We start from the raw sequence: 72,089 nt of genomic DNA, 5'->3' as shown, positions 1-72,089 counted from the left end.
CTCTCTCTCAGGTGCTCAACGAGGCTGTGGTGCCTTAATGTATCACACTATCACCCTTATGAGGGAAGACCTGGAGAAGTTTAAAGCACTTCGGTGATTATCGTTCGCATAGGAAGTGGCTTTGAAACATTGATCTCAGTCCCGGCAGGAAGACCTTGGTACGTGAGCCGAGTCACAGATGTTTCTTTAAGGACTGAATTATGATGAGGGTCAGAATCACCAAAGGGGAAAATGCTTGAAGATTTTAATGACTTTAACATTTTTTTAACAATTCTTTTAAAAAGATCTCCAGTCCATCCTCTACTTAAATCTAGACAGAATGAACATAAAAGGTGTTCATGTGGTATTCTGACGTACATGTAGTGTGGCTCTCATATAATAAAGTCATTATTATTTATTTGACATCTGCAAATCTCGTTGATAAATAAATTGATCAGGTAGATACTATTCTTGGTTTTAATCTTTAGAATAATCTATATAATTATGAGTCCCCATTAGAAATGACCTCAGAGACCACCCAGCACAGCATTACAGCTAGGCTTGGCATTATTTGCACATATTCTTGGTACATTATGTGTGTCTGTTCTTCAAAGACATTCATATGGACACAATTATGAGTGTTTGATATCACTGCTGTGTGTAACATACTTATACTTCAGATATTACAGGTATCGCTGTGTGTAACATAATTATACTTCAGATCATAGTATACTAATGTTTCATCCTACAGGTATCGCTGTGTGTAACATAATTATACTAATGATCAGTCAACTATACTAATGTTTCATCAAACAGGTATCGCTGTGTGTAACATAATTATACTTCCAAATCATAGTATACTATACTACATTTAGTCATTTAGCAGACCGCTTTTATCCAAAGCGACTTAAAGGATGTATACACATTTTTACATTTACACTGATGGCACACTGCACATCAGGAGCAATTAGTTCAGTGTCTTGCTCAAGGACGCTTCGACAGGGAATCGAACCAAGCAACCTTCTGATTACTAACCGATTTCTCTACTCCTGTACCACCACAGGTATCGCTGTGTGTAACATGCCGGCTGCCATCTGTAGAGGAGACGGCGACTCCACCCTCTGCCACATCCTCCCTGTACCGACGGACCAACATGGCTGCAACGCAGGCGCTGCGGGAGGGCTCCCGGGTCCAGAGCGTCGAGCAGATCCGGGAAGTAGCATCCGGTGCCGCTCGGATCCGAGGAGAGACGCTGGGAATCATTGGTCTGGGTCAGTAGTGAACACAATAACACAATCATTGGTCTGGGTCAGTACCGAACGCTATCATTGGTCTGGGTCAGTACCGAACGCTATCATTGGTCTGGGTCAGTATCCGACACAATCATTGGTCTGGGTCAGTATCAAACAAACTCATTGGTCTGGGTCAGTAGCCTACAGAAACACAATCATTGGTCAGTACAGTATCGGACACAATCATTGGTCTGGGTCAGCTATCGGACACAATCATTGTCTGGGCCAGTAGCCAATCATTGGTCTGGGTCAGAAGCCAATCATTGGTCTGGGTCAGTAGCCAATCATTGGTCTGGGCCAGTATCGAACACAATCATTGGCCAGAAGCGAACACAATGGAAAGAGGATAAATGTAACCATGGTTACCATGTGGCATTTTAGATTCAAGTTCAAGCTTTGACACACCTATCATAGGAACTTCAGTAAATATAAATATGATAAAATATGTAAATATGATGACATTATCTATGTATTAGAATGTAGGGAAATACAGTTAATGCTAATATGATTATTAGGGGTGGGAATTTGTCACAGAGGTAAACGATTCAACATATGCAATATTTCAGTCACGATAGATAGTAATTGTGATTCTTTACATTTTATGATACAGCAAGTATTGCTGTTTGATATTGCGATTATTTTTCCCATATATTACGTTTCGTATACTGGGAGTGTCCCCCCACCATCCTGGTGTGGTAAATTTGTTGTAGACTTCCTTTTCAATTTCCGCTGTGAGCAAGAGAGAAACAAAGTCTTGCGCCTCTTGTGGACTTCAGAAGCAATGTTACCAGAGTAGACAAACGTAGCCAAAATAAAATAAAAATCATGAATAAATTAAATAAATAAATATTGCGATACTTGGCACACTGTATCAATATAATATTGTGCCAATCATACTATACCTGTATCAATATATATTGTGCCAAACATACTATAGCTGTATATATAATATTGTGCCAAACATACTATACTGTATCAATATAATATTGTGCCAAACATACTATACTGTATCAATATAATATTGTGCCAAACATACTATACTGTATAAATATAATATTGTGCCAAACATACTATACTGTATCAATATAATATTGTGCCAAACATACTATACTGTATAAATATAATATTGTGCCAAACATACTATACTGTATCCGTTTCTCCCACCTCTACTGATTATGCCGTGCTTCAGGATACCTGGAAGCCTATAAGTTTACATGTCAGACTGCCTCATTTTGCAGCCCACAATGCACTTATTTTTTAATAAAATCAATAACAATAACAATAATAATAACAATAATAGCACATGAGCTCAAAGTGTTTTATATACCATATCAACAAGAGTAGACATGAAAACAGGAGGTAGCAAGAGGCAAGCACAGAAACCTACGGTTGAATGAAAAAAATATATAAATCTAAACAATTCTATAGAAGATAAAAGTCTCCTGAAAACAGTAAAACCCAGACGTCTTTTGGCCATGACAAAATACGGCAGGCTGACGTCAAGAGGGAGGTTGTTTGATATCTGGGTGCCAACACGACAATAGCCCCCGTCACCTTTCAGTGGAACGGCAGTGAAAGTGGAACAGCAGCTATTGATGTGTATTGACATTTCCAGAACTGGAAAGCCTACAATTTCAGAGTGAGATCAAAGTCAAAGTCAAAGTCTGTTTTATTTTCACACAGCACACAACACCACACACATGCATTAGCTGCGACACAGGACACACACACACACACACACATGCTGATGAGGATCGCCGGTGAAATTTTCCTTCCCTTTAACCCATCCTGAAGTCCTTGTCCTTCCTCAAGGGGCTCCAGGAGCAGTGGGCAGATCGTTGATGTGTTGTGGTGTTGTGTGGTGTGTCTTATTAACTGTTGATGTGTTGTTGTTGATGATCTTATTAACTGTTGATGTGTGTGTGTGTGTGTGTGTGTTAGTGATCTTATTAACTGTTGATGTGTTGTTGTGGTTGTTAGTGATCTTATAACTGTTATGTGTGTGTGTGTGTTGTGTTGTTAGTGATCTTATTAACTGGTTGATTGTGTGTGTGTGTGTGTGGGGTAGTAATAATAATAATAATAATAATAATAAAACTTTATTTATATAGCACCTTTCATGCAAAAGAATGCAGCTCAAAAGTGCTTTACAGCAAATACATAATATGCACAAAGAAATGACATGCACATAAAAATAGACATCAAAGAAACATAACTCAGATATAGTGCAAAAAAAAAATAATAATAATAATAATTATAATTCAAATTATAAAACTGAATACATAAAATGCATAGCATAAGATAGAAAATAAAACTCTAGTGATCTTCTGAATGCACTGAATGAGACCACCGGTTTGCCTTTCAGTGTATCATACTTTGGAAGTGAAGAAGAAGTGAAAGTGTATTGGGCGTGGAAAAGTTGTTTTTTTAGCAGAAGTGTTTTATCCAGTTGCTCAAGCGATTCACGCCCTACGTTCTCTGATTGTTCAGTAAATCCTTAGCAGATGCACACATAATGGGTACCGTCTGCGTGGTACTTTGAGCTCATTCCTTTCCCCACACACACTACCTACAACCTAATGTGTTTTTATTTTTCCTTTAATACTAATATTTTGCAGATGATTTCTGTGCTTTTCAACTTAACCCAGCAAATTGACCATAAGAGCTGAACTGAGGTACTCTGAATGACTGAAGTGTAGTGTGTAGTGTAGTGTAGTGTAGTGTAGTGAAGTGTAGTGTAGGCCTCTTACATTTGAGTGAGATGGAACCTAACATTGGACAACTACACCTTGCCTCCAGTCCCTAATATATTGCTCTGTAAAAAAAGGAATATATTAGTTGGAAGCTAAATAAATGATTGATACTATTTATATCAACTTACTTATCCAAATTCATAATTATACTAACATCTAAGTTCGATTCCTGACTTGAGCTTTTCTGTTTCTCTTCGTCCAGGTCGTGTTGGTCAGGCGGTTGCTCTGAGGGCCAAGGCCTTTGGCTTCAATGTCATCTTCTACGACCCGTACCTGCTGGACGGGATAGAGAGAGCTCTAGGCTTACAGAGGGTCAGCACGCTGCAGGACCTGCTGTTCCACAGCGACTGCGTCACGCTCCACTGCAGCCTCAACGAGCACAACCATCACCTGATCAACGACTTCACCATCAAGCAGGTACACACCACACACACACACACACACACACACACACACACACACACACACACGCTCCACTGCAGCCTGAACGAGCACAACCATCACCTGATCAACGACTTCACCATCAAGCAGGTACACACACACAACACACACACACCACACACCACACACACGCCTCCACTGCCGGAGCGCGTGCGAGACAGAAGACGAACAACCATCATTCTGCCCATCAACGACTTCACCATCAAGCAGGTATTGGACGTCATGGTTACACTAACCCTAACCCTTGTAACCATCAAGCAGGTATTGGACCTGATGGTTACACTTTAACCCTAACCCTAACCATCAAGCAGGTATTGGACGTGATGCTTACACTTTGGAATAACAAAATGCCTGCAAATCGAATTCAAATGTGAATAGCGGTATCATAGCGCTATGTGTTCAGCTCCAGGATAGGCACCTCAACCCTAACCCTATGTGTTCAGCGCCAGGATAGGCACCTTAAACTCCAGCTACAGGATAAGCACCTTAACCTTAACCCTAAGTGTTCAGCTCCAGGATAGGCAGTGAATGCCCTGCTCCATCATAGCTTTATTGATGCTCATTGTCTGTCTGATGTTATGTTAAGGGTGGAATGCATCATTTAGAAATAGTTAGACACTCACAGCTTTACTGATGCTCTGATGTTACTGTATGTGAAGTATCTGCATCTTTTATAAATGTCTCTCTGATGTTATGTGAAGTATCTAATGCATCATTTAGAAATAGTGAGCGTTTGAGTTCTGACCACTTTTAGGACTATAAAGTACTATAAACCGTAACTGATGTCGATGCATCTGTGCGTATTCCTGATGAATACATGGGACTAGTGGATGTGCAGAGATAAAAAAAAGAAAAAGAAATTCAGGCCTGACTATCAATCTTTTACACAGATGGAAGCCCTATTGGGTCAATAGTTAATAGAACATTGAACACTTGTCTGTATGCACAATGTCTGTGATTCAGATGGAAGCCATATTTGGTCAATAGTTAATATAAACTTTCTTAAACTTCTTAGACCGTTGCACTGTTTGTTTTGTATTGTGTTGTAATGTATATTTTGTGTAAGCACATTGAGAGTCACTTTACCAAGTGAAATTCCTTGTTTGTGCAAACTTACTTGGCCAATAAAACCTGATTCTGATTCTGATAACATTGATCCCTTGTCCGTGTGCACAATGTCTGTGATGTAGATGCGTCAGGGTGCGTTCCTGGTGAACACAGCCAGGGGGGGGTTGGTGGAGGAGAAGGCCCTGGCCCAGGCCCTGAAGGAGGGGAGGATACGGGGCGCCGCGCTGGACGTCCACGAGACCGAGCCCTTCAGGTGAGGGTGTAGGATGAAGATGATGATGATGATGTGATGATGATGATGGTGTTTTTGAATCTTAAACTGGAATAGAAAATGTCATTTTTACTCGTGTCCCGATGTGTTGGTCTATTGTACTGTATATACAATGGAATGATTTGATATGGGTCAGAGCCATCATAGCACTTTTAACAATGCACAAAACTGACCTGTATTTGTCTCTCTGTTGTGTTATATGTCTTGTGTTTTTATAGTGTAAATATGTATATATATATATATGTTCAATCTATATTTTTATTGTTTTTGTGTCTGAGAGCTGCTACCTTAATTTCGTTGTACTTGTGCAATGACAAATAAATATATTCTATTCTATTCTATTCATTTCTTTCATCTTGGTTTACCTCAGAAGTGGTTATCCACTTCCTGTACTGTTTCTGGTTCTTTGACCCAAAGTATTTCTAAGCTGGTTGGGGGTTGACAGACCTCTTCAGTAAACACCCCTCTCTCTCAGCTTCAGTCAAGGGCCGCTGAAGGACGCCCCCAATCTGATCTGCACCCCACATGCGGCCTGGTACAGCGAGCAGGCCTCCATAGAGATGAGAGAAGAGGCGGCGCGCGAGATCCGCAGGGCGATTACAGGTAACCACCGATCACCTTAAGATCCGCAGGGCCATTACAGGTAACCAAGGTAACCGTCACCTTAAGATCCGCAGGGCGATTACAGGTAACCAAGGTAACCATCACCTTAAAGGTCGAGATCCGCAGGCCAATTGACCTATGGCTAAGCCCCGCCCCCCTTAGTTACTGTTGCTAACTCGGACAAGTTATCGGAGCTGACTAGAGTTTACAATGGCAGCTATCAGTGTCAAAACGATATCCCAAGAGGCTCTAGACAACTTTTGGAGACAAAAGGACCTGATTTCGTCTAGAAGCCTTCAAAAGAGACTCCATTATGCAATGGATATGTATAAAATTTAAAACTAGATATGGTGGATAACAAGCTTACATTTGAGGTGAAAATGTACAGATCACTATGCAAGAGGGAGAAGCCTCATCTCACGGTCATCACGATTGCAGATAAATACATCCAATACCAGCATTGTTCATGCACCGCAGGGAAGATTACATTAATTTACCTTCAGTTAATTTAACTAATCTGGAGAGGCACTGAGATGTAAACCTACGTTTATTATAACTAGCATTAACCTGCCCTTGACAGGACAGTGTCCTAACTGTCTAGCTAGCTATGGTAACCGGTAACATGCGTTTGTTATCGGCAAATGTTCACGTTGTCATGTTAATTCATTATTAAACTTATGTATACTTGTGCATATCGATTGTTTAATAGAATGGCTGATTTTTACCAAACTGATAACTGATAACTGATAACTGACATAGCTACGCTAGCGCAGCTAGTGAATAGCTAACGTTAACGTTAGCTAGTTTTAACCGTTTTTGCCAGAGATAACTTGCCTAAGCCTAGCATAACATCAGTGGTGAAAGTAAGCCGGTACTGTCAATGACAATAATGTGAATAATGAGTATGCCTATGATCATGTAGGCTTAGTTGATTGCTTTAGCAGAGGAAAATTCCAATCTAACAAGAGTATGGCAGATAGCTAATGAACGTAGAGTTGACTGTGTGGTCTGCCACACAATTTAATCCACCGGAGACATTTGGCCCTGCCTTGTTTTAGTTTGGGAAATGTATAAAACAAGTGAAGAATCACGGTTTCTAATGCTACTCTATGGAGTTGTAACCTCATGATGTCCGAGTGCAGTTGTTACTAAACTGCCATTGGCTTGTCTGCGTTCGAGGGGCAGGGCTTAGCCATAGGTTAATTACAGGTAACCGTCACCTTAAGATCCGCAGGGCGATTACAGGAAACCACCACCACCTTAAAGGTCATCTGATGGGGGGTGATGACTTTCCCTCTCCCTTGTCCAGATACTGAGTCGTGCCGTCATCGCTCCTGTCTTCAGTTTCAGTGTAAAAGAGTGGCGTAGAAGGAAGGAAACTATGCATGAAACATTTCAAGTTTTAAACAAAGTGATTCACTGATAAACACAGACTAGATCAGTATCAGTTTGGTTCAAACATACGGTTTAAATATGGTGCAGGGTTAGGGCAAAATGCCCGTGGGTCTTGTGACACACATTTGCACTGGATGGTAATTCGGTTTCCACCCCTGACGAAGAATCAGCCAATGAAAACGGATGTCTCATTTTGTTCAAGCAGACTAAAAGAAAAGAAGATTAAAGAAGAAGATTACTAGACAGTAACAGTTTTATCTTGTATCTTCTTTTATCTTGTAGGTCGCATTCCAGACAGTCTGAAGAACTGCGTTAACAAAGAATTTCTGAACCAAACTACACACTGGGCGAGCATAGATCCCTCCGCCATGCATCCAGAACTCAACGGTGCCTACAGGTAATACTCCCTAGTAACCACACCACACACACACAGGTAATACTCCCTAGCAACCACACACACACACACACACAGGAAATACTCCCTAGCAACCACACACACACACACAGGTAATACTCCCTAGCAACCACACACACACATAGGTAATACTCCCTAGCAACCACAGACACACACACAGGTAATACTCCCTAGCAACCACACACACACACACACAGGTAATACTCCCTAGCAACCACACACACACACACAGGTAATACTCCCTAGCAACCACACACACACACAGGGAAATACTCCCTAGCAACCACACACACACACAGGAAATACTCCCTAGCAACCACACACACACACACAGGTAATACTCCCTAGCAACCACAGACACTCCCTAACAACCACAGACAGTTAATACTCCCTAGCAACCACACACAGGTAATACTCCCTAGCAACACACACACACACACACACACACACACACACACACACACAGGTAATACTCCCTAACAACCACACACACACACACACACACACACACACACACACACACACACACACACACACACACAGGTAATACTCCCTAACACCACACACACACACACACACACAGGTAATACTCCCTAACAACCACACACACACACACACACACAGGTAATACTCCCTAACAACCACACACACACACACAGGTAATACTCCCTAGCAACCACACACACACACACACAGGTAATACTCCCTAACAACCACACACACACACACACACAGGTAATACTCCCTAACAACCACACACACACACACACACACACACACACACACACACACACACACAGGTAATACTCCCTAACAACCACACACACACACACACACACACACAGCACTCCCCAACAACCACACACACATATTGGTCTGTTCCACTAATGCGTTTGGAACATCTACTCATACAGTGGTGCTAGAAGATAATGTGAACCCTCTTAAATATTCCTTAAAATTCTGCATACATATATGACCTAAAATGTCCTAATCTCAGTCGTCAACATTGATATAAAGAAGATTACATTTATTCAGAAAGGATCGTGGACTTTTCTTCTGTCCAAATCAGCCCAAATGAAATGACCATAGTGTGGGAAAAAGTCTGTGAACCTTCCAGTCCTTCCAATAACTGGTGTGAAAAAATAGCTTCGGTCAAATATCACGTATCAGATATGAAGCTGGTGATCAGTCCTGCACAACAGCTGGGATGAATGATGGAACCCCATACTGAAGTATTTCAAGTTGGTGATGTTAGTGGGCTTCCGTGCTTGACCTCTGCATGACCTCCCCTGCTTCATGTCCTGTCACTACAGTTCTGTTCCGCAGACTTTGACTTGGTCATTTCAAAACAGAAAATGTCCCCCGCCTTAACTATTCTATTACACTCTACACTATTAGACTTGCTAATGTCCCCCGCCTTACCTATTCTATTACAATCTACACTATTAGACGTGCTAATGTCCCCTGCCTTAACTATCCTTTTACACTATTAGACTTGTTAATGTCCCTGCCTTAACTATCCTATTACACTCTACGCTATTAGACTTGCTAATGTCCCCTGCCTTACCTATTCTATTACAATCTACACTATTAGACTTGCTAATGTCCCCCGCCTTAACTATCCTTTGGTAAGTGGTTCACACCAGTTACTGGACGGAGGGTTCACACACTTTTTTTATTGTGGGATTGTTTAGTTAAGAAATTAATATAAATACAGTTTATTGAGGATAAATAGTGTATATACTATTTGATGACTTAGATGCAGATACAGATTTTCACAAGTTTCATAAAGTTTCTAACACCACTGTATATATATTTAAGTGATCTAGTGTCACTAATTGGATAGATACCATGACTTAATTAATAATTAATTCCCACTACAGTCACATATTAGTGTTTTCGGCTCCATGCATCATCAATAGCAACACTTTGTTGTCTAATCGCTGCACATGCATGACCTGTTAATGGTAATAATAATAATAATTCATTTAATTTATAGCGCACTCTATATTCGGCAGAATCTCAGAGTGCTACAGTAAAACATAGTTAAAAAAAAAAAACATAGTTAAGACATAGTTAAAACAGCCTATATAAAAAAAACATGGTGTATGTATCACATCCAATACAGATGTGTGGATTCTTGTTTTGTAATCCTTTTTCTCTGAAAGCTTTGCTCCTCAAAGCTACATTGTCAATCTTAGGTACCCGGCGGGCGTAGGAAGCCTGGCGTCGTCGGGGGGGCTGCCCCCTCCCATCGAGGGCATCCTACCCAGCGCCGTGCCCATAACCCACAGCCTGCCCAGCGCCATCCACCCGCCTCACGCCCCCTCACCGGGCAACGCAGGTAAAGCTGAACCCGACAGAGAACAGCACCCCAATGAACAGATGTAGTAGTTTCTCTCTCTAAAGTTGCTCCTCGTTTGACTTAATTGTCTTAAAAAAAAAAAAAGAGGACAAAAGTCATGAACGGCTTGAACCAACTGGCAACATTTCCCCACGGAGTTCCCCCTATGGTTCTAATTGTGACTTGTTTGTGTTTCATGAGTTTAAAAAAGGAGAATTGTATGAATTTAGAGTGAAAAGAAAATTGTCTCTGTAAAACAGTACAGTGGGCATTTTTGATCTGTTGTGTGTCTTGGCCTCTTGTTCAGCTAAAAGTAGTTATGACATGAATGTACCCTGGTTTACATACAGTTGAAGAAATGAATGCTGTTGCAGTCAAATGATGAAAATGTATCTTAAATTATTTGAAAGTCCACCAATTGTTTCTAGTAATGCCGGAACAATGCTAACTCTTAAGGCCCATCCACACTGACCAGCGCTAACTGTAACCGCTACGCTATCGGCTACGCTATCAGCGGCCACATTGACAAACGATAAGGAAAGCGAAAGGAAAGCCTCTCAGTAAAATCCTTCATGTTTTTATGTGACACCGTTAAAATTCGATGGATTCTGATTGGCTGTCAGTATTTCTATAATTCATGCAATTACTCTGAAAGTGATACCCAACGATATCGTTCTTCACGTCATCATCGTCATAGTGTGCGGTGTTGACGTTGACGTTCTTTCGAACTAGAGTGACATTTAAAGGGGCCATATGTAAGACTGACGAGCTGTCGGCTGTGATGGAGGCAGTGTATCACTACGTCTGTACATCCCTGCCTCCTCTCCCTTTGCAGAAGTAAACTAAAAGTGTGGCCAATGTGGGGGAGGCTGACAGCTAAGTAGATGAACACATTTATATGATTTGATTGATATCTAGGCTGCTATTAATGTCTCCATCAACATCAATTGATATTTATATGTTACATTAACAGACCCCTGTACATCGTCATGTAAGCACTTGAGCTTTAAAGCTAGCTGATAGTTTAAGCACTTATGTTAACCTGTGGATTTGCCACTGAGCCACTTGTTGATATGAACTACTACAGGATAGCCGTGCTTAGTTGAGTCCATTTGTAAATTCAATCCAGCACTCTGAAAATTGATTGAGGCTCTTGTCGGTAAAAAAAAATGGAATATCCATGATTAACAAACACGTTAACTCTCTTTATTCTATCCTCTGAGATGGAATTAAAAGCACACTTCCTGACAGTGTGTGCCCGTGATGGCACCCTTCCTTTGACAGGACAACAGAATAGTGATGGTGGTGGTGGATCCATCCTTGGCAGAGCCACCACAGACCATTTCAGTGTAATTTACATTTACATTTAGTCATTTAGCAGACGCTTTTGTCCAAAGCGACGTACAAGGGAGAGAACAGTCAAGCTAAGAGCAATAAAAAGCATGGTGTAACAATAAATACTACTTTACATGAGAATTAAAAAACAACGACCTAGAAAAAAGGAAAAAAGAAGTGCAGGAATGTAACTGCTGAAGTGCAAGTTAAGCGCTAGTCAAGGTGCCAGTTAGGAAGGGAGGTGCTCTCTGAAGAGTTGGGTCTTCAAAAGCTTCTTGAAGGTAGAGAGGGACGCCCCTGCTCTGGTAGTACTAGGCAGTTCGTTCCACCAACGTGGAACTACAAATGAGAATAGTCTGGATTGCCGTGCTTGCACAGACGGCAGTGCCAAACGACGCTCACTAGACGAGCGCAGCGTCCTGGGTGTAACATTTGCCCTTACAAGAGCATTTAGGTAGGTGGGAGCAGAACCAGCAAGCACTCTGTAGGCAAGCATAAGTGCAAAGGCGTTTTTTGACATTGCATTTGTTCACAGTCCTAAACGCTTAGTTAAACATTTTAAACAAAAATTCTTACATGTAGCACCTTTTAAAACAAGATGTTACCGTTATCATTCTAGGAGTCGTTGGCAGTGTGGGTGGACCTTTATACTGTGTGTTTGAACCATCCCCAACAAGCCCCAAAATGGGGCAGTTTTGCACATCTTCTCAGGAAAATACACCCCCCCCCCCACCCCACCCCACCCAAGCCATTTAGAGTGTTGTGGTTTGTTTAGTATTGACTCATGTGAACTTATTCGTTAAAAGGAGCATGTATTCTTTTCTGTGTGAAACGATAACATCATCAATTAAAAAAAAAAAAATTGTCTTGTGCAAAGCCAACTCCATGCTTGCCTGTCCATGTGTGAACTGATTGTTCCATGTTGAATAGAGGCAGCAGACTATTGCCTACATTGATATCTTCCTGGTTACGTGGTAGGCTAGCAATACATACATGTATATATCTATATATTAGTGCTGTCAAAAATAAACACACTCATTTTTGCCATTGATTTGAAAAAAATGCAATGAATGCGGCAGTTTGGCTTTTGTTATTATTTCTGTTAGTACATATGTCTGCTAAAGTTAGCACGTTAGTTCATATGTAATGGCCCAAATATCTGGGAGCATCCCACATACACCTGACATGGAACTGAATTGTGAAACTTACCCGTTTTTTGAGCGCTTCCACTTATAACTAGTCCAACGGTCTGCACACCACATGCTCTAGTTACCGCCCAGCTGACCACGTCGCTAACTCCGTCCGAACTTTCTCCTGATCGTTTCTAACAGGTGACGGGCTCCATAGGTATATATACATGTCTATGACGGGCTCTGCCTCCTCCCCTTAAGTCTGTCTCTCTTCTTCTCTGCTTCTCCGAGTCTCAATCGGAATCCTTGTTTTCAAAATAAAAGTCCCTTCACGAAGAACATACCTTTTGATGATGCCTTGATGATTTTATTGGAAATCTGTGGTTCACAGGAGAGAATCTGTGTTCAAAGTTGAAATATGCTGTTGAAGAATAGTATTTGAATTTAAATGTACTTCCTCTGTGTTTATTCTACATTAATCCCGTGATTTTAGCTTCAGTATTCAGTAAAAAGATTGTGAGTAATCACAGGAAATTGTGCGATTCAGTAGTTAGCATTTTGAATCGATTGACAGCACTACTATATATATATATATACAGACACACATACAAACAAACACATTCAGATACACATACACACACACAAATATAAAATATTATTTTTTTGTTAAACAAGATCCAAAAAGAGGTGTTTGTGACCGTATGCATTTGTATGAATTATTTTAAAAAGAAATAAAACACCAGTGAAAATGTTGTGTTGTGTCTGTAATTATGAACTCATAAATGAAATTAACTGTAGTTTGGATAGTGAGAAGGATGTCACCTAATAATCATGTACATGCGATACTCTCTGATACCACACGGTGGCGTAGTAGTAACAGTAAGTTCTGTGCAGACATTGCTCTCACAGTAACGGTATTAACTTCAGTGCTTTGGGTAGCTGACATTTTTTTTACGTCGGTTTCATGGAATGAAACCTTTTTATTTACTGCAGGATACATGTTTGTGTTTACTGCAGAATACATGTTTGTGTTTACTGCAGAATACATGTTTCTGAGATATTTTATGAGGTAATTAGGGAACAGTTTTATTTGGGCTCAATTCACCATGGCTTTGATATACAAATATTGTCCATATGCCATTTTATGATATATTTCTAGATGATAACATCATTATTTGATTTTAAAAGCCCAGTGTAACCAATTGTATAATGTCATCTAATCATTTTTTTCATTTGAATGGCTCACTAATATTAATAAAAGTATTAAAGCAACAGTGCGTAGGTTTTGTACTACTTTTTGGGGAATGTTTTTGCATAATCATTAATGAATCCTTCATCCAAATGTATTGTGACTGTATAAAGTCGTGACGTGAAGGACAGATAAACACATCTGTTTCTCCCATGAGCTGCTCGCTATTCCAAACCCTGTGAAAATAGTACAGCCTGTACAGTACCTCATATATCACTCAGCAAGCTTTCTTTCTTTTTCAGTGACAAATGTGATGATCTCTGAAAGTGTCCCTCTAGCTGGGGAGACCTCCTATAGAGTGGAAAAATGAATATCCTCAGTATCTATGTCAGTGGCAAATTAGGCTATTTAAAAGCACGACAACTGGCCCTTTCGGCGCAGGGAAGGGTGTATGTTTTGTGGTTTTGTCTATATTTCTTGCTTGATTAAGAATCATGAAGTTGAACCTGCATTAGTCATTGTAGCTGTCGTCCACATGCTATTTTAGCATTTGTGCCAGTTAAGACACAGGTTAAGAGAACTGCCTTGGCCCGTATGTATGAACCACAGTGTACACATTTATTCACATTCTGCACTCATCCATTTTATGATGTTCTTTTTTTCAATATACAGATATTATGGCTTAGTGACTACTTTGAATTTCCCTTTGCTAGCATGCTAGCGTGCTAGCTTTGGGCACAGCCAGTGTTCAACAGAGAACTCTTTCCCACAATGGAATTTATCAGCCACAGACTCCGTCCACGGCCAGCTGTTCCAGACATCCCTTTCCTGACTTGATGGAAGCGCCTGGCAGTGTTCACTACCCACAAGAATATGGTAACATGATTTAGGTGTTAAGGCAGGAAAAAAATGAATAAAACAAAACGCAAAACATAAAGGGAAAAATGTCTTTATATTCTTGTATACAATCAGAGGCTAGGTTGCAGAAGTCTTAACTCTATAAATTGTTTGTCCTTTAAATATGAGAAGTCAACGACCTTGAAACATTGCTGATGTAGCCAGAAATATTATTTTCTGAACAGAATGACAATAAATCATTTCCTGCAATAAAGCAGAGACTACTGGCCTACTACTACAAGAATAACATGAGTTCGGAAGTTCATGGGGTTACCAGAGTTTGAATGAGATGACCCACTTACAACTCTTGTCTTATTAATGACCACCAGAGTAGGGCATATGTTACAGGATCGAGTCGCATTCACTTTCAGGTTTAAATACCATGTTATACTTCGCTACTAATCAGGCATTCATGTTTACTGTTAGACTTTCAGTAGTGAAGGACCCGCTAGCAGACAACGCAGCTCAAGGATCAGTGTAGTTTTAATAAAGTTTTCTTCCGGCAACAATCCAAAGGCAGAAGACAGTCTCGTAAAGAAGAATCTCAGAGTACCAACATATGAACATGACACCACCACATGATCAAACCGTAAACAACAGCACATGTTGCCGGAAAAACAAGAATTTAAACATCAGAATCACTAACAGTACCCCCCCCCCCCCTCTTAAGGACGCCTCCTGACGTCTTAACTGGGAGAACAGGAGGAGTCTTTAGAAAGTCCCTAACGAGGGTGTGTTCCACAATGTCCCGAAATGGGACCCAGCATCTTTCCTCGGAGCCATAACCCTCCCAGTCCACTAAGAACTGGAAGCCACGGCCCCGACGGCGAACGGCAAGGAGTCGATTAACCGTGAAAGTCTCTGAGCCATCAATGACCCGCGGTGGGGTAGGGAGCTTGGGAGCAGGGCAGAGCAGGTTGCAGATAAAGGGCTTAACCCTGGACATGTGGAAGGTGAGGTGGATGCGGCGGAGGGTGGGGAGGAGCTTGAGTTGGACAGCAGCAGGATCAATGACTCTCAAAATGGGCAAAGGGCCGATGAAGCGGGTAGACAGTTTCCGAGACCTTGAGTGGAATGTTCCGGGTTGACAGCCAGACACGCTGACCCTCGCGATATGAGGGATCCACCTCCCGAGCAGGGAAAAGGGGGGGCTGGTTGCCGAGACAGCATTCAAAAGGGGAGAGTCCAAGGTCCCCTTGCTCCAGGATGGCAGGAAAGCCGGGAGGAATGACCCCACTGCAGGACCTGGGAACGGAGAGACACGGCCACAAAACAGGCGGTTAACAGGGCAGTGACTGGGGGCTGCATTGTCCGGTTGGGCGGAGCGCACCAAGGTCTCAATATCCCACTGAACTGCCCCAACAACACGGCGGTCTGGGAGGATGTTCACGGGTTCATCAGAGCTACCTGGAGTGGGGAAAATGAAGGGAGAGGGCATCAGGTTTGCTGGTCCTGGATCCGGGGCTAAAGGACAGGGTGAAGTTGAATCGGGAAAAGAAGAGAGACCAGCGGGCTTGACGGGAATTCAGACGTTTGGCAGTACGAATGTATTCAAGGTTTTTATTATCAGTCCGTACCAGGAACAGCACTTTTGACCCCTCGAGCCAGTGCCGCCACTCCTCCAGAGCTAACTTGATGGCTTATAGCTCTCTTTTGCCAACGTCATAGTTGCACTCTGGTGGAGTGAGGCGATGGGAGAAAACGGCACAAGGGTGTACCTTCTCATCCTTGGCTGAACGCTGAGAAAGGATGGCGCCAACGCCCACATCCGAGGCATCCACTTCCACGATGAACTGGCGGTTGGGGTCAGGCTGTAGCAGGATCGGGGCAGAGGTAAATCGCCTCTTCAGCTCTTGGAAGGCCTCCTCCACAGCAGGTGACCAGGTGACTCGAACCAGCGTTGAGGTAAGGGCAGTGAGAGGGGCCACAAAAAAATAATCATAATAATAATGTCATTTCCTGATCCCACTCCCCACCTCTTCTCTCCATCTCATTTCCTGTCCAAACCTTCACTGTCCTACCGATTAAAGGCAAAAAGCCCAAAAAACAAATCTTAAAAAAAAAAAAAAAAAGATCAGCATCCCTTTGATAATAGACTGAATGGGGTTCTAGGTTTATGCCTGTACAAACAGTACACTGACAGTGTGTGTGTGTGTGTGTGTGTGTGTGTGTGTGTCTCTGTGTGTGTGTGTGTGTCTCTGTGTGTGTGTGTGTGTGTGTGTGTGTGTGTGTGTGCTTGTTCCATACACTGACAGTACAAACAGTCGTTCTTTGTCATTATTGAGGTAAACAGACACAGGTGTATCTCTGTTGCGATCCTTTCCATGTTGTCAGATCCTTATAATAACATTTACGAGCCTGTCAGTGGCTAAAGCAAGCCGTTTACTTGGAGGGGATGGAGGGGATGGAGGAGATGGAGGCGATGGAGGGGGGTAGGAGGGGGGGTAGGAGGGGGGATGGAGGCGATGGAGGGGGGGTAGGAGGGGGGGATGGAGGTGATGGAGGAGATGGAGGAGATGGGGGGGGATGGGAGGCGATGGAGGGGGGGTAGGAGGCAAAGCCCCAGTCTTTGTGCCCCTGTCCAGTTTGCCAAAGGCCAGTAGAGTGGAAACCCACGTCCGTTGACCCCCAGCATCAGCAAGAGAAGGCCTGGCCAGCGTGTGTGTGTGTGTGTGTGTTGTGTGTGTGTGTGTGTGTGTGTGTGTGTGTGTGTGTGTGTGTGTGTGTGTGTGTGTGCGTGCGTGCGTGCGTGCGTGCGTGCGTGCGTGCGTGCGTGCGTGCGTGTGTGTGTGTGTACCTCCCGCAACCATTCACACAGGTTGGAGAGGGAGTCCATGCCAACATTGGCCCCAACATTGCTGCTTTTCTTTTAGTACTGGCCGTTTGCAAATGTGAACTCCTGATAAGCTGAAGAAACTGGAAGAAAACTGAAGTTAAAACATCCGAGATGTGCAATATGAAGATCAGAGGCAGACGCTTGACTCCTTTAAAGCTGGAATAAAAACATTTTTATTCAGGAAGGCATTTCTGGCCTTGTGTTAAATCGTATGTTAAAATGTTAAAAAGTTGCTTGTGTTAATTCATTTTTACTGTATTATTATAGTTAGTTTCTAATATGTTGGCACTCTGAGATTCTTTTGAATGAAGAGTGCATTACAAATAAAATAAATTATTATTATTATTATTATCATTAAATACTAGAAATGAGACACTTCCCTACTAAAAGATTCCCCTACTCGGAGAGTGGACTGAAGCCAACCTTAAAAGTGAAAATGGCAATATCAGGTGTTCAGCAACACGGTGTTCTCTCGTAGTGCAATCACTCACCATCCATGACGTTTTTAAACAGGAAAGCTCATGTGAAATGTCCCTTCAAAGCGTCAGTAAATGTTTTTACCAGTGCTTGAACATCAAGGAATGATAATATTTGTTGTAGAAGTACGCAAGTGGCTGGCTCTGCAATGACATAAAACCTGGAAATCTTTCAAATCGTTTTACATAATCTGCTTCCTCTCTCTACTTCTTCAAACCAGATGATGAGGAGGCAGTGTACTGAAAGTCTGTGAGTGCTATCAATAATTAGTCTGTTGCTCAGGCAGCGTACTGAAAGTCTGTGAGTGCTATCCATAATGTGTCTGTTGCTCAACATTTTCACTAATTTGGCCTTAATGGCTTATAAGCGTTTGCATTCTACTAAAATAAAAAGTCAGTCTGTAGATCATTATCTTATGTGCCGTGGTTCTGCTTAAGGTTCCTTCCTGACTAACAGGGAGTTTTTTCTTGCCCGTGTTGCCATTGTGCTTGCACTAAGGGGGTTCAGGCTCTGGACTCTGTAAAGCGCCTAGAGACAATTGTATTGTTATGGCGCTATATAAATAAAATTGAATTGAATTGAATTGAATCATCATGAACTCAAACATTGTTGCCATTACTCGTGATCTGGTTCCATTAGTTCTTTACTCTGCATGATCTGGTTCCATTAGTTCTTTGGTTCTTACTATGAGATAGGATGTCCATTCGCAATGTGAAAAAAAGGAAATATGTTTGCATAAATCTAGCAGAGAGAGGTCAATGTTCCAGGTGAAGAAGGCTATGGGTTTAGATAGAGAGAGAGAGGGAGAGGGAGAGAGAGAGAGAGAGAGAGAGAGAGAGGGAGAGAGAGGGAGAGAAAGAGAGAGAGGGAGAGAGAGAGAGAGAGAGGAGAGAGAGAGAGGAGAGAGGAGAGAGAGAGAGAGGAGAGAGAGGGAGAGGGAGAGAGAGGGAGAGGCTATGGGTTTAGAGAGAGAGAGAGGGAGAGGGAGAGGGAGAGGGAGAGAGAGAGAGAGAGAGGGAGAGAGAGAGAAAGAGAGAGAGGGAGAGAGGTTATGGGTTTAGAGAGAGAGAGAGAGAGAGAGAGAGAGAGAGGGAGGGAGAGGGAGAGGGAGAGAGAGAGAGAGAGGGAGAGAGAGGGAGAGAGAGAAAGAGAGAGAGGGAGAGAGGCTATGGGTTTTAAAGGGATCCTTCCTTTCACTCATAGTTCATTCATAAGTGATCCATACTGTTACAAACCAGTTGTACTGAAAGGCAACAAATGAAGCACAAGACAGAATGGGCTCGTATCTAGGGGGGTTTAATAAACAAAAAGGCTAAATAGAACAGAGGAGAATTTCAATAACAAAATAGGACGACGAGGAAGGCCCAAATAGCGTGGCGGCACGCAGTTGAAGGAGAACCTTCTGGACTGGCGATCCCGGCCTTAAAACGCATTGGGCTCCGCCCCCATCTGACAGGCAACACCTGCACACAAATCAAGTCAAAGGCGCAAGGGAAAATAGCGACCCCTAAGGCAGGAGGACGTAACACATACATTGCTGGTATATAAGTAGATCGCAGTAAATGGTGTACAAACATTGTGTACCTGTTCACTAAACAACCGAATACTGAAGTATTAGTTTCAATATAGTTTCATATGTATATTTCACAACGCATGCTGCATTGGTTAATGACACCTGTCCACACTCCTGTCCTCTGCTCTGGGGAGAGAGGGAGAGATAGAGGGGTAGAGGGAGAGAGAGAGGGGTAGAGAGAGGGGTAGAGAGAGAGGGAGGAGAGAGAGAGAGGGGGGGAGAGAGAGGGTAGAGAGAGAGGGAGGGAGAGAGAGAGAGGGAGAGAGGGTGAGAGGGAGAGAGGGAGAGAGAGAGGGAGAGAGAGAGAGAGGGGGGTAGAGAGAGGGGTAGAGAGAGGGGGAGAGAGAGAGAGAGAGGGAGAGAGAGAGAGAGGTAGAGAGAGAGGAGAGGGAGAGAGGGAGGGAGAGAGAGAGAGGGAGAGGGAGAGAGAGGGGGAGAGAGAGAGAGAGAGGGAGGGAGAGATAGAGAGAGGGAGAGAGAGGTGTAGAGAGAGAGAGAGGGAGAGAGAGAGAGGGAGAGAGAGGGGGAGAGAGAGGTGTAGAGAGGGAGGGAGAGAGAGAGCGGGAGAGAGAGAGCGGGGAGAGAGAGAGAGAGAGGTAGAGAGAGGGGTAGAGAGAGAGGGGTAGAGAGAGAGGGAGGGGGAGAGAGAGGGGTAGAGAGAGAGGGGAGAGAGAGAGAGAGAGGTAGAGAGAGGGGTAGAGAGAGAGGGGAGAGAGAGAGAGAGAGGGACACAGATGGGGACAGAGGGAAAGAGGGAGAGAGAGAGAGAGAGAGAGACAGAGAGAGAAAGAGAGAAAGAGAGGGAGAGAGAGGGGTAGAGAGAGAGAGAGTGAGAGAGGGCGAGAGAGAGGGGTAGAGAGAGGGGTAGAGAGAGAGGGAGGGAGAGAGGGAGAGGGAGAGAGAGGGGGAGAGATAAATGGGGAGAGAGAGAGAGAGAGGGACACAGATGTGGACAGAGGGAGAGAGGGAGAGAGAGAGAGGGAAAGAGGGAAGGAGAGGGAAGGAAAGAGAGAGAGGGAGAGGGGGAGAGAGAAGGAGAGGGAGGGAAAGAGAGAGAGGGAGAGAGTGATGGGGAGAGAGGGAGAGAGGGAATGAGAGGGAGGGAAAGAGAGAGAGGGAGAGGGGGAGAGAGAGAGGGAGAGAGAGAGAGATAGAGAGAGAGAGAGGGGGATAGAGAGAGAGAGAGGGGGATAGAGAGAGAGAGAGAGAGGGGGATAGAGAGAGAGGTTAATGACACCTGTCTATGCTGTGAAGGTGCTAAAGAGGTACATTTATCAGCACCCTCTTGTAAAGAGACTTTGAAGCTGGAAAATGAATCTAGCTCTCGGAGAAGCGCCGTATATCACGACGTCCATTATACCTCCGGTCCAAGGGCAGTTATTGTGACAGCAGGGGCAAGCAATGGAGTTACCAGAGGGTTCTCTTACTACGCAGGCCCCCGTGCGCGCGGGTATAGAGCCAGGCACAAGACTATAACTACTCAGGCCTCCGTGCGCTCGGGTATAGAGCCAGGCACAATCTGAATAAGAACAGAACAATCCTGTCCGTCCCTGACCGAGACGGACGGTTCACTTGGTCCCCGGGCGCTGAGAAGCTGCCCACTGCTCCTGGAGGATCCTGGAGGAGGGACGATCCGGGATGGGTTAAAGGCAGAGAAAAAATTCACGGCGACCTCAGGCCTGCGTGTGCGTGTGTGTGTGTGTAGTGTGTCCTGGTCGCCTCCATATATATATAACACGTGTGTGTTGCTGTGAGTTGTGCGTGCAATAAAAAACTGACTGCAGTCAGCCTTGTTTAAAACAAGACTATACATGTTTCTTAGAAGGAAAGAACACTCACACTGCCACTGGGCAGCTTCTTGCTGATGCTCTCAAGATTTTTTAATTCCGTAAGATAGACGTTACTCCGGCAACAGAGCAAATAGAATCGTTCTAGAACAATCCTCTGAGGCTGTAACTGATCCTCAGACTCCAACATGAAACCTGAAGGACAAAGGGAAATGATTCTGGGGCTCACTGCTGCTCCAACTCGCTTAGACACTCTTAGTATTTTGGGCTCATTTCTGCCAGAATTACTGATGAAACATATCGAGAGACTAAATCTGAGAGACTAAGAGTCTTCCATTCTTTTACACTTTAAAGTTTGCAACTTCCACTGACAAGACAACCCTTTGCAATGGAAAGTAGGTTCGGCCAACTGAGTTTGAGATGACCCCATTGGAGCTACTAATGGGGAGTGAAGACAGAGAAGGAGAACATATATATATATTTATATTTAAATATATTTCTTAAACTCACCTTTATAACAGTATTTGTCAAACTTTGTTAGGTTGACGGTTTAACCTGGGGCCTTGCTGCAGTCATTCTAAGTGAAACAGACAATCTGCTGGTGTTTAAAAATCCTCTTCAATTTTCATCCAAAACATCTAATGACGTAACACCCTTACAATATGGAATGCCAACTGAAGCCCCCCCCGCGCCCCCCCCTCCCCCCAAGACCATCTGTAGCCCCGTTGCCATGGCGAGCTTCAAAGACATTCCAGCTCATTGTGTTGGAAGCCGCGTCTGTTTGTCCTCAGCTGGTATTCCGTGTCTATCTCTTAAAAAGTACAGCTGGTTTTACAGGCGAGAAGACAGGATTAAATTGGGCCAAGATTGCTGAGGGGTCATGCCAGCAGGAGTGTGATGTAGAGCAGAAGGAATATGATGACGGCTCTCTTGAGGTGTAAAGCACTTTGGTGTGTTAGGGTGGACTGCCGATGCTATCCAGCTCTGGACCTCTGTCAGTACAGAGTTCATTCCTGACTGTAATTGCAACAATTTAGTTCCCCTTCTGCCTTTAAGATGAGGTCTGCACCTCCCACAGCTAAGGTGACCAGATTTCTGAGACAAAAACCGGGGGACATTTTCAGTTCAGACACGTTAACAACTCCAAAACATGTCATATTTTTGTCTTTGTAATCGAAAAAAAACGGGGACACTGACTGGGCCCTTATTCATGAACACAGTTGATCTTACCCTTGTTCTTGTAAATCGCGAGGGGAATGTCAAACAAAGAGTTTTCTTCTTAAAACTAATCACAAAGTGGCTGAAATGAAGAGTAGTAAAGGTAACAACCTTTTGCCAGATAATAAGAACCAATATCAGTGATAAGAACTTTGTTGACGTCATGCACAAGCTTCCTTGCAGTAGGCCTAACCTCTGTGTTTGGCTGATAAGTGACTGGTCTGCACGGATGGGTGACAGGTGTAGGTTTTTCCAGCATAGAAAATTTGAAGGCCATTGAGGCAACTGAATGCATTGTATTCCTATAATCTGTGTGAAAATCAGCTGGCCCATGGACTCCAGGATCTTTGGAATTGTTTTTTAGGTATTACTATACCCAAAAGTGATTTAAGAAACAAACAAACCAAAAGATTCAAAATACAATTTTAGTAAAAAATTTAATTAAATCCAAGCAATGTCAAAGTGAGGAAGGGAGATTTGAATAATCGTTCTGTGACACACTACCAGTTGACATATTTGTTGATAAAGAATATGTGAAGTTAATGTGGGAAAAAGACATTTCATTAGTGTCTTTTTAGAGACCACCACAAGAGCACATGGTTTTTTTGTGTTTGTTTTTAAGTAATGTAGGCCTACCATTATTCTAAGCTACCTGTAATTGTCTATCTACATGTATGTAGCCTAAGCACATGACTCATTTACAGTGTCGTTCATTGAACACGTTCATTTTTATGAGAACGATGAACTGAACGCAACATCATGACAAATAATGAATTTGAACGGTGAACACGTTCATATTATCTGAGGTCCAGCGCCACTGAGGTCTAGCTAAAACATTACGGAATGTTTTCCTTCTACTGAGGAAAGACGCTGTCTAAATCAAATGCTTGTACCATGTCGTTGCTCAGTACCTGTTCAAAAGACCATAGTAATTATTTGTTAAATTGCCCAGACAGACCATGTTTGGGTAAATGACCATATTTGGTAATTGCGTTGGTCATGTGACTCCACTTCTCACGGTGCAATGTTTTGATATTGCTTCACGACATATTTAGATGGAGTAGCAGTTAACTTCGGGCATATTTTCACATAATTGAACGTTGCACTTTGTTGAAGTTGTGTGCGTCCATGTATACGTGAGTTTGACTTTGTAGCCTACCTTGTCATTATGTGTTTGTTATAGTTTAGCTTTCTCATAATTGTTACGAGCACTGTCACTTAATTGATCTAGCATGATGCACTGTTCGTGAACTCGCTTAGCATAAGCTGCTAATGTACAAATACGAGTGTTACAGGGTTTACCTATGCTAACTTTTGAGCGGTCTTTCATTTAGTGTACATGCCCTTGTGGATCTGAGATTAAGCCAGTAGCATGTCATTGCTGAAGAGGTTAAATTATTACCTTTAGTTCACTGTATAATTCATTATTTAAATGGTACTACAGGGCTGTGTATTAATGTATGTCTACGATACCTATACCAACTAACTCGACTTCGCCCTACATTACCCATGAATCATCGCACATATGTATACCAAACAAGCAACGTATTCCAAGGCAACAGCTCTCGGTCTCAATATAAAAATGGCAAGTGAAAGCGAAAACAGAGACGCAGACTCAGCGAGTACATCCGATCCACCTTATTATTATGTGCGGGATTTTTACACACTGTCTGATAAAGTTTCCGACAGTAAAAATCTCACCTTTCTGTGCAAATTATGTCCTCCTGAAAAATTAGCAATAATAAAAAAAAAAAAATTAAAATGAACTGAACTATGAACTAGTTCAGAATTTAAATGGTGAAATATGAACGTGAACGATTCATGTTTACTTGTATGAACTGAACTTTGAACTAGTTCATGAGAGGTGTGAACGTGCACAACACTGCTCATTTAAAGATTTTAGCACATTGAAACCCACTGGTCACAGTAAAAACCGGGGACATTTCCGGGGACAGCTCCAGCCGGGGACAGGCCACCAAAAAGGGGGACTGTCCCCGGAAACCGGGAACGTCTGGTCACCTTACCCCTCAGTGCCCTTTCACAGTCACACAGTCACACAGGCACACAGGCACACAGTCACACAGGCACAGCCAGCTTGCTAACTGAAGTATGTTGGTTATGTTAGCAGCTAGCCAGCTTGCTAACTGAAGTATGCTGGTTATGTTAGCAGCTAGCCAGCTTGCTAACTGAAGTATGCTGGTTATGTTAGCAGCTAGCCAGGTTGCTAACTGAAGTATGTTGGTTATGTTAGCCTATAATGCATTTGGCAATGGCAGGCTGGAGCAGGAAAAGAGGCCCTAACATTTATACATTTTATAGTGAATACTGAATAGCCTGGCCGGCTAGTGAAGACGGCAGGCGTCTTTATCTGTCTTTTGCTTTAGAGGATCCTTGAGTCTTTTGAAGTGAAACAGGACCAGCTTTACACATCTTTCTGCAGTGTTGTTTCAGTATTATTAAGAACAGTGATTGGTCTGATGGGAGTCCTGTAGAACAGTGACGGGGCTGTTGGGACGGGGGTATGGTTGTGATCAGGGCTGCGACCAAACTGTTCCAAAATATCCACTTTACTGTTTTGAGCCTCTTCAATCAATCAATCAATCAATTTGTTTATTTGATCAAGAGGGACAGTGTACATTCATGAACATTAAAATGTAAATGCAATCCAATCCAATTATAGCCAAAAGGCTAGTTTCCATTGGCAGTCCCCCTGCCAGAGTGAAAAAGGCTATACAACCTAAAAAAAAGGCATTAACGTATATCAAACATAACATTGACAATAAATCAAAAAAATAAAATAAAATAAGATACAATAAAATAAAATACAATCCTAATATACAAGTTCTACTGCTATACAAGTTCTACTGCTTACCCACTAGTGATCACACTCTTCAGTGTTGTCATAGCCCTGTGCCTTGGGTCATTGCCCATCTCGTATGTACACACACACACACACACACGCACACACACACACACACATGCACACACACACACACACACACACAAACATGCACACACACACACACACACACACACACACACACACACACACACGCACACACACACACACACACACACAAACATGCACACACACACACACACACACACACACACGCACACACACACACACAAACACACACACACACGCACACACACACACACGCACACACACACACACAAACACACACTCACTCACACACACACACACACACACACACACACACACACACACACACACGCACACACACACACACAAACACACACACACACGCACACACACACACACGCACACACACACACACACACACACACACACACACTCACACAGTCTAGTATGTAATCCTTCTTCCAGGCCTGAGTTTCACAACACACTGCAACAGATTTCATCATCCTCCCTTGATTTCTGAGAAGTCATTTTCCCAGTTCCTGCATAAGAGAAATATTCTCACGACGTCAGGATGTTACCACTGCCATATTTCACAACCTGGCGGATGACCTGATGGTTTTTTTTTATACCCAGAAGGAGATTTCTACTTGAGGTATGTCAGTAGTAAATGATAGAGGTATGACCTGATGTTTTTTTTATATCCAGAAGAAGATTTCTACTTGAGCCTGAGACACTCGACTCGTAGTAGAACCGAATCACGATTAGTTCTGGTCAGGCCTGAGACACTCGACTCGTAGTAGAACCGAATCACGATCAGTTCTGGTCAGATTTGAGCCACACGTAGTAGAAACCGAATCATGATCAGTTCTGGTCAGGCCTGAGACACTCGACTCGTAGTAGAACTTAATCATGATTAGTTCTGGTCAGATAAGTGGCTCTGTATCATTTGTGAATAATCCAGGAACTCAAACACAGGGGGGTTAAATACTTATGCAAGTAGTACATTTCAGTTTTCAATGTATTTGTAATGTTAATAGATAAATCATATTGCCTTTGGAAATATATTAGACCACTAATGTTAGCAATAAATCTATTGATTGGAAAAATATGTATCTTTGGTAATTGTGAAAATGGTGATGACTTTAAGGGGGGGGGGGGTGAATAATTTTGCAAGCCACTGCATGTAAACACATCCATTTTGTCTAATGAAATGTACTGATGAATATCATGAAAGTAAAATTATTTATTATCATTTGAGGTTCTTGTCCTTTGCCCCATACATAACCAGACTGGGAAACTACACACCCAGTTGTACAGCAGGCCTCAGGTCCAGTGCCTTTCTGTCCAGCCTGGTTCTCAGCACACATAAAGGGCTTGTTGTGGGAGATAGTAGCATCAGTGCTGGATGATTGGGGGCGACAGTGGTACAGGAGGTAGAGAAGTCGTTTAGTAATTAGAAGGTTGCCAGTTCGATTCCCTGTCAAAGCGTCCTTGAGCAAGACACTGAACCCCTAATGTGTATACATCCTTGTAAGTCGCTTTGGATAAAAGCGTCTGCTAAATGACTAGATGTAATGTATCTATGCATTGCATTTAGTAAGTCTACCCCTATTCTATCAGATCATTAATAGCCCTAAAAGTTTCATTACATTACACCTCAAAAGACTATGGTTATTATTTATCTGACAAAAACTCAATTGACTTAATTATGAATATACCATCTGTCCCTCCCTGCTTGAGTTTGGATTCTATGTGGAGTGGAAGACTCAAGCCCATGTTCTCCCATCATTGCTCTACTATCAGATCATAATTAAGTAATAATAATTAGGACCTTTGTCAGGTTTTTAATGGCACACACGACACACTGGAACACACACGTGCATATATGGAGGCGACACAGGACACACACACACACACACACACACGCGCGCAGGTAGGCCTGAGGTCGCTGTGAATTTATTTTCTGCTTTTTCCCATCCTGGACCGTCCTTCCTCAAGGACCCCCCAGGAGCAGTGGGCAGCTTGTAGCGCCCCGGGAACCAAGTGAAGTGAAGTGTCCATCTTTGGTCAGGGAATCGACATGTGTTCATTTAGTGCATGGAACGCTGAGCACTGTGTTGTTCCTACACGGGCCACAGATCATGGTAGAGAATAGTACTAAGAACTCCTGAAAAGAAAAAAGAAACAGGAATGAAAATCTGTTTACTGCCACCATTGTGTAAACGAATGAGCTGATCCACCATTGTGTGTAAACCAATGAGGTGATCCACTATTGTGTACACAAAATGAGCACTGAGCATCTTCACTGTGAGCTGGAGTGAGTGACACACACACACACACACACACACTCTTCGTCCAAGACAGACGATTCATCTCACCTGGTCCCCGGGCGCTTAAAAAAAGCTGCCCACTGCTCCTGGGGTCCTGGAGAAAGGACAGTCCGGGATGGGATAAACGCAGAAGCTAAATTCACAAACGACCTCAGGCCTGTGTGTGTGTGTGTGTGTGTGTGTGTGTGTCCTGTGTCGCCTCCATGTATTCACGTATCTTGCAGTGTGTGGTGTGTCGCTTGTGCGATTAAAGTCTGACAATTATTATTATAAATAAAGTCTTACTTACTTACTAGTCTGCTAATATCAGCATCTCCACTGTGAGCTGGAGTGAGTGACACACACACACACACACACACACACACACACACACACTAATATCAGCATCTCCACTGTGAGCTGGAGTGAGTGACACACACACACACACACACACACACACACACACACACACACACACTAATATCAGCATCTCCACTGTGAGCTGGAGTGAGTGAGTGACACACACACACACACACACACACACACACACACACACACACACTAATATCAGCATCTCCACTGTGAGCTGGAGTGAGTGAGTGACACACACACACACACACACACACACACACACACACACACACACACACACACACACACACACACACACACACTAATATCAGCATCTCCACTGTGAGCTGGAGTGAGTGAGTGACACACACACACACACACACACACACACACACACACCAACTCAGTGTTGTGTGCAGCTCAATAACCAAATGATATAGTCCTTAACCAACTCAGTGCTGTGTACAGCTCTGATGGAAGTCAAAAAGTCAAAGTGTTTATTATCGCATACACCAAATCTCTTCAGCGCAGCGAAATTCTTACGACTTGGCAGCCAACATCTACGCAGTAGACGGCATACAACAGGTAACAAAAATAACATATACCAAAATAACATATACCAGAATTAACACATAACACTATAACATATAACATATAACAAGTAACAACAGTCTGATGGAGCCACAGAGCTCAACTCCGATTGGTTACTTTTAGCAGCTTTTGTGGGCTTCGAGTCTAGACGCCGAACACGTTTACGAGACACATTTACGACTTCATGTTTGCAGGCTTCTATCTTAACATGCTTGATTCTGACCCACGGTATTTTGGGCTTGTCCACTAACATATAGATTAAGCAAGTGTTGCAAACTTTTACAAGGTTAAAATGCTGCCTATTCTGCAGTATAGTGGAGATGCTGATATTAGTGTGTGTGTGTGTGTGTGTGTGTGTGTGTGGCCAAGATAGCCCCATTACCCTGAGCCACTTCAACCCGCTCGTTTTCACGGTCACAGTCAACGTGTACGTACATGCACAGTGTGTGTGTGTGTGTGTGTGTGTGTGTGTGTGTGTGTGTGTGTGTGTGTGTGTGTGTGTGTGTGTGTGTGTGGCCAAGATAGCCCCATTACCCTGAGCCACTTCAACCCGCTCGTTTTCACGGTCACAGTCAACGTGTACGTACATGCACAGTGTGTGTGTGTGTGTGTGTGTGTGTGTGTGTGTGTGTGTGTGTGTGTGTGTGTGTGTGTGTGTGTGGCCAAGATAGCCCCATTACCCTGAGCCACTTCAACCTGCTTGTTTTCACGGTCACAGTCAACGTGTACGTACATGCACAGTGTGTGTGTGTGTGTGTGTGTGTGTGTGTGTGTGTGTGTGTGTGTGTGTGTACGTACATGCAGATGTATTTTCCAGCTAAAAGTTTTTTATACTGTTGTTAACGTTTGCAACAAGTCATTGGTTTTGTATTAATAATGTAAAGACACGATAATATAAATGTAAATGCTTACACAGAAATTGTATGTTCATCATCATACAATCATTAGACAAGTTTTTGTAACACAATTTATGAACATGGATTTGTTTCTTTATTATAAAAAAGATTGGAGTTGTTGCTCTCATAGGCGGAACTCTCTGTTGACTCACAACATCAATCTCATTCTTTCATTCACAGCCAGACAAAAACAAGCCAGTGAACAAACATCAGAATAATTGTTCTCTTGACTGGCAAATTCCTTTGCCAAATGCTCCCTTTCTCAAGGTCTCATTTAGCAGACACACACATTACCAAACACACACCTTTCTCAAGCTCTCTTTAGCAGACACACACATAAACAAACACACACCTTTCTCAAGCTCTCATTAGCAGACAGCACACATTACATACCGTGTCAAGTGTTATTCTAAAAGACAAACATAAATCACACAGCTTAAGATTCAAACATAAATCACACAGCTTAAGATTCGTAGTTGAAGTTTCCACAAATTGTCAAACCTGATACGGACGTCGCCCTGAACCACTTCCAAAGAAAAACTAAAAAAAAGAATTTAGGCCACCCCAGTCCCTTCACTGCTCAAGTATGATCTTCCATACCCCTTCAGATATTCATTATCGCTGTTCACCCCTCATACTTCTCCGTTTGCTTAATGCTATGTAGCAGCGATGCAGAAGAACCGGCTCTTGGGGCTTTAGAAAGAGATGCCACCATTGTTTAGCAGACCAACACACTCCACTGTTTAGCAGACCAACACATTCCACTGCAGAGCCACATTCTGCAATAATAGACTATTTTATTACAATTCCAGCACAATTAATGTCTTAGCTTCTCACTAATGAAGCCTCCTTAGCTGTTCACAAAACATGATATCTCTTTTTTTCTGTGTTTGGTCACATATAGTGAGTATATTAAAAACATTTTGTTAATATTGATTTGTTTGAGATAAAAAACAAAAAAACAGCTTGAGGAGATCCAATTCAACCCAAACCTGACCAAAGGTCTCTGTGTGTACTGTATGTCTGTCAGAACTGAAATGATCCAAGTTATCATGACCAAAAAAAGAAAGAACCCTTAAAAACCGAAGCTGCAGACAAACTGCAAAAACAGGAAAAGAAAAACTGTGAACCAAAGGAGAGAAGGAGAGAAGGAGAGAGAGAAGGGAGGAAGAGAAAGAGAGAGAAGGAGAGAGGGAGAGAAGGAGAGAGAGAGAGAAGGAGAGAGGGAGAGAAGGAGAGAAGGAGAGAAGGAGAGAGAGAGGGAGAGAGGGAGAGAAGGAGAGAAGGAGAGAGGGAGAGAGGGAGAGAAGGAGAGAAGGAGAGAGAGAGGGAGAGAGGGAGAGAGGGAGGGAGAGAAGGAGAGAAGGAGAGAGAGAGGGAGAGAAGGAGAGAGAGAAGGAGAGAGAGAGGGAGGGAGTCTGAACGTGAGCATATGGGAGCAATCATCCAGCCGCGGCATGCTGGAGCGGTTAGCCTTCCCTGGCTGCCTGGAGGGTGGGTGGGAGGGTGGTGTGTTCCCCCTCTCTGGCTGCCTGGAGGGAGGGAGGGTGGGTGGGTGGTGATGTGTTCCCCCACTCTGGGTGCCTGGAGGGTGGGTGGTGGTGGTGTATTCCCCCCTCTCTGGCTGCCTGGAGGGAGGGTGGTGTGTGTGTGTGTTCCCCTCTGGCTGCTCTCCCTCTCTGCAGAGCTTGTAATGTAGAGTATGGTTCATGCATCAGCGCAGCTGGGTGGGGTCAGGAGGTTATTGATACACTCTGAGTCGAGGGGAACCTCCTGGAGAGCATAAATAGCAGAGAGCCGTGGGAGAGCCTCGCAGTCTCTGGCCCCAGACAGCCCAGGACAGGTGGTCTCCACGCCCGCCGCACGCTCCACGCTCCACGCTCCACGCTCCACGCTCCACGCCGCTCAGCTCCACTGCATCTGCATCTCATCCGTAAGTGTGTGTGTGTGTGTGGCCGTGAAACTCGTACAGCTAGTTCTCATCTGCCTGCATTGCATGTTTTATTCTGGCATTGAAAATGCATATTAACTTTGGCATTGAAAATGCATATTACCTTTAGCATTGAAAATGCATATTACCTTTAGCATTTGCATGGAATTGATAGCATATTAAAACTTGCTCACATAAGGTTCTGAGAGCTTGCACTTCTTTGCCATACGGACCAATTCATGTGGGATTAACATTACTATCTTATGTTGGTTTGACTCTTTCAAATAAATAATGTTATCATGGATACGAAGGCATTCCATAACAAAGTTTCATTCCTAGAATTGTTTTATATTATAATGTGTTTAAAATGTGTTGGTAAAAATGAGAAGAGAAAAAAAAAGAAATATAAATTGATAGCATTATCATTAGTTACTATATCCATCTGAATTGTAGGATTTTGTCCTTTGTAAGCTAATGGAAGAATGGAAAGAGATGAAAAATCTTTCCATTTCACATTAAATACCAAAAATATAACATATACTGTATTATAGGCTTCTATTTTTTGTTGCGACCCACATTTCAGTGAGTGTGGAGTGTGAGTGTGTGTGTGTGTGTGAGTGTGTGTGTGTGTGTGTGTGTGTGTGTGTGTGTGTGTGTGTGTGAGTGTGTGTGTGTGTGTGTGGTGTGGTGTGTGTGTGTGTGTGTGTGTGTGAGTGTGTGAGTGTGTGTGTGTGAGTGTGTGTGTGTGTGTGTGGTTTTGCCTCTCCTGAACTAGGTTTACAAGGGGAATAATGACCGTGGAGAACTGGAAATGAGTTCAAGCAGCGCTGAATTCTTTCCCCATTGCTCATGCGGCTCCGTATCCTTCTCACCACACCACTTGAGCCCTGTGCTATGCTGCGTGGAGAGGGAGAGAGAGAGAGGAGAGAGAGGAGAGAGAGAGAGAGGGAGAGAGAGAGAGGAGAGGGAGAGAGAGGAGAGGAGAGAGAGGAGAGGAGAGAGAAGAGAGAGGAGGAGAGAGGGGGAGAGCAGGCTTCTCTTCTGCTACTCTTTCTCACGTCTTTTTCCTTTTTTTTTTCTTTTTTTTCCTTCTGCCAGTGTTCCAGTATGGAAGTCGTTATGTCCCCCATCTGTGTGGACTGCTTGCTGGCCATCATCCTGACCCTGACCCTTAACACGCTAAGTGGAGTCAACTCGTTGCCTGTGAGTAGCGTGGATCCCGTGTGCAGCGCCACCAACACGGCCAAGTACAGCTTGAAGTTTACGGGCAGATGGAGCCAGACTTCCTTCCCAAAGCACTATCCCCTTTACCGGCCCCCCGCCCAGTGGACCCCCGTCTTCGGTGAGTGGAGTGGAGTGCTCTTGCTCTTTGCGTGCCCCGACTCAAAACTTGCGTGAATAAATACATTTACATTTACGTTTACATTTAGTCATTTAGTCATTTTTTATCTAAAAGTTTGACTATAGGAAGGTACCCTATTGTCACACCACATAGATAAAAGATATACTCTCAACCAAAAGACTAGCATATAATATACATTTACAGTACATTTACATTTAGTCATTTAGCAGACGCTTTTGTCCAAAGCGACGTACAAGGGAGAGAACAGTCAAGCTAAGAGCAATAAAAAAAACATGGTGTAACAATAAATACTACTTTACATAAGAATTAGAAAAAAACTACCTAGAACGGAAAAAGAAGTGCAGGAATGTAACTGCTGTAAGTGCAAGTTAAGCGCTAGTCAAGGTGCCAGTTAGGAAGGGAAGTGCTCTCTGAAGAGTTTGCTTCTTGAAGGTAGAGAGGGACGCCCCTGCTCTGGTAGTACTAGGCAGTTTCGTTCCACCAACGTGGAACTACAAATGAGAATAGTCTGGAAATACGTGTAAATACCCAGTGGTCCCCCGTGTCCGGTGAGTGAAGTGCTCTTGCGTGCCCCGAGTCAAAACTTGCGTAAATAAATACGTGTAAATATCTCTCAGCTCCAGCTGCTGCTCTGTTTACGTCTTTCAGTGTTTACTTTGGAAATCTAGATTGTGAAACGGCAATGAAACCAGAGAGTGGACTTGGTGTGATGAAGGACTTGGACATTGAGTAATACTTTAGAATCAGAATCAGAATCAGGTTTTATTGGCCAAGTAAGTTTGCACAAACAAGGAATATGACTTGGTGAAGTAAAGTGGCTCTCAATGTGCTTACACAAAATATACATTACATAACACAATACAAAACAAACAGTGCACCAGTGCAATGGTCTAAGAAGTTTAAAAATATATACAAGGCGGAATGGCCATATATACAGTAGCTGTAAAACAATAGTGCAAAGAAGAAGTTGAGAGTGCGAGAAGTGCAGGGATAAATATATATGCTGCAGTGGGTTAGCTGTTCAGTAGTGAGGTTGTTAAAAAGCCTTTGCACTGTTAAAGGAAAACTGTACAGAAATGACAGTTGGTGACTACATGTGTGTTGCTCTTCTCTTCTAGGGGTAACTCACAGTTCAGACTACCACATCTGGCAGAGCGACGCGTACGCCAGCAATGGGGTCAGGGAGTTCACAGAGAAGGGAGAAGCGTGGACGCTCATCCATGAGGTGGAAGCGGCGGGGGAGAAGATCCAGAGCGTCTACGGCTTATTCTCCGCACCCGCCGTGCTGGACGGGACGGGCCTGACCAACGCAGAGTTTGAGGTCTTTGCAAGGCACTCTTTTGTAAGTGAAATAAATAAAACTCATCGTCGTGACCCTGGGTCAAATATGCGTCTGAACTCTAAAATGATAGATTCATCGCCTCTGCAGTTTTCCAAAACATGTTTGTTTGGAAAACAATAAAATGTAGTCCTACTCTGCTTCATGTAACTGCTTATTTTCCGTGTCACCTTCACATCAATATTCATAAAAGGAAAGAGCTATTGGCAGTGCATGTAGGTAGATTTAGTAATGAATCCACGTCTTTTTCTACAAAGAAGGGATAGATACAGCCGTAATGTAGGGCAGAGACAACAATACATTTCACTGCTTCACTCTAATACCATCTACAGAGCCCATACAAGGACTATAAAGACCCTATATGCTCTGGTTAAGTGTTTAAGTATTATATATTATAATATATGATCAATAATAATGGCCATGTGTCCCTGCAGCTGTCCTTCATCGTGCGGATTGTGCCGAGTCCTGATTGGTTCATAGGTGTGGACAGCCTGAACTTATGTGATGGAGATCACTGGAAAGAAAGCATCCATCTGGACCTGTACCCGTATGATGCGGGGACCGACAGTGGCTTCACCTTCTCCTCGCCCAACTTTGAAACCCTGCCTCAGGAGAAAGTCTCACCGGTATGGAACATGTGCATTTACCCAGTGGTTCTCAAACTAGGGGTCGGGACCCCAAGTGGGGTCGCCAAATGTTTTTTGGGGGTCGCGAAATGATTTTGCTGCCCTGTGCATCAACATATTAGGCTTTGACATGCTGTATAGTCTATCAGAAATGGTGTTTTCTACATCAGGGTGGATAATGAAAACTGATATTGTCTCAGCAAGCAGTCTCATCATTCAAGATGAAACTGAATTTAGACCTATAGTATCCTGTCAAAATGTGTGGGGGGTCGCGAGACTTGGCAAATGGATTTTATGGGGTCCCCTGCATTAACCCATGTTGCAACACTGCATTAACCCATGGAGAATGGCTGAAAGTTGTGACATGATGTTCTGAGATAGATAGATAAATACTTTATTAATCCCGTGGGGAAATTCTGGTGTCTTACAGCTCTCTCATATTTACAATAATTACAAACAATACAATACAGTTATGTACAGTGTAAATATGTTCTACAGTGAGATACTGTAGAACATACCAAAATGGGCAGATTTATTAACAAATAAGCATATTGATGAAAGCTATTTTTCTCTTGCAGATCACTTCATCTTCTCCCAGTCACCCAGCCAACTCGTTCTATTACCCCCGATTAAAGCACCTACCCCCCTGGCCAAGGTCACTCTCAAGAAGATGAAGAACAATCTGGTCTTCAGCCTGCCCGTGGAACCGACCCAATCAAACCAGATCCCTGACGGCAATGAAATAGAAGGATCCCTCATAAGTAGGTCATTCCAATGTATGACATCATAAAAAAATGCACAACAAATGGTTGCAGAGAGTTTTTGCAGGACCTTATAAAATATTATTAGATAGATAGATAGATAGATAGATAGATAGATAGATAGATAGATAGATGGATGCTTTATTAATCCCGAGGGAAATTTAGGAAATAATTATATTTGAATAAAGTTTTTAGTAATAGTGTACAACAGTCTTGAAGTTAAAGTTGGATGAGAACGTTCTTCCCCCACCGGCCGAGAGATGTTTTGATAACCTGGTCTATTGTAGAAACATTGCATGTTAAAGCATACGTCTCCATAGCAACCCAGAAACAAACCCCCCAAAACAAATAACAGTGTCTGACCACATGTGGCAGTTTAACAGCCGAGGAGCGAGGAGTAGCTCCCTGGGAGTTATCCAGCCCTGCGGTTCTGTTGCACAGCTCAAGTCTCTCAGTATTATATAACACAGCACTGGGCACGAGGTCATCCGTGAAGAGGCATATAATAGAAATGTTAATGGCTTTTTACTTTCCTAGATACAAAAGTACTGGAAAGTACTGTACATATATTATTCATAATATGCCTGATTTTAAATTGTATTTAAACAAAACTAAAATCATGTAGCCGAATTGTGCTTTTGTTTAATCTTCAGAGAGAACATTGTGGCTCACTCAAGTCATTTCATGATTCCCTGATTCCTTCCTGCCATTAATAACTGCATGCGTGCATGAATAGTATTAGATGTTGTTTTTGTATTTAAAATGACCTGAATCATATTGTTTCTGTATTTGAAAATGACCTGAATCATGTTGTTTCTGTATGTCACATGACCTGAATCATATTGTTTCTGTATGTCACATGACCTGAATCATATTGTTTCTGTATGTCACATGACCTAAATCATGTTGTTTCTGTATTTAAAATGACCTAAATCATATTGATTTTGTATTTAAAATGACCTGAATCACATTGATTCTGTATGTCACATGACCTGAAGCATGTTGATTTTGTATTTATCATGACCTGAATCATGTCCTTTCTGTATTTAACCTGAATCATGGCATTTTTTCAGATACTCCGCTTGACTGTGAGGTGTCTGCGTGGTCGTCCTGGGGTCTGTGCAAGGGGAAGTGTGGCGAGCCTTGGGTGAGGCACAGGACTCGCTACATCCATCTGCACCCTGCAAACAACGGCTCACCATGCCCCCCTCTGGAGGAAGAGAGGAACTGCAGCCCAGACAACTGTGTTCCTGTGGTGTCACCACCGCCGCCCTCCTCCTCTACGCCCAGAGGCCACTGAGGGAGCACAGGACACGTTCTTGCCTCTTCAGGCGTCTCTTCAGGCGTCTCTACAGAAGATGACTGCATTCAAGCTCAGTCATGGCACACACACACACACACACACACACACACTCTCTCTCCCGGACTGCATTCAAGCTCAGTCATGGAAGTCATCTGGAAGTGTTTAACTGCCCATTATGACACACACACACACACTCTCTCTCTCTCTCCCGGAGCTCAACACACACACACACGCACACACGCACACACACACACACACACACACACACACACACACACACACACACACACACACACACACACACTCTCCTGGAAAAATCCACTCTTGACATTCGAAATCTGTGGTTATAACAAATGCTGAAGTAACATCCTCATAAATCAAATTCCCACACTGTTCACTCTACCCGCATTGTGAACACTCACAGCCCTGTTTTATATAAGAGTACTAACTGTCCTCCAGATGATTAGACAGCATTACTAGACCATTAAGTAGAACACATTGTAAAGGGAAGGATCCGTCCGTCTGAAGCAGGACGAGGGACTTAAATGTGCTGTATTTATTTTGTCATTTTGTACATTGTTTGTGATAAACTACCTGTAAATAAAACTGTGTTCAATAACTGCCCCGGCTTCTTTATCGCAACACTGCATCTGCAATGCTTGACCTGGTTAGTTACCTACAAACACAACCAAAGCAGTAACTGAATAATAGAACACTGCATTAATACTAATATTATTAATAATACTACTACTAATAATAATAATATGAATTAATATTAATAACTATTATACATTTCAGGGCATTTTATGACTGAGAATGGAAGATTGAAGATCCTTGAAGTCAGGGAGATTTCAAATAAACTATTCCCACTTTTCAAAGTTAAAACTTAATTAGTCACCTATTGCATTCCCTTTATCGGCTCGCGCTTTTATCTGCCCTTGTGACAGATGGAATTCACTGTAGCCTACAGAAGAAGCAGGTGGCGGGTTCTCACACACGTTATCTCGTGTTTGTGTGTGTGTGTGTGTGTGTGTGTGTGTGTGTGTGTGTGTGTGTGTGTGTGTGTGTGTGTGTGTGTGTTGTGTGTGTGTTTGTGTGTGTGTGTGTGTGTGTGTGTGTGTGTGTGTGTGTCTGTGTGTGTGTGTGTGTGTGTGTGTGTGTGTGTTGTGTGTGTGTGTGTGTGTGTGTGTGTGTGTGTGTGTGTGTCTGTGTGTGTGTGTGTGTGTGTGTGTGTGTGTCTGTGTGTGTGTGTGTGTGTGTGTGTGTGTGCGTGTGTGTGTGTGTGTTTGTGTGTGTGTGTGTGTGTGTGTGTGTCTCTGTGTGTGTGTGTGTGTCTGTGTGTGTGTGTGTGTGTGTGTGTGTGTGTGTGTGTGTGTGTGTGTGTCTGTGTATCGAGTCGTTCTCAGTTCCACATAGAGGCATCCGTGCTCTTTCTGCATTCTCTGAGTTTAACATTAAAGTAAAATGTTTGAAATGCGAATCTTGACTCTAATTCTATTCGAGGTCTGTTTTGTGGCGTGGGCCAGCGCCATGTACTTTGACCTCGGCGAACAGGAGGAGAAGTGCATCATCGAGGAGATCCCAGAGGACACACTGGTGACAGGTCAGGAACTATTCAACTCTTTTGTGAATCTTATACCATAGCAATGTCTCAAATCAAACTCACACATACGCTAGCTTTGTGTTAGCTACAGAACTACGGTATAGACAGCTCTGAGATACCATGGTAACCAGCTCATAGCATGGAACGCTAACTGAGGTTAATTGAAAACAGTATAGGAGAGGATGGATTTGACTCAAATGACTAGAACATGATGCTAGTGTTTGTTAAGGCAGATTACAGAGCGTGCCTTATTGCAATGGACACCGTTTCATTGTGGGTCAAGCTTTCACTGTACAAAATGTGACTTCATGTAAATGTTAACACAAATAGGGTTTAACAATTTTATATATACATACTTATACATACTATGCATTAATGTTTAATAAACCTACTCATGTTTAATAAACCTACTCATGTTTGATAAATCCTTTTGTGTTAACAAGCGGTCAGTCTTGGTTTACAATTTGGTCTTCTGAATCAGTCCATAATTGGTTTATAATTTGATCATCTCAATTTTAGTTCGTTTTAAACTGAACATTAAAACAACAGTCAGGAGTTTTGTCTAAAGCTAACGAGCTACCTAAAAGGCATACGCAAGCACAGCATCAACACAGCTGGCACTGATAAAAAGCTTCATAGCGTGCTAACTCGTGTCTTTTGGCGATATAATTGGCGGTGTCCTGCTGTGCAAGCTTTCCTTGCATTTTCATGGGCTGGGGGTGCATGACGCATGGGCCTGGGCAGTTAGTGGGAAAGACAGGCTTGTTTACCTGTAAATCACATCACCATATACCACCAAAATGAATTGGAAGATGATACCAAAACTAGTTGCAATTGTTGCACAGTGTTCCTTTAAGATGTGAGCTTACAGTCTTTTGCCAATTTGCCATTTTCTTTAGACTAAATAGCTAGTGCTTACCTTTCTGATGTTTGAACTTTTCTGATGTTTAACTGTATTGTCTACTGCACTTGTATTTCAGGCTACTTCCTGTTAGAACACTGGGATGAAAAGAAACCAGACAATACTCCTCATCTGGGCATGACCGTCACCATACGAGATCCCGATCATGAGGTCGCCTGGCTTTCCTCACTCTATCTATTTCCTCACTCTCTCTCTTCAACATGTGCACAAGGCTTTCCTCTCTCTCTCTCTCTCTATTTCCTCACTCTATCTCTCTCTCTCTATCTATCTATTTCCTCACTCCATCTCTTCAACATGTGCACAAGGCAGGCTGGATACAATATTCAAGTGACACAATGAGCCGTAACTTCATAACTTGTGTGTTTTTGTAAACAGATATGAGCCATAACTTGTGTGTTTTGTAAACAGATATGAGCCATAACTTGTGTGTTTTGTAAACAGATACTGCTGCTGAAACGGTACGGAAAATATGGGAAGTTTACCTTCACAGCTCACGCTTCCGGTCAGCATTACCTCTGCATGCAGTCAAACTCCACCAGGTTCTCTGTCTTTGCAGGAGAAAGGCTGGTATGTTGAAGTCAAAGTTCAAAGTACTTTATTTGTCATTGTCACAAAAACAACGAGACAGTAGAGGCAGCCTATTGCTTTAGTTAGAAAATATCTGTGTTAATAATATGATAACATGATGATATTATAATAATAATAATAATAAAACTTTATTTATATAGCACCTTTCATGCAAAAGAACGTGCAGCATAAAGTGCTTTAATATTAATCAATTACACAAAAAAAATATGATTTTCCATTTTTCACCATGAACTTCAGAGAGTCCATTTGTCTCTCATTTGTGCCTCTATCTCTCTCTCCCTCTTCTCTCTCTCTTCTCCTCCCTCTCTCTTCTCCTCTCTTTCTCATCTCCTCTTTCTCTCTTCTCCTCTATCTTTCTCTCTCTCCTCTCCTCTCTCATGAACTTCAGAGAGTCCATTTGGATGTTCAAATGGGGGAACACGCCGTCGATCCCAGTGCTGTCAAAGCTAAAGACACCGTCAAGACTATGGAGTACAGCATACAGCATCTGATCGACCAGATGAATTATATCGCTCGGCAACAAGACTACCAAAGGGTAAGACACTTTATAGCAGCTATAATGGGTTTACAAATTTAGCGTGACCAGCAAAAGTCAACAAAACATCACCTGAGTCACAATGTAAGAAAAAAGGAATATAGTGACACCATGCTCCAAAGATCTAGTCCACTTTTCTCTTAAAATATTAAAAGTAGATAAATAGCCTATCCATAATGGTCATCATTGATATTCTCAGTTCACTTTTTCTACAGTTTTGTTCTCTATAGGTTCAATTGCTCCACTGTATTTAGGATTTACAGCATATTACTTTCGTAAAAAAGCTTTGGAAATGTATACTGAGTTCCACTGTGGTGGGAACGCCTGCCCCCCTTTCAGCGAAGATAATAAAATATGAGATCTTACAAACCAGATCTCACAGTCAACAGCTACTTCATTACACTACTGCTATGCCTACATCAAAGTGGATTTGTTTTACATCTTAATGTGGACATGCAATCCCGAAGACCGCAGTCAGATAGGACAATGAACAGAACTGAACAGGACAGACAATCCAAGTTTCTAAGTGAGTCAGAGTCTTCTGTAGTGTCTTCATGTACTAGCATCTGTGTACACGCTTACCCTGCAAACTGTGCCTGTGTACAAGGCCCAGTCCAGAGCCTTTCCCTCGTTTCGTATCAGTGGAGAAGCCTTGACTCTGCGCATTGCTACGAAACTGTGTTCATTTCAAATGAAAGCTCTTGGGTTCCCTCTAGTGGAAGAGGCTGATTTATGTTCAGTGAGACGGCAAATTATAATGTGATTTCACGCCATCTTTCCTTTTAAGTTAACTTAGTTTATATACAAAAATATGCACTATGCTCCACATTCTTGCCGTAGTCTTTTTTGTGCAACGGTGACCGAGTTATTCATTTAAATTTATTTTGATCCGCGATTCTAATCACATAAACTTTTTTTCAAATTCAGTGAATTGCTTGTCCCGGCCCTCTAGCTGTCTGTTCAGTATCTGTGGTGTTTGTACACAGTCCTGGCTCTAATGGGAAGCATACAAACAATCCCTGCCAATCAACACAGTGGTTCAGGAACACGGAGGAGAAGGGTGTCATTTCATTGGTTCAACTATCAACAACCTTTCGCAAAACCAAATCTGTTTAAAAGCTCATTCTGGCATATGAGTTCCTCTGTGCAGTTCATCTAATACGTATCTATGAATCTATGTGTGTGTGTGTGTGTGTGTGTGTGTGCGTGTGTGTGTGTGTGTGTGTGTATACCTGGACACTACTCCTTCTTTGGGAAAATCAAGATCCTACACAGAAAGGAAACATTGGGAAAGCTCTATAAAGCTGAAATGGTGTTTCATGTGTTTAATGCATATCAACTATACCAGTCCAAGTCATTGTGTTTTATGCATATCAACTACACCAGTATAAGTTTAAGTCATTGCCACATATTTTGTTTTAAGATTGTGTCTCTTCTTAATTACCAGGAACGAGAAGAAACCTTCCGAGAGATCAGTGAGCAAACAAATTGGAGCGTTTTATGGTGGGCGATGAGTCAGACGGCCATCTTACTCTCCGTTGGATTCTGGCAGATGAAGAGGCTGAAGGACTTTCTCATTGAAAAGAAACTAGTTTGATGTTATGCTGTTATGAAACTAGTTTGATGTTATGATGTTATGAAACTAGTTTGATGTTATGAAACTAGCTTGATGTTTTGATGTTATGAAACTAGTTTGATGTTATGCCCGCAGATCTCATGGAACAAAAATGTGGTATTATTATTATTATTATGGTGTTTGTTGTTATTAATCCACCAAAATGAAAACATCATTAAACTATGACTTCACAGACTGATAGACTGCAGGATCATATGTGTGGTGACTACATAAACCCAGAATCATTACAAAACAGAGGTAAATCAAATACAAAATTCAATAAGTCAGAAATTGAGCATGGCATCCTTCATCATTCCTCTTGAAAAGCACTGGTAAAACCTGGTAGGGGTGAGAGAAATGTGACATATACAAATTGAATAACTATGTTTAGCCTTTAATAGCATGTGATATGATGGTAGGGGGTGGCAATAGATGATTATTACAGTAAGTGCAGCTGCAATAAAATGCTAGAGAGGTCGAAACGTATCCTTTCACACAGATGTTATGAACCTGATGTAGAAATTAATCCACATTAATGTCCTCAACTGCAGCTACAAAGGCACCGCTGCTGTCCTCTCTGGGCATCTCTTGTTGCTAATTAAGGTTGAACTTTTTTTTATCTAAAAGTTTGACTATAGGAAGGTACCCTATTGTCACACCACATAAAAAATATACTCTCAAGCAAACCCACAACACAAAAGACTAGCATATAATATAGCCTACTAACATTTAGATAGGACAGTGTAGACTCTACAGTCACTGTAGAGAGACCGGAAAGCCATGTGTAGCCTACTAGAACATTACATAGCTGTTTCTGTTGCTCAGTGCCAAAACCAATAGACCAATTTTCACCCTACGTCAGAACGACGTCACACAGGTTCAACCGCGCAAGTTGGTTGCAAAAGACAACCAGAAAAATGTCGTGTTGTGCTGTGGGATGCCAGAATCGGAAATCTGTAAACAAGGATCTTAAGTTTTACAGAATACCAGCAGCTAACAATTCTTTTAATGCCAACCGCAGACGTCGTTGGTTACAAGCCATCAGAAGAGCCGATTGGAACGAAGACCATATTAAAAATGCCAGACTCTGCAGTTCACACTTCATATCAGGTAAGTTAACATTAGAGCTGCACTAAATCAGACACATCACTCGGTTTGGCTTACAACAACAAAATAACCCGGTAAAGTTGTACGCTTATCTAACAATAGAACACAGAATAATGTACAAGTTTTAGTCGTTCTAGCTAACTTACCTTAAATTGTGTTACGTTGTCTTGCTAGTAGTTAGCTTGACGACTAGCTAGTGTCGTAAGCTTGGCAAACTCAGGCTAAATGTACCTGTTACACTATCGTACTGTCAATAACTAGAATACTGTTTTTGGACAGGAGAGGTATCCATGGACTTCAATAGTCCCGACTTTGTACCTTCTGTCTTTTCCTTCTCAACCCAGGGTGAAATAGACAATGGCGATACAAAACTTGAGAGGTAAATATTGTCACTTTAGCCTTATTTAGTTGCTAACCGGAATCACATTGCATGCATCAAAATGCAGAGAATGTATGGCAAGTAATGTCACATCATTTTTAGATAATTTGTCAGACCAGATTTTTGTTATGTCTGCATTGTCTTGTGAAGCCCTGTTGAGGTATGCTATGTAATTTACACTTGACTTGGTTTTGGTACCTGATAACTTCCTATGATCTACCAAGCAACTAAACTGTTTTGGACTGACTGTTTGCCTTCATCTCTGTGTATCAGATTTAAGAGGAAAAGAAAAAGGGAAGAAACCACCCACAGACCACCAGATGATGTACAGCGGTCCAAAGAAGCTAGTGATGAGGTTGCATCAGAATCTTCTGGAGCTTGCCTGTCCTCAGATGACAGCAGAATGGAGCCTGGTGCGGATCCATGCACTGGTAAGAACTTATAATACCTTAACTAATGTAGGGCAGTCATTATTAGGATGAATCAGGTCCTGTTTATTTATTGTTCAATACAGCAGAACTGTGTTGTGAATGACGTTGAACATTATTCTGTTTAGCACATGCGGTTTGAAAACATCTATCAAATAATATTGAGAAAAGCTCAACTAAAACAAGTGACAGTGCTTCTTTTATAAGTCTATTACTATCTAATATCTATTTCAGAAGCCACAGTCCCAAAGGTTCTCCATGATGATCTGAAACACAAGTACAGCCAACTTTCTGCAGAGTGTGTCAACCTGCGTTTGGAGATCGACAAACTGAAATCTGAGAATGAGGAACTAAAGGCAACACTCACAAATACACAATTTTCCTTTAGCTCTATCAAGAGTAAAGCAGTGCAGGTTCTGTTTTTTACAGGTCTGACCAGTGTCTTATTTGAGTGGTTGATTCACAAACTTAAAGACAGTGTAGAGGTTGTGCGTGGCTCTATGAACCTGAAGGATCATCTATTAATCATCCTAATGAAACTAAGATTAGGGCTCTGCAACAAGGATATTGCTTTCAGATTTAATGTCACAGAAAGTGACATCTCAAACATTTTGAGAAGTTGGCTCCCTGTTATGTCTGCAACTTTAAAGCCTCTCATAAAGTGGCCAAGCAAGCATGCAGTATTAAAGAATATGCCAAAAATGTTTTAAACCTAAATATAAACGTTGCAGGTGCATTATTGACTGTACAGAAATTTTTATCAACAGACCCACAAATTTAACCTCCAGAGCCCAGACGTACTCGACTTATAAAAGCCACAACACTGTTAAATATTTGGTTGGCATGTCACCTTCAGGAGCCATTTCTTTTCTGTCGGCAGGTTGGGGTGGGCGAGTTTCAGATAAACAAATTACAGCTGAGTCTGGATTTTATGACCTTCTAGAGCATAATGATGAGATACTAGCAGATCGTGGTTTTACCATCAGAGATGAGCTTGCCACACGTGGTGCCACCCTTAGGATCCCTCACTTTACCAAAGGTAAAAAGCAGCTCTCTGCTCAAGAAGTGGACATATCAAGGCGTTTGTCTAATGTGAGAATACACATTGAAAGAATAATAGGTAGATGGAAAAATTTCAAAATTCTGACTACTGTTATTCCACTCACACAGGTTGACCTCTTGGACGATATTGTGATTGTGTGTGGAGCATTAACAAACCTTTGTAAATGTATAGTCCCAAGACATTAAGCTTAATTTAGATTAATTCTGTAAGTAACTGTTTATTGTCATAAACACAATTAATTGCACATTCAAGTGTTTAAATGTAAAATATTAGTACTGTATTAAATAATTTGCTCTGAAGTACATTTCATTCTGACTTGTTTTTTTTGCACTGTTCACAATACCAATCCACAACCTTTCTTCTTACTCTGGCACATGTGTAGTGAAAATGGTTCTTGCACTTTGCACAGTCAATCATCATTCCAAAGTCTGGCCTTTGACAGTGTGAGCAGACTGTAGGCGCTTGCATCAGTGGATCCATGCTGCGTGTTAACAGCTCAGGCAAAATACTCTGTTTGAAGAACACTTCAGCTTTAGGCAGGACTGCTTGCAGCATTTCTTCATCTCTGGGTATGCGGTTGATAGCAACAACTTGCTTTGTCCAAACCACAAAGTCGCAGTATTGGGCGTTGCATACAAACATGTGAAGCTGAACTTGATGGTAGTATTCATGATTCTTCTTTAATTGTAGTGCTTTGTCTAAGCAGAACTGTGTGTCCTCGCTACTCCCCGTCAGACCATCACGGTATTTGTATGGACACTTAATCTCTACAGTTGCTTTCCCACAGCAGGTACAGTTTGCTATTCCATCCGGCGATGCCCCAAGATGTGGTTTGTCTGGCCGCACAACAAGACCGCAGAGCTTCACGTCAAAGTTGGGATGTTGTGCTTTCATTATTTCTGTGTATTGTCTTCTGGCTGTGTCCTCCATATCTCTTCCCCAAAGTACTGCTGGCACATGGGACAAGTCTTGTTTGTTGTAGTGCATTACCTGTTTTACGAGGTTTGTTTTAGCGGTTTCGGTTACTACAGTGCATACACGATGTAGGGTTGTGCTTGTTATCCTTCCAGTTCTGTGTGTGTGCCAGGCCTGAGAGTGGGCCTGATTTTTTGTCGTAAGCTCAAGGTTTACACACTGCTCATTGGTTAACTCCTTCCTCAGTTTTTCAAAGGTCTCTTCACTCCTCTCTTGTAGTTCATTTTTGCAGAGGCATCTCAGATTGGCATCATACAGAGCTACTAGTGGCTCTGGCAGGTCTTCGGTCTCTGTGTCAGATTCTGTTGCTGAATCTGTGTCACTGAAGTCCATGGTAGTGAGCACAGCTGCGTTAGGTGCCAGTACTTTCAATTCTGCAATGTCTTCATCTGTCAGTTCTGAATACACAAAATAAATGTTAGATAACTTATTTTCATACAAATTGCAATCAAAGCTGGTTGCATCTGCCATTAATAGTTACATGACCCTGATTATAACTTATGTATTTACATTAATTATAAAATATAATGAATACCTGATTGCTATATGTACATGACCTGATCTCGTCTACATTCAGATTGTGCCTACCGTTTACATGATTCTTTCTACGCTTTACTCTGACTGGCTGCAGGTGGGTGTCTGTCCTTTTAGCCTTTCTGAAGCTGATCTCACTCAGTTTGGCTGGTTTCACCTCTCTCTTGGATGTGTGGATCCACATATTTGTCCCTGAAGTACAACACCTCTCCGTCTTTCCCATCCTGACCCACAGCTCAACTTTGAACATAAGTGCAGCTGCATGGCTGCAGCATGACCCTAACCTGAATAAAAAAAGGTCTAATGTATGAAACACATGTTTTGTACTTTAGGCTATACATATAACATTGTTTTGTTTTAGCTATGATTTCAGCAAATAAGCAGTTACATGTTGTTTGATTAAATTGCTGACACTGACAATTGGGCAAATAATGAACATTTAAGATAGTAAACGTATGTTGGTTTACATACCCAGCCATACAGGTGCAGTTCGCAGTAAGAATGCAGTTGTTTGTCTTGTTGACGATAACCCAGGCCTTGTACAATTCTGTCTTCTTACCCTGTCTTTGGCTAGGCAGAACCTCCGTCTTCAGCACTACGAAGTTTTGAACATTGTAATCATGACATAGTATGTCTTGGACATGACCACACAGAACAAAGTTGTATGCATCCAGAGACTTGTACGCTTTTAACTTCTCCCGGGTATATACACTTGGAGTGTCGATGAGGTAATTATAAATCTCTGGCCACTGGATGCTAGGCCATTTCGTTTCATCGTTTAGCCATTGACACGGTGGTATGGCAAACGGATCTAGAAGACGTATCCCACTGCTCACTAACGTCAATTTAGTTAAATAACTGTGTTTATCACTGGGTGACAAGTCATTGTAATACGTGGAAAACATTGTAATAATCACATCTAATCAATATAAACTATAATCTTTTTAAATCTAACTAGTATACTTGTGTTATCCGTGTGGTCCTTTTGCAATTATAAATGCTATCCTTTCCCGGTTTTCTGCAACCACATGGCGCGCGCATCCCGAATATTTACAAACAATAAATTGGTCTATAAGAGGCGGCAAAGAGGAAAGAACGCAAAAGGAAAACATTTTAAATCCCCAAATATAAAAACTTCCTACTTTTTACCTACTTTTACCTAAAAGGCATATACCACTTGTTTTTCGTTTGAATAAAAGAAAGAATAATGAATGAATGCAAAAGTACACGGACCTCTCTAGGTTAGTTGGCATGGCAACTACCCCTCTCCCCCCACACACAGACACACGCGCGCGTACACTCTGATTGGTAACGTTCGCGCTAAAGTAGAAAACAAATGCCTCGTGCATTTCAGGTGGTTCCTCCTTTCAATTATCTTTAGCTATAATCGGTCGGTATTTGGATTTGGGTGATTCTTTAGCTGAAGAAAAGTTTACGATACAATTATTTTTCAACCGACTGCTCTGTAGTGTAAGTCAACAACTACAGGTAAGGTTGACACTAACCTAGCCAGCTAAAAAGCTTACAGTATATCTGTTTGGTAACTTGAATTGGAGTCAGTCAAGAGACAAGCAACATTAGCATTGATTACGCAGACACGGCGGCCGTAGGTTAGCGACGTGTATCTAGTTTCAAAATGTTGCTAATTAACGAATTTACTGCCACTGTCACATTTACATTTCTGCCTGTGCACTTATTACACAGCTCGAGAAACATCGAGGGGCTTGATGTAGTTCGTTAGCATTATTTGCTAATGCTTGCGTAAACACTTAAACGCTATTACACACCGTTAAATATAAAAGTTTGTTGGTGCCAGCCTACTGAAGATCACGGATGGCGACCAGTTGGATCTGCTGCAACAACTGCTTTGCTACACCTTCTGCCAACAGCAAACTAGCTCTGTCCACTTGTGGGCATGTCATCTGTAGTAGATGTTTTCTGAAGGGTAAGACTATTCTCACTCCAAAACTATTTAGGCTAGTAGATAATAGATAATATATAACTATCTATGTGCCATTTTCTCCCAGTTCATTCACTACATTTTTTTTCAGGCAACGTGAAGGAGGGGGAGTGCCGGATATGTAAAGCAAAGTGTCAGCTGTTACTTATTTCAGACAAGGTAAGTTAGAATGATGTGGTATAAGCTTAGCATGGGGCTAGGGTAAACTAGAAATATATATATATAAATAAAGTATATATACTAGAAGTAGAGCATATTAGAAATACTAGAAATAAAACCACTAAGACCATGTAAGCCTAGGTTATAAACAGAAGTGTGTTCATATGAAGTAACATCATTTTTGTATTTATGGGAATATATTAAGAAAATACCAACCATGAGTTAGCCTACATGTAAAATATGATTTTTTTTACTGAAATTACTTAATCTAATGACACAAGTTAGAGTGGGGTTGGTGAAGGAGAGTGACATGTGGTAAGGTCAGTGCAGTATAGGCAGTTGGCATTCACAAATCCAAACTGGATACATTTCTGCAAGGAAACGCAAATGTGGTTACTCTGCAGCAGCACAGGATCGCTGACCCTCGCCCAGCCAGTCAGACGTGAGAATAAAAACAGTGCACAAATATTATGACAGAACCGTATTTAAAGGCCTATATGAGAACAACAAGATAGAAAGACTATGGGTAAGATCCTTCAGACACAACTGATATTAGCCTACGTAGTTATGAGGTCCTCTGATGGTGTATGCTGTAAGATCATCAGCAATTGCACTGACTGAATTCAAAGTCAATTTGGGCTTTTGGTTAATCAAAATCATGCTCTTCCGTATAAAGGTTGCCTTTCCATCATATATGTACTTGAGTGTTTCCCTACCGGAATTAATACAAGTTTATCTTATATTATCTTATCTTATCTTATTCAATTCATATGAATTAATACAAGTTTATCTTATCTTATCTTATTCATATGTTTTATTGGTAGTTTCCTGCTGAAAAGCGTTGTCAAAGTTACCACCTGACATTTGGTGCTATTGTGAAAGGGATGGTGTTTGTATTGACACTTTATTTTCAAGTTCAAGTAAAAAAAATTGTCTTCTGGTGTGAGACTGACTTGTTTGTTTGTATTTAAAGATTACTGATACCATAGTTTCAACTATTTCTGTGAAGAATTATTGTCTCCTGGTGTTACAGTTAGTTTTGAACATATTTAACATGCAACACCAACAAATTCTCTACATCATTATGTGACAGTCACTGACAAACAATGTTGTTAATATCATGACAGTAGTATTGTTATATCTCCCGAATGTAAGATTAAGTCGTAACAGTTTGTGTGTTCATGAGTAATGTTTGTAAGGTTTCGAGATACTTCTTTAAATGCCACCTTTACAGGTTTCTTGAATCTTGAAAATGTCCAATGTTGTCAGCTTCTTTAACTGCTGCTCTCTCATGTTGTGTTCTGCCTGCCTCTGAAGGCTCTTCAGGTGATAGTATCTTCAGGTAATAATATCTTCAGGTAATAATATCTTCAGGTAATAGTATCTTCAGGTAATAGGCTCTTCAGGTAATAATATCTTCAGGTAATAGGCTCTTCAAGCTCTTCAGGTAATAGTATCTTCAGGTAATAGGCTCTTCAAGCTCTTCAGGTAATAGGCTCTTCAAGCTCTTCAGGTAATAGTCTATTCAGGTAATAGGCTCTTCAAGCTCTTCAGGTAATAGTATCTTCAGGTAATAGGCTCTTCAAGCTCTTCAGGTAATAGTATCTTCAGGTAATAGGCTCTTCAAGCTCTTCAGGTAATAGTATCTTCAGGTAATAGGCTCTTCAAGCTCTTCAGGTAATAGTCTATTCAGGTAATAGGCTCTTCAAGCTCTTCAGGTAATAGTCTATTCAGGTAATAGGCTCTTCAAGCTCTTCAGGTAATAGTCTATTCAGGTAATAGGCTCTTCAAGCTCTTCAGGTAATAGTCTATTCAGGTAATAGGCTCTTCAAGCTCTTCAGGTAATAGTCTATTCAGGTAATAGGCTCTTCAAGCTCTTCAGGTAATAGTATCTTCAGGTAATAGGCTCTTCAAGCTCTTCAGGTAATAGTCTATTCAGGTAATGGTATCTTCAGGTAATAGTATCTTCAGGTAATAGTCTATTCAGGTAATAGGCTCTTCAGGTAATAGGCTCTTCAGGTAATAGTATCTTCAGGTAATAGGCTCTTCAGGTAATAGGCTCTTCAGGTAATAGTATCTTCAGGTAATAGTCTATTCAGGTAATAGGCTATTCAGGTAATAGGCTCTTCAGGTAATAGTATCTTCAGGTAATAGTCTATTCAGGTAATAGTATCTTCAGGTAATAGTATCTTCAGGTAATAGTCTATTCAGGTAATAGGCTATTCAGGTAATAGTATCTTCAGGTAATAGTATCTTCAGGTAATAGTCTATTCAGGTAATAGTATCTTCAGGTAATAGGCTCCTCAGGTAATAGTATATTCAGGTAATAGTCTATTCAGGTAATAATATCTTCAGGTAATAGTATCTTCAGGTAATAGTATCTTCAGGTAATAGTCTATTCAGGTAATAGTATCTTCAGGTAATAGGCTCTTCAGGTAATAGTATCTTCAGGTAATAGTCTATTCAGGTAATAATATCTTCAGGTAATAATATCTTCAGGTAATAGCCTACTCAGGTAATAGTATCTTCAGGTAATAGGCTCTTCAAGCTCTTCAGGTAATAGTATCTTCAGGTAATAGTCTATTCAGGTAATAGTATCTTCAGGTAATAATATCTTTAGGTAATAGTCTATTCAGGTAATAATATCTTTAGGTAATAGGCTCTGATAGGCTCTTCAGGCTCTTCAGGTCTGCCCTGTTCTTTGTAAATAGTGAAGTCAGGATAATTGTATAATAATTAATAATAGGCCTTTTTTTTCAGAGCACCCCTGAGGTGAAGGCTCTCTTTTCTGACCTTGGCTCTAAGGTCACAGCATACGTCTCAGAGACCAGTAAGGTAATTATAATTATATATGTATATTATTATAATTAATCTATATTATTATAATTTTATTTGTGTTACACATGTTGTTAGTGGCTGCTGCTGAGCACATTTATTTTTGGTGATTGCGCAACACAAGCTTATATATATTATTGCATGCCATTGCAACTGCCATCAAACAGTTTTGTATGTAAAAATGTATGTAAACTCATGCTTGAGCTTAAGACCTGTTCAAATGTTAAGGCTTTTTTTTTTAGGTCTTACTTTTTCAGGCAAGACATCGAACGAGATTATTGACACATTATCAACAAAGGGTAAGAAACAAGAAAGTAATGTTTATTTACAGTTATGTTCTCAAAATGTACCAAATTATTCATTTATGACAAAATCAGTACAGAAGTTATGGTCTTTTTGTAGACCTTAACTTGAGGGTGTGCTGTTGCATTCTGGTCTTTTGAGCCCGAGTTTTGAGCATCGAGTGATTCTCATTTTCAGGAAACGACAAAGACGGCCATCCCAAAAATATATATTCAAATAATATTATGAAGCTTTGGTAACTATCAAAACTTTGGAAACCTCTTTAAAACAATTTCCATGCAATGCCTACATTTTTACACATAAATAGCTTCACTTGATGCCCTTCTTTGTTTCAATTAAGAACCTGCAATGAGCATCTATCAAATTAGGGTCCCATGTCTTTGCCCTCCATGAATATGTTTACACATTCTCCTTGCTCCGGCTTCAATCCCTCAATGTTTGCTAGTATTGCGTCTAGCGCTAGGTTGCTAGTATTGCTACTATTGTTTGCTAGTATGGCGTCTAGCGCTAGGTTGCTAGTATTGCTACTATTGTTTGTACGGCGTCTAGCGCTACGTTGCTAGTATTGCTACTATTGTTTGTATGGCGTCTAGCTCTAGGTCGCTAGTATTGCTACTATTGCTAGTATTGCTACTATTGCTAGTATTGCGTCTAGCGCTAGGTTGCTAGTATTGCTACTATTGCTAGTATTGCGTCTAGCGCTAGGTTGCTAGTATTGCTACTATTGTTTGTATGGCGTCTAGCTCTAGGTCGCTAGTATTGCTACTATTGCTAGTATTGCTACTATTGTTTGTATGGCGTCTAGCTCTAGGTTGCTACTATTGTTTGTATGGCGCCTAGCTCTAGGTTGCTACTATTGTTTGTATGGCGTCTAGCGCTAGGTTGCTAGTATTGCTACTATTGTTTGTATGGCGTCTAGCTCTAGGTTGTAGCTACATTTCAAACAAATGCTTCATTTTAATGTCATCGCATGTAGCCACAACCACTGGTCCCTGATTGGTGGGACCCTCAGAAAGGTCCATCATTTCTATTTTGCAAAAATCAGTCTCAGACTATAATCCCTGACTACAATCCCATCGAAAACTGAGCTGGGAGCAATAGCAGGCAGAGCCAGGCTAAGGAGTTTTGTTTGAAAGCTACTAATCTAATTACTGGAAAGGCATTGAGAAACCTTATAAACACCAACAACAGCACAGTGGGCACAGACAAAGGGCTATCTAGCATGCTAACTTGTGTTTTTGGAGATATAGTTGGTGAGGTATTGCTGTGAAAGTTTTTTTTTATATTATCGGCAGAAGATTCGAACCAAATCACAGAACTGCATAGTGCACTGAGGGATCCGACTAAGTATGTGACCTGAGACAAACCACTATGTTGAGGCATTAGCTTCCACCAGCGAGCTAGCTAGCTAATCGCTCTCGGTTATTAGCTTCCACCAGCGAGCTAGCTAGCTTATCGCTCTCGGTTATTAGCTTCCACCAGCGAGCTAGCTAGCTAATCGCTCGCGGTTATTAGCTTCCACCAGCGAGCTAGCTAGCTAATCGCTCGCGGTTGCGAGATTTCAAACCCACTGACCGGGCCGAAATTGTGTTTTTGGCCATTCAGATTAGCATGGGTCTGATGAAAAAACACAGATTTCAGACTACTGGAACACCTGCCAAGGTTCCCTGGTCTTGACACCAAATGTTGCCTGTGTAACACACACACACACACACAGACACACACACACACACACACAGACATGAAACCGCTTTCAACTCTTGTCCTCCTGTCTTCACTTCACCAAAAACACTCTGAGGATGGAGAGAGATCAACCAGGTTACGGTCCACATCTTAAAATCCGCCCGCTCATGGACCTAGTCCTCTCAAGTTTTCAGAGGGAGTACTACCCCCACCAATACACACACACACACACACACACACACACACAGGGAGTACTACCCCCACCAATACACACACACACACACACACACACACACACACAGAGGGAGTACTACCCCCACCAACACACACACACACAGAGGGAGTACCCCCCCCCCACACACACACACACACACAGGGAGTACTACCCTCACCAACACACACACACACACACACACAGGGAGTACTACCCCCACCAACACACACACACACACACACACACACACACACACACACAGGGAGTACTACCCCACCAACACACACACACACACACACACACACACACAGGGAGTACTACCCCCACCAATACACACACACACACACACACACACAGAGGGAGTACTACCCCCACCAACACACACACACACAGAGGGAGTACCCCCCCACACACACACACACACACACACAGGGAGTACTACCCTCACCAACACACACACACACACACACACACACACACACACACACACACAGGGAGTACTACCCCCACCAACATCCATTGACGAATCAATGGTTTCTTTCCATTGTCTTTCTGTCAGTACGTGCCCAACAAAAGGAAACGTTTTGGTCTTTTTGTTAGAGTTATCTTTTTCAGAGTGTTTTCTGTCTTACAATTCTTATTGAAAAGGCAAAATAAACAAAACAAAACAAAACAAAAACACCAAAATTGACGTAAGATTAAAAATGTATGATCAAAAAGGATCAGATGTGTTACATTTGTTCTTACTCGGAAGCTTGGATTATTTTTCAGTGCCCAAAGTTAATTTCAGTGTTGAGAGGTGACATAACAGTTTTGCAGAAAATACACTATTTGGGCGCAAATACATTTTTTAACAAGTGTTAACTAAGTCAAATTTAATTGCAGAATGAAAAATTAGAAGATGTTCTGCTTAAAATGAAGCAAGAAATACAAGAACTGAACACGTAAGATTTCAAATTTTCTTCAAAATTTCGTATAAACCAGCATAAGAGATTACATAGACATTAATGGGTCATTTTATTTTCCTTTTTATTGTTTCAGAAAAATGTCTCAGCAGAATACCTACATATTCAAGTTGGAGAACTCCATTCACCAAAGGTAGTGTCACACACACACACACACACACACACACACACATAAAGTCTTATGCAGAGAGGTGTCTGATTCACCAAAGGTAGTGTCAAAGTCTTATGCAGAAAGGTGTCTGATTCACCAAAGGTAGTGAAAGGTGTCTGATTCACCAAAGGTAGTGTCTAAGTCGTATGCAGAAAGGTGTCTGATTCACCAAAGGTAGTGTCAGTCTTATGCAGAAAGGTGTCTGATTCACCAAAGGTAGTGCAGAAAGAAGTCTTATGCAGAAAGGTGTCGGATGTTACTATGGCTATTTAAACTATTGTTATGGACTTGTGCGAACACTCATTTCCATGCAGATTGATGCATTTTAGTCAAGTTTTGTTTGTTTATAGAGCATAATTAAATCCTGTGGCATCAGCATGAGATCATTTTTTTCTAAAAGCTTTTTCCTTTCAATAAATCCACTGCCAAAGAAAATGATTGTTTAAAAAGTGCCCTAAATAAGTGAACTCTACAGGTGTTCAGTCTCAAAAGCACCCTAAATAAGTGAGCTGAACAGGTGTGCAGTCTCAGTAATGGCGGGGCAGTATAAAAAACGTCCTTGTATTAATTGCTCTATTCTACTCTACTCTATTCTACTCTACTCTACTCTACTCTCCTCTACTCTACTCTACTCTACAGTAATCTACTCTCCTCTACTCTACTCTACTCTCCTCTACTCTCCTCTACTCTACTCTACTCTACTCTACTCTATTCCACTCTACTCTACTCTATTCTATTCTACTCTACTCTATTCGCAAGGTTGCAATTTTGTCATTAGCTTAAGTTTTAGAGATGAGAGATGTCACATGAGAGAAAGTCCACTGGAAACTCAACGAAATGGCTGAAACAAAAAGGTTGGAAGATGGATAGGTAAAGACGCTTTTATTCATGCTGGGTGTGCAACATGATGACAGACATGAGGAGAGTAGAGTCGGGAGTGTGTGTGTGTGTGCAACATGATGACAGATATGAGGAGAGTAGAGTCGGGAGTGTGTGTGTGTGTGTGTGTGTGCAACATGATGACAGATGGGTAGAGTAGAGTCGGGAGTGTGTGTGTGTGTGCAACATGATAACAGACATGAGGAGAGTAGAGTCGGGAGTGTGTGTGTGTGTGTGTGTGTGTGTGTGTGTGTGTGCAACATGATAACAGACATGAGTAGAGTAGAGTCGGGAGTGTTAACTGCAAGGATGATGAGACTTTCCCTTTAAAGCCACTGGTATTGACGAAGTCTTTAGCATGTGAATAGAAGAAGTATTGAAGCGGTGGGTGTTTACTCTGTCCTACTGGCGCTTTGACAGAGATGTGCACACCTGAACGTGTACACTTAGTTTAGGTACTTTCAAACAGTCATTTTATTTGTCAGTGAATTTATTGGAAGGAAAAGTCATTACGTTTTATAGCATTGCTATCACCACGTTGGTATAAAAATGTGGTGCGAAGATTTGATCTGAGATTCCATACAAAATGTTTCTCTACATGGTTGAGAAATATAATGTCCAATCTTATGCCATGAAATGAATATAATGTCCAATCTTATGCCATACAATGAATGTAATGTCCAATCTTATGCCATGAAATGAATCATACGGTGTGTTCTTTGACAGTGCCAAATCAGCCTCACAGAGCGCCTGGAGTTTACAACCTGCCAAATCAGGTACCATTTAATACCATGACTAATATGGTTGTTCAGTTGACCCTTTGAGCAAATAAGTGTGTGAAAATGGAAACAAAGCTACTATTGCGTTCCCACATTAATATTACCGTAACAGGGGTTGGTTGGGCACACACACACACACACACACACACACACACACACACACACACACACACACACACACACACACTCTCACACACACACACACCCTCACACACACACAAACACACACGCACACAGAGACACAGAGGAAGAGGAGAAGAGGATGAGTGAGAGGGATCACACACACACACACACACACACACACACACACACACACACACATACACACACAAAAAACACTCAGCTGTGATAACTTTGCAACAGTGAACAGTTCTCTTAACTATGATGTCCCAGTCACGGTTGACTATGGATATTCAGATTTAGTTTAGTGCTAATTATCTTCCTCTTGCAGTTTCCTCCATCAGACACACACAAACACACACAAACACACACACACACACACACACAAACACACAAACACACACACACACTCAGCTGTTTAGTGCTGATTATCTTTGTTTAGTGCTGATTATCTTCCTCTTGCAGTTTCTTCCATCTCACAGATCCCTTTCCCTTCGCCAGTCTCAAGGATGAGTGTGTGAGTAAACTGAATGAAATGACAACAATCACTGCATATACTGCATATCACTGCATATACTGCATATCACTGCATATACTGCATATACTGCATATCACTGCATATCACTGCATATCACTGCATATCACTGCATATACTGCATATACTGCATATCACTGCATATACTGCATATCACTGCATATACTGCATATCACTGCATATCACTGCATAACACTGCATATCACTGCATATACTGCATATCACTGCATATACTGCATATACTGCACACACTGCATATCACTGCATATCACTGCATATCACTGCATATACTGCACACACTGCATATCACTGCATATACTGCATATCACTGCATATCACTGCATATACTGCATATCACTGCATATACTGCATATCACTGCATATCACTGCATATACTGCATATCACTGCATATACTGCATATCACTGCATATACTGCATATCACTGCATATACTGCATATCACTGCATATCACTGCATATACTGCATATCACTGCATATACTGCATATCACTGCATATCACTGCATATACTGCATATCACTGCATATACTGCATATCACTGCATATATACTGCATATCACTGCATATCACTGCATATCACTGCACACACTGCATATCACTGCATATACTGCACACACTGCATATCACTGCATATACTGCATATCACTGCATATACTGCATATACTGCATATCACTGCATATCACTGCATATACTGCATATCACTGCATATCACTGCATATCACTGCATATACTGCATATCACTGCATATCACTGCATATCACTGCATATACTGCATACAAAAATGACTTGATCGTTCACATGATCCCATTCATTGGATAATGTTTGTTGAAATAAAAAATGACTCGATAGTTCAAATGATCCCTTTCATTGGATAATGTTTGTAAAAATAAAAAATGACTCAGTAGTTCACATGATTCCCTCCAGGAGTGGAAATGCCGACGCCGATACCATGCCTCGGTTTTGTAAGGTTAGTTTTAAGTTTTAAATGCATACAAAGTTTAGTTATATTATTTTTGGACTTTAATTTAGTCAATATTAGCGTTGTACCAATACGTCTCCACATGTTCTGCCTTTCAAAGCCTGAGGTCCCAGGAAGCATCCAGAGACTCTCCCTCATCAGCCCGCCTCAAGATGGCAGAATCGGTCAGTCGTTTTGGTTGAAAGGAAATGGAAAATAGTGGGATGTTGATATTGATGTTTATGTTTGGTATTATTACTGGTACTATTACTATTATTATTATTAGTTCATTTTTACAGTTGAAAGACACCTCATATATACATAACGTGCCTAATATGATTATACTTTCTGATATAAAGTAAATATAATATTGTGATTGATTATTGCTTACAATGCAATTATTACTTGATAATGTTTATGAATATTTTGTATGTTAGAAGACATTGTATTGTAAGATAGTGTTTATTTGTGAAATACAGGCACAGTACCTCACAGAGTGAGCAACCAGGCGGCACGATCTCCTTCCGTCAGGTACATCATATGCTGTATATTATTATTATTATTATTAATATTATTATTATTATTAATTATTATTATAAAACAGTTTTCTTGTTTGCTCTAAAAGATCACATCATATGCTGTATAAAACAGTTTTCTTGTTTGCTCTAAAAGATGAGAAGGAAATCCTAAGAAATTGTCCTAATGGTAAACTCCATCCTTGAGAAATTCATCCACAGCTCCAACTAGTCACCAAATTCATGGTCAACCCTCTGTATCACAGGCCACCCCAGCCTCTGTATCATAGATTAAATGCCACCCCAGCCTCTGTATCATAGATTAAATGCCACCCCAGCCTCTGTATCATAATGACCCTCTGTATCATAAGCTAGATGCCACCCCAGCCTCTGTATAATAAACCAAAGGCCACCCCAGCCTCTGTATAATAAGCCAAAGGCCACCCCAGCCTCTGTATAATAAGCCAAAGGCCACCCCAGCCTCTGTATCAGAAGCTAGATGCTAAAGGCCACCCCAGCCTCTGTATCAGAAGCTAAATGCCACCCCAGCCTCTGTATCATAAACTAAATGCCACCCCAGCCTCTGTATCATAAGATAGATGCCACCCCAGCCTCTGTATCATACGCTAAATGCCACCCCAGCCTCTGTATAATAAGCTAAAGGCCACCCAAGCCTCTGTATCATAGATTAAATGCCACCCCAGCCTCTGTATAAGCTCAATGCCACCCCAGCCTCTGTGTCATAATAAACTAAATGTCACCCCAGCCTCTGTATAAGCTCAATGCCACCCCAGCCTCTGTGTCATAATAAACTAAATGCCACCCCAGCCTCTGTATCATAAACTAAATGCCACCCCAGCCTCTGTATCATACGTAAGCCCGATGCCACCCCAGCCTCTGTATCATAGATGAAATGCCACCCCAGCCTCTGTATCATAGATTAAATGCCACCCCACCACCTCATAATGAGCTAAATGCCACCCCAGCCTCTGTATTATAATCTAGATGCCACCCCAGCCTCTGTATCATAGATTAAATGCCACCCCAGCCTCTGTATCATATCATAAATGCCACCCCAGCCTCTGTATCAGAAGCTAGATGCCACCCCCACACCTCATAATGAAACCTCTTAAGAGAAACTTGATCTGTATAAAAATCTGAAAATGAATTTTTGATGTATCTTTGATAGCTCAGAAAATCTAGATTATTGTATTAATTATGTATCAATTTAAGAGAATTGTTTTAATTATGTATCAATTCAAGATTGATAGATAGATAGAGGTTTCTCCTAAAATTCCTGAGGAGAAACGATTTAAGACAGAAATGAAAAGTGGTATTACCATAGAGTAACATCTACCATAATTGAGAAAAAAGATCTCCTAGCTACCTCTAAAGAGCCTTTGAGAGTTCAAATGTTCCTAAAATATACTTAACCTAAGCATGAACAGATGTCAACAGAACAATTAAATCAAATCAATACATCAGTACATCCATTCACAAGAGTGTTGCAGTCCTATGCTTAACCATCTACCTATTATGCTATGCTAACAGTCCTTGGGGAACGGGTGCGCTTGCGTGTTGCCCTGGCGATTCCGATGTCCGTGAGGGGCAGGCTGGAAAGAGTTTGTGGTTCTGAGGCTGGTTGCAGTCGGTGCTGTGCTGTGCTGTGTTCCGATGTTGGAGGACACCAGTCACTCTTTTGTTCTACATTTACATTTAGTCATTTAGTCATTTAGCAGACGCTTTTATCCAAAGCGACTTACAAGGATGTATACACATTTTACATTTACACTGATGGCACACTGCACATCAGGAGCAATTAGGGGTTCAGTGTCTTGCTCAAGGACGCTTCGACAGGAAATCGAACTAGCAACCTTCTGATTACTAAACGACTTCTCTACCCCCTGTTCTAGAAGAGTTTGTGGGTCGTCTTTGTGCTAACTCGTCTCTGTGCTAACTCGTCTCTGTGCTAACTCGTCTTGTTGCTCCCTCTGCTTGTGAATGTCACTTAGCTAGCAGGCTTCCTGTTGCAGCTGTTTGCGCTAAACTTGTTTACTCTTTGGCAGCGGTGCTTTTTTAGCTAACAGGGAATTAGGCATGAGCTTGTGTGGTTGCCATGAGAGGACTTCCATGCGTTTGAGTTCAGTGTCTCTGCCCTGACCAGACTACACACTGGAGAGGACCTCAGAGCAGACTACACACTGGAGAGGACCTCAGAGCAGAATACACACTGGAGAGGGCCTCAGAGCAGACTACACACTGGAGAGGACCTCAGAGCAGAATACACAGTGGAGAGGACCCCGAGCAGACTACACAGTGGAGAGGGCCTCCACACGGAGGGGAGAGCCGACTACACACTGGAGAGGACCTCAGAGCAGACTACACAGTGGAGAGGACCTCAGAGCAGAATACACACTGGAGAGGGCCTCAGAGCAGACTACACAGTGGAGAGGGCCTCAGAGCAGACTACACAATGGAGAGGACCTCAGAGCAGACTACACAGTGGAGAGGGCCTCCACACGGAGGGGAGAGCCGACTACACAGTGGAGAGGACCTCAGAGCAGACTACACAGTGGAGAGGACCTCAGAGCAGAATACACAGTGGAGAGGACCTCAGAGCAGACTACACAGTGGAGAGGGCCTCAGAGCAGACTACACAGTGGAGAGGACCTCAGAGCAGACTACACAGTGGAGAGGGCCTCAGAGCAGACTACACAGTGGAGAGGACCTCCACACGGAGGGGAGAGCTTGAGTTCAGGGTCTTTGGCAGGGAAGAGCAAGAATAAGAGAGCGTCCCTGTAAGAACGGAGAGAATAAGAGAAAGAACAACAGGCCAGTTTGAGTTTTGTTGGCGAGGATTTCCGGTTACAGGAAGTGATTCGCTTACTTTTCACAGTAAGAGTTCCTGATTAAATCACACAATGGACCAATTCCATCTGTGGAGCCTCAATTGAAACCATTTTCGTGTGGGTGCATGAAAGGCCAAACACAGTGAATAGCAGGTGGCATAATGACGTGTTCACTGTGTGATGGTCAATTAAAAACACAGTGAAAGGTGGCGTAAGGATGTGTTCACTGTGTGATGGTCAATTAAAAACACAGTGAAAGGTGGCGTAACGACGTGTTCACTGACGGAAGGCTGACGCCATCTCATGCAATCAATTTAATTTCTGATGCAATCACTGCGGTCAGAAGAGAGAAACTTTTGTCCCCGGCTGCTGTACACACAGTTCGGCTGTAATAGTGATGTGTTTCGGCTGTACACACACACAGTTCAGCTGTACTAGTGATGTGCTTCGGCTGTACACACAGTTCAGGTGTAATAGTGATGTGCTTCGGCTGCTGTACACACAGTTCAGGTGTACTAGTGATGTGCTTCGGCTGGACACACAGTTCAGCTGTACTAGTGATTCGGCTGTACACACAGTTCAGGTGTAATAGTGATGTGCTTCGACTGCTGTACACACAGTTCAGGTGTACTAGTGATGTGCTTCGGCTGGACACACAGTTCACTATCACTAGTGATGTGTTTCGGCTGGACACACAGTTCACTATCAGTAGTGATGTGTTTCGGCTGGACACACAGTTCAGCTGTACTAGTGATCCGGCTGTACACACAGTTCAGGTGTAATAGTGATGTGCGTCGGCTGTACACACAGTTCAGGTGTACTAGTGATGTGCTTCGGCTGGACACACAGTTCACTATCAGTAGTGATGTGTTTCGGCTGGACACACAGTTCAGCTGTACTAGTGATTCGGCTGTACACACAGTTCAGGTGTAATAGTGATGTGCTTCGGCTGGACACACAGTTCATGACAAAAGTTATTTGTATACTTAAAGGATATGGTCAAGGAACAAATCAAACAAGACATACATAATTACCAATGTTACTTTGAAGTTATAGTTATAGTGTTATATATGAGTTATAGTATATGGCCCAAAAGGTATGTGATTTCTTCTCCTGAAATTCTGTATGTATCTCACAAATGGTAAATGCAAAAATTTGTACAAATGTTTGTTTAATTTTGTTATCTTCATTTGTTTGTGTATCTCATCAGTCAGAACAATATTGTTGTCTTTTCTCTCTCTAGCCGGGACTTTTCCTCCTCCCTGAACCTGCGGATCCCCAGAGAGGCATCATGGGAAACCCCCGTGTTTAAACCTCCCTTTAGATACTCGTCCATGTCCTCATTGCGTTGAGTAGCATGATAAAGGAAACCCCCGTGTTTAAACCCCCCTGTGTTTAGATACCCCTGTGTTTAAACCCCCCTGTGTTTAAACCCCCCTGTGTTTAGATACCCCTGTGTTTAAACCCCCCTGTGTTTAGATACCCCTGTGTTTAAACCCCCCTGTGTTTAGATACCCCTGTGTTTAAACCCCCCTGTGTTTAGATACCCCTGTGTTTAGATACCCCCTGTGTTTAAACCCCCCTGTGTTTAGATACCCCTGTGTTTAAACCCCCCTGTGTTTAAACCCCCCTGTGTTTAGATACCCCTGTGTTTAAACCCCCCTGTGTTTAAACCCCCCTGTGTTTAGATACCCCTGTGTTTAGATACCCCTGTGTTTAAACCCCCCTGTGTTTAGATACCCCTGTGTTTAAACCCCCCTGTGTTTAGATACCCCTGTGTTTAGATACCCCTGTGTTTAAACCCCCCTTTAGATACCCCTTTAGATACCCCCCTTTAGAAACCCCTGTGTTTAAACCCCTGTGTTTAAACCTCTCTTTAGATACCCCCGTGTTTAAACCCCCCTTTAGATACTCGTCCATGTCCTCATTGCATTGAGTAGCATGATACATCAGGGACCCTTAAACTGAAGACCAGTAGAACACATAGAGGTCCAAATGCTGTTCTAAGATACGACACAAAGCATGGCACATATCAATGGATATGAATATTGTGTTTTTATTTATTTTATTTGTTTTTATTTATTTTATATTTCTGTTGTTCTGTTGATTAACAGCTGAATGTTAGGATGTCATTGTAACAGCGTAAAAACTAATATTGTGATTGGCCCCAAAGATTTTTGCGGTAACCATAGGCATCATCAGTATATGAAATACATTATAAGTTCATGACTGTCAAAAACGTAATTGTTCCAAAAGTTTGACACTGTCTTCTAACCATCACAAATCTGATGAAATTAGTCAAAAGTTTGACACTGTCTTCTAACCATCACAAATCTGATGAAATTAGTCAAAAGTTTGACACTGTCTTCTAACCTTCACAAATCTGATCAAATTAGTCAAAAGTTTGACACTGTCTTGTAACCATCGCAAATCTGATGAAATGAGTCAAAAGTTTGACACTGTATTCTAACCATCACAAATCTGATGAAATTAGTCAAAAGTTTGACACTGTATTCTAACCATCACAAATCTGATGAAATTAGTCAAAAGTTTGACACTGTCTTCTAACATCACAAATCTGATGAAATGAGTCAGGGATGAGGTCAAAGGTCAGAGGTCAGACAGGCACATCAATATGTTTTGTTCCAGAAGATAAAAGCACAAATGGTTACAACTCAAAAATGTGTCCTTTTATTCTCGGTTCTTCTGTCTTTTGTCCTTTCCTGAAAATCGGATGGAGGTTTAGATGTTCAAATCTTGCAAAAAAAAGGTTTAGATTTCCTCTGTGTATGCAGCATGAACATCCTCCATCTTTCAAGGGATGATACCCCTCCATGTGGTCAGTGGTCTGAAGAGGCTGTAATGCAATTCCCCCGCCACCAGGGGGCTCCGTGAGTATGGCCGGTAAATGGTTGATTTGTCCTTAATAAACAATCTTTTCAACCATGGATAGAGTTCTAGGACCTAATCATTGGTCATGAATCTAGGCGTTTATCAGGATGATTTGCTTGGTCAAAAAAGTTAAAGGATCCGCAGGATGTGCAGGAAGAAGGATATGTTTATATTTAAACGCTTATATCCCTGTTTAATTCCAAAACATTTGACACTGTATTTGAAATCAACATGACATTTATTAACGTCATGACAAAAATCAGCTTGGCAACTTTTGAAGGAAAAAAACAAGGAAATAGCTAGGCAGTCTGGTGACCATTAGTTTGCAACTAGCTAGATCTAGAATTGCCCCTAGTTTAGACGGGTTAGTCTAATTGCCCCTAGTTCAGACTGGTTAGTTAAGACCAGTGGTTCTCAAACTTTTTCTGTCATTCCCCACTTTGAACAAGGGGGTCTTTTCAAGCCCCAACTGTCCTTCATCGCAACCACAAAATGGTAGGCCAAGTTTAAAATTGTCAATTATTGAAATAACCTCAAGTAATATCAAATAGCATCTTATTTAGGTCAGCAAATGCATATTGCTTGGATTGATTTCATGTTTCATGTTGTAGTGTATTGTTGTTATGGACACGCACACATGGACGGATTATGAAACCATGGGTCAGGACGTGTAACAAAATACACCGCTTCCAAATAAGAGATACATTTAAGCCACCTCTGATATTAACAAATACAAAGTCTAAACAATTGATGTCTAGACTCTAGACTGATTTAACCATCCCAAATCACAATCATTTGTTACTGCTGAGGTGCGAACTACAATTAATTTAAAATCTCCTCAGCCATATCAGAGCATTGTTAATTACTTTAGTTTGTCAGTGGCTGATTGTTTAACATCGGCAGTCATTACTGTACTATAAAAATTAATCTGAAGTTACAGCAGTTTAATTACCCAACTTTTTCCAGTTTGCAAGTGGAAAATGCATTTTAATTACCCAACAAGTGAAACATGCTTCCCATAAACATGTGGATGGTTAGTTGTCTCCCAAAAATGTTTTTTTTTTTTTTTTGTTTGTTTTCTCCTTTGTTCACAAGACCATCATCACCTGCCATGTTCTTCTGATGGTGGTCTTGCAAGAACGGATGATTTCAATCTTTAGGCTCTTTATGTTCGTATGCGTGAGATCTGTGTTTGCGTCTCTGAAATTAAAAGTGTGTCTCATCCATTCGAATTTTCAGTCATCAAAACACTGATTTATTGGATTGATTTTTATTATTTCATTAAATGATAAACCATTGAAAACAAGTGGTTTGTAGTAATAATAATAATAATAATAATAATAAAACTTTATTCTAAGTACCTTTTATTATTATTATTCTAATGATAGAAAGAGGAACACAAAGCTGCTCGTCAGCAGAAGGCCGATGACTAGCTTGTGTTTGTCAGCACGTACAGTATTGTTTTCAGGACACTTCTGCCATGGGTTTAAATATGATACAAATAATGCCATTAATATTGTGTATTAGATCAGTGGTTCTCAAACTTTTTGTCCGGGGACCCCATAAAATCCATTTGCCAAGTCTCGCGACCCCCCACACATTTTGACAGGATATTATAGGTCTAAATTCAGTTTCATCTTGAATGATGAGACTGCTTGCTGAGACAATATTAGTTTTAATTATCAACCCTGATGTAGAAAATACCATTTCTGATAGACTATACAGCATGTCAAAGCCTAATATGTTGATGCACAGGGCAGCAAGATCATTTCGCGACCCCCCAAAAATGTTTGGCGACCCCACTTGGGGTCCCGACCCCTAGTTTGAGAACCTCTGTATTAGATAACGCACATCACAGTATGGTAGTCACCAGGTCACTGTCTCACGACAACTCTTGCACATCTGATGTATGCTGTATGCAGTAGATAGCTTATGTTCACACAATCCAATAAATCCTGTATTTGTGATTCAAACAATTACATACTACAGTAATGCCCCATTTCATGTAAAAACAATATTTCTTGCTTAACAAATAAATAGAAGTTTTGCTTTTAGAATCACTTGACAAGCTATGAACTAGTTAAATACATTTATCAAAAATGGACACCAAAGCCGTCAGACACAGTTTGACAAACTGATTAACCCATTGATTTGACCTGTTGTGGTTTCACTCCTCATAAGTCACAAACTGATGAATCCATTGATCTGATCTGCTGTTGGGGTTTCACTCTCATAAGTCACATTAGCTGTACTTCCCAAAAGATTAGTAATTAAACCATTATTAAAGAATTGTATGAAAATTTCATTTTGTGGTTAGGATTATGCATTTTGATATCACCCAGGGATAACCACACGTTCAGAATAGTGGATATGTGTTGTTTGTGTGTGTGTGTGTGTGTGTGTCTTAGGCTGTGTGTGTGTGTGTGTGTGTGTGTGTTCATACATCTTTTGAGTAAAGTAACGCATGTGAACATGAACATGTATGATTACAGAGTGACTATTGGACCAGATCCTGACAAAACAAATATCAATAACCTTTCAAGTACAAAATATATACTTGACCAGCTTGTTTGCAACAGCACAAAATAAGATATCTTAACAGGATAAGCATTCATATTGATAGCATAGTGAACTGTACATTTATGGAGATAAATGTTGCAAACATGGACACAGAAAGCAGTTGTTTTGTCCAACATTATGATATTATTTTTAGAATTTGAGTTATTTACATGTTTACACAATCGTATGTAGCTACTAAATCAATAGAAACGTTCCGACTTTGAAGTTGGCTACATGAACACATAGGCCAGGCTACATAAACACATAGGCCAGGGCAAAGGGCTGCGTGTATGGGCGAGATGTGATGTGAAGTAGAGTCTCCCTTTTGTTTATGAGCTGGGATATAAATCTGCCGTATCATATACGCTGCAGTGCAAAGTAGGCTTAATGTCAAACTCTGCCTGAAGACCGTTTTAGAAGGAGGTTGTATGTTGCAAATTCAGAGTGCCTGTATTCAGTAAATATAAACGTAATGTTCAATGTTCAAAAAGTTATCAATCAGGCTTTTTTACCAACACGTGGGTAGTGCCAGAGGAAATAAGTATTTTGGTCAAATAGCATCATTGGTATTGTTCTAGCATCTGGTCCAAAAGCCACTGTCTTATGTCATATGATTACTGAACACTATCAAAGCCACTGTCATATCTGTTTAATGAAAACTATCAAAGCCACTGTCATGTGTCTGTGTTTACTGAACATGATCAAAGCCACTGTCATATCTGTTTACTGAACACTATCAAAGCCACTGTCATATGTCTATGATTACTGAACACTATCCGGCCCTGCTAAAGAGAAGTCCATTCATTTCAGAATTGATAGAACTGATATGAATCCATGATTGTAATTTTAGGTTCACTTACTGTTTAAAACCAAGCTCAGAGTAGCAAGATTTTCCAAGAATATTATTAAAATATCAGAGGTACTGTAGCTCACAGACGTTAACCTATGTACAATGTATGGTATCCATACTGAAAGCTGCCACCGTTCCTTGTCAAAGCTGTGATTGGTTAGTCAGCAGTCATTATTCAGCTTGTGTGTCACAGTGTCCCTGGGGTTACAGTACACAGTGAAAATGATCATTAAGTAAAATGGTTGTGAATTGTGATCAGAAAGAAAATGAGCCTCGTCTGTGGTATCCATTATGCATCGTGTGAAGAATTGACAACATTGTGTACATTCCCTTGCTCCAGTTGTTGTACTTTTTGAGAAGATCGCCAGTTATGGTCCTTTTTGAGTCGATCGCCGGAAAAAGTCATCCCATTCCTTACACTTTTTGTCAAATATTGTTTGTCTTGAAGTCATCTGTCACTGAAAGGTTCTCCAGATGCAAAGTGTGAGTGTAGGCCTGGATACGGTGACTCAAAACTCTGCCACTGGCTTTAGGTGTGTGTGTGTGTGTGAGTGTGTGTGTGTGTGTGTGTGTGAGTGGAGGTCTGGATACGGTGACTCAAACATCTCTGCCACTGGCTTTAGGTGAGAGCAGAATATATACGAAATTGTAGAAAAACACACCGGTAGTTTGATAACTCAGTTGAGGGTTTCTGGAACACAGTATGATATTTGAAAGTGATGTGCGTGTGTGTGTGTGTGAGTGTGTGTTGTGTGTGTGTGTGTGTGTGTGTCTGGACGCTAACACTGGTAATGAATGTGCTGGTGCTGATGCACTTTCCCATCCACATGCGAGTGTGTGTGTGTGTGGATGTCTGTGTAGATCTTTGGGTAGACTTTGGGTGCGCCCCCTTGGGGCAGGAGAAGCTGCTGCTGCTGGGCCACCAACCCCTCGGAATTAAACGAACCCAAATGTTCCTTGTCGCTGGCAGACGACGTACACGGACCCCATTCACGAGGAGGAGGTGGGCGATTCTGGTTGGGCATGGCCTGGTTTGTGACGATGGTGCCAGGGGAACACTGCTTTTTAGACTGGCAAAGCCAAAGGAGGACCGTGCCCAGGATGAACACCACGCCCGGCGGGGATGCCAATGATGACAGGCCAGGGCAGGCTGGGCGACATCGCCGTGGGGATGGTGTAGTGGTGCGGGCTGGGGTCTGCACATAGCAGGGGGAGAAACAATCAGAGTTTAGAATCAGGTTTTCAGAATCAGGTTTTATTGGCCAAGTAAGTTTGCACAAACAAGGAATTTGACTTGGTAAAGTGACTCTTAGTGTGCTTACACAAAATATACAACACAATACAATACAATACAAACAAACAGTGCAACAGGTACAAAAGGTATCCCACAGATTAAAACAGACGAGTAAACACTTTGGATAATTGGACACATGATCTCAAAGACTTAGGTACTTAATCATTTTAAAAGAGAACGTCACAGTACAGAAAACATTTTAAGAATAACTGGTAAAGAAACAGCAAATGTTTATGCAGAGAAACATCTGTTATCACACTATGCTAACGATTTATTTTTGTATGATCGTTAGATAATCATCAGCAGAGTTTTTTGGCTTACCAGGTAACACCGTGGGAGGTGTGTGTGTGTGTGTGTGTGAGTGTGTGTGTGTGTGTGAGTGTGTGTTTGTGTGTGTGAGTTTTTGGGCTTACCAGGTAACACCGTGAGGTGTGTGTGTGTGTGTGAGTGTGTGTTTGTGTGTGTGAGTTTTTGGGCTTACCAGGTAACACCGTGAGGTGTGTGTGTGTGTGTGTGAGTGTGTGTTTGTGTGTGTGAGTTTTTGGGCTTACCAGGTAACACCGTGAGGTAGGCACTGCGGAAGCTATAGCCCATGGTGTTGGCACCCAAGCAGATATACATGCCCGCGTCCTCCTCCTTTGCCCGCGTGATCAGGAGCTTGTTCAGGTAGGACCCGTCGGGCCGGGACCACACCTCTCCCGTGGGCAGCACGACAAAGCGATGGTCGCCGACCTCGATGGTGGAATTATATTTGTTCTCGTCGCCGGGCTCCACCCTCTTCAGCCACTGGATGACGGGCTTGACGTCACTGCGGACCTTGCACTGGAACGAGGTGGCGCCGCCGTAGGAGACCGTGGTGTTCACTGGGTGTGTGCCCGTCAGGATGGGCTTGGAGTTGGTTCGCTCTGGAATATCAATGATCAATCATCAGCTGTCTGAAACATGTTCATTTTGTTTTTTGGTGTTAAAAATAGCGTATGAAGAAAGCGAAGGTAAGGGTCCAACCCTAGGGTTAGGGTTAGGGTTAGGGTTAGGGTTAGGTGGTAACGAGGTGGCCCCGCCGTAGGAGACCGTGGTGTTCACTGGATGTGTGCCCGTCAGGATGGGCTTGGAGTTTGTTCGCTCTGGCGACAGTGGTAAAGAAGTCATTTAGTAATCAGAAGGTTGCTAGTTCGATTCCCTTTCGAAGCGTCCTTGAGCAAGACACTGAACCCCTAATTGCTCCTGATGTGCAGTGTGCCATCAGTGTAAATGTAAAATGTGTATACATCCTTGTAAGTCGCTTTGGATAAAAGCGTCTGCCAAATGACTAAATGTAAATGTAAAATCATTAGCTGTCTGAAACTGTTTTTTGGTGTTAAAAATAGCGTACTTGGTCTCGGATGAAGAAAGCGCAGGTAAGGTTCCCAGAACTGTAGGCATGTCAGATATGTACGTATCCACAGCACACACAGCTGGGACTTCAATTTGAAGCTAATTCGATAATTAAATATTTATCTTAAACCAAGCTTTGTGACACATGAGTGCCTACCGCTTTATAGCGCTTATTTAGCGCTGTGTTATGACTGATGAGCAATTTAAGACTTCTACTTTCTAGTCTTCAAATCATGAAACACAAAAGAACACTCAAAAGCTCTTGACTTACGGATGACTTCCACTTTGTAGGTGGCGTTGATCTCCCCGGCGCCGTTCGACACGTGGCAGGTGTACCGGCCGCTGTGCTCCGGAGTCAGGTTCCTCAGGCTGAGGGTCCACTTCTTCTTGCGGCCTTCGCCGACCTCCTCCGGGGTCAGAGGTCGGCTGTCCTTCAGCCACATGATCTCTGGCCGAGGGATCCCATTGGCTGCGCACTTGAGCCGCACCGAGCTGCCCACAGGCCTCGCAATCACGCGCTTACGCATCTTCGTGGGCTGGGTGAACCTGGGGCGCACTACACAAAGGAGAAAACAGCAGTTACATTCCTGCACTTCTTTTTCCTTTCTAGGTCGTTTTTCTAATTCTTATGTAAAGTAGTATTTATTGTTACACCATGTTTTTTATTGCTCTTAGCTTGATTGTTCTCTCCCTTGTACGTCGCTTTGGACAAAAGCGTCTGCTAAATGACTAAATGTAAATGCTGTGTGGTATCTCTAGCAGACATTAAATCTCCCATTTCCCACATAATCGAAGATGTACCATTCATGTTTGTATTAGTTTAAGTGTGTTGATCTTGATCTTCCAGGTTATAAAGTTTATATATTCATGTTCCCTCTAGACAAAGGAGAAAACTCATCTCTGTTTATTTACATTTACATTTTACATTTAGTCATTTAGCAGACGCTTTTGTCCAAAGCAACGTACAAGGGAGAGAATAGTCAAGCTACGAGCAATAGAACCCGGTGTAACAATAAATACTACTTTACATAAGAAATATAACAAAATGAAATAAAAAAAGAAAAAGAAGTGCAGAAATGTAACTGC

The 72,089-nt window shown here is 41.8% G+C and overlaps 6 protein-coding genes across 7 annotated transcripts in view; 5 read left to right on the top strand and 1 right to left on the bottom strand.

Moving 5' to 3' along the window:
* ctbp1 (C-terminal binding protein 1) overlaps positions 1-11,780 on the top strand; it is a 23,461-nt gene extending 11,681 nt beyond the window's left edge. The window contains exons 5-9 of the mRNA XM_031587508.2: positions 4,227-4,441; positions 5,656-5,786; positions 6,280-6,407; positions 8,085-8,199; positions 10,386-11,780. Coding sequence (XP_031443368.1) covers positions 4,227-4,441; positions 5,656-5,786; positions 6,280-6,407; positions 8,085-8,199; positions 10,386-10,608 — 812 coding nt within the window. The 3' untranslated portion in view covers positions 10,609-11,780. The remainder of the gene's footprint in view (positions 1-4,226; positions 4,442-5,655; positions 5,787-6,279; positions 6,408-8,084; positions 8,200-10,385) is intronic.
* Positions 11,781-31,665: 19,885 nt separating this feature from the next.
* On the top strand, positions 31,666-37,980 carry spon2b (spondin 2b, extracellular matrix protein). The gene is given in 7 exon segments (XM_012841319.3): positions 31,666-31,970; positions 33,066-33,309; positions 34,449-34,672; positions 35,104-35,295; positions 35,874-35,940; positions 35,943-36,056; positions 37,130-37,980. Coding segments are annotated over 6 exon segments (1,059 nt in total). The 5' UTR covers positions 31,666-31,970; positions 33,066-33,074; the 3' UTR covers positions 37,357-37,980.
* A 731-nt stretch (positions 37,981-38,711) lies between these two features.
* si:ch211-255i20.3 (transmembrane emp24 domain-containing protein 11) lies at positions 38,712-42,902 on the top strand. The gene is made up of 5 exons (XM_031587503.2): positions 38,712-38,962; positions 39,943-40,034; positions 40,326-40,451; positions 40,861-41,007; positions 42,455-42,902. The coding sequence occupies exons 1-5, from the start codon at positions 38,824-38,826 to the stop codon at positions 42,602-42,604; spliced, it is 654 nt and encodes a 217-aa protein (XP_031443363.1). The 5' UTR covers positions 38,712-38,823; the 3' UTR covers positions 42,605-42,902.
* A 568-nt stretch (positions 42,903-43,470) lies between these two features.
* On the top strand, positions 43,471-45,246 carry LOC116217977. The gene is made up of 4 exons (XM_031557998.2): positions 43,471-43,732; positions 44,074-44,108; positions 44,382-44,539; positions 44,771-45,246. Exons 1-4 carry the CDS (start codon positions 43,631-43,633, stop codon positions 45,244-45,246), a joined length of 771 nt encoding a protein of 256 aa, XP_031413858.1. The 5' UTR covers positions 43,471-43,630.
* A 3,173-nt stretch (positions 45,247-48,419) lies between these two features.
* Positions 48,420-63,426, top strand: LOC105912365 (probable E3 SUMO-protein ligase RNF212). 2 transcript variants are annotated; one of them, XM_042710800.1, is made up of 13 exons: positions 48,420-48,596; positions 48,925-49,053; positions 49,160-49,227; positions 51,988-52,062; positions 52,305-52,361; positions 55,148-55,206; positions 55,304-55,360; positions 56,984-57,033; positions 57,622-57,673; positions 58,637-58,679; positions 58,792-58,855; positions 59,150-59,201; positions 63,278-63,426. In XM_042710800.1, the coding sequence occupies exons 2-13, from the start codon at positions 48,942-48,944 to the stop codon at positions 63,384-63,386; spliced, it is 798 nt and encodes a 265-aa protein (XP_042566734.1). In that variant the 5' UTR covers positions 48,420-48,596; positions 48,925-48,941; the 3' UTR covers positions 63,387-63,426. The 2 variants fall into 2 exon arrangements, with proteins under 2 accessions (XP_042566734.1, XP_042566733.1); XM_042710799.1 differs by having other exon boundaries at positions 48,420-49,053.
* A 3,222-nt stretch (positions 63,427-66,648) lies between these two features.
* The window catches only part of fgfrl1a (fibroblast growth factor receptor like 1a), a 43,981-nt gene continuing 38,540 nt past the window's right edge, over positions 66,649-72,089 (bottom strand). Inside the window, 4 exon segments of the mRNA XM_012841318.3 lie at positions 66,649-69,450; positions 69,452-69,531; positions 70,181-70,534; positions 71,275-71,559. Coding sequence (XP_012696772.2) covers positions 69,115-69,450; positions 69,452-69,531; positions 70,181-70,534; positions 71,275-71,559 — 1,055 coding nt within the window. The 3' untranslated portion in view covers positions 66,649-69,114.

The sequence above is a fragment of the Clupea harengus genome, chromosome 20 (assembly GCF_900700415.2).
Source record: "Clupea harengus chromosome 20, Ch_v2.0.2, whole genome shotgun sequence".
Classification (NCBI taxonomy): domain Eukaryota; kingdom Metazoa; phylum Chordata; class Actinopteri; order Clupeiformes; family Clupeidae; genus Clupea; species Clupea harengus.
This window is presented reverse-complemented; position numbering and strand designations above follow the sequence as displayed.

Bases quoted from the DNA above. Each gene is read 5' to 3' on its own strand.
- LOC105912365 (XM_042710800.1), top strand. From the start codon at position 48,942: ATGGCGACCAGTTGGATCTGCTGCAACAACTGCTTTGCTACACCTTCT. The intron at 55,361-56,983 runs GTAGTGTCACAC...GTTCTTTGACAG, and splicing joins GAGAACTCCATTCACCAAAG to TGCCAAATCAGCCTCACAGA. The intron at 58,856-59,149 runs GTCAGTCGTTTT...TGTGAAATACAG, and splicing joins GCCTCAAGATGGCAGAATCG to GCACAGTACCTCACAGAGTG.
- si:ch211-255i20.3 (XM_031587503.2), top strand. From the start codon at position 38,824: ATGTTTGAAATGCGAATCTTGACTCTAATTCTATTCGAGGTCTGTTTT. The intron at 38,963-39,942 runs GTCAGGAACTAT...CTTGTATTTCAG, and splicing joins AGAGGACACACTGGTGACAG to GCTACTTCCTGTTAGAACAC. The intron at 40,452-40,860 runs GTATGTTGAAGT...CATGAACTTCAG, and splicing joins TCTTTGCAGGAGAAAGGCTG to AGAGTCCATTTGGATGTTCA.
- LOC116217977 (XM_031557998.2), top strand. From the start codon at position 43,631: ATGCCAACCGCAGACGTCGTTGGTTACAAGCCATCAGAAGAGCCGATT. The intron at 44,109-44,381 runs GTAAATATTGTC...TCTGTGTATCAG, and splicing joins GGCGATACAAAACTTGAGAG to ATTTAAGAGGAAAAGAAAAA. The intron at 44,540-44,770 runs GTAAGAACTTAT...TATCTATTTCAG, and splicing joins TGGTGCGGATCCATGCACTG to AAGCCACAGTCCCAAAGGTT.